Source organism: Hemitrygon akajei, chromosome 6, assembly GCF_048418815.1.
Source record: "Hemitrygon akajei chromosome 6, sHemAka1.3, whole genome shotgun sequence".
Lineage (NCBI taxonomy): Eukaryota > Metazoa > Chordata > Chondrichthyes > Myliobatiformes > Dasyatidae > Hemitrygon > Hemitrygon akajei.
Window position 1 is genome coordinate 18069596 of NC_133129.1, and position 72089 is coordinate 18141684.

A 72089-nucleotide genomic window follows, 5' to 3' on the forward strand; every position below is an offset into this window, starting at 1 on the left:
GTAACCTACTCTAGAGAGATTACCTCAGGGCTCTTGAACTCAGTCCCACAGCTGATGAATGCCAGTCCACCATACACCTTCTTAACACCACTGTCAACCTGTGCAGCAGCTTTGAGTGTCCTATGGACAGAGTCCCCAAGATCCAGCTCATCCTCCACACTGTCACCTGTCTTACCATTCATATATTCTGTATTCAAATTTGACCTACCAGAATGAATCACTTCACACTTATCTGGGTTGAACTCCATCTGTTCTACACACCCTCCACTCTCTGTGTAATGAACCTGCCTCTGACCTCTGACATCCCCCCAATACTTTCCAGGAAAAGTCTCTGGCTGTCTGCTCGATTATGCCTCTTATCATCTTGTTCACCTCTATCAAGTCACCTCTCATCTTTCTTCACTCCCAAGAGAAAGTCTCCAGCTCGCTCAACCTTTCCTCATTAAACATCCTCTCTGGTCCAGGCAGCATCCTGGTAGATCTCCTCTACATCCTCTCGAAAGCTTCCTCATCCTTCCTATAATGAGGTGAGTGGAACTGAACTTATTTGCTGCTGCAGGTTCGATTTTCATTGCACGTCTGCCTACGTGTCTGCACAGGTGCAGTGAAAATCCAGTTGCCGTAGCAACACAGGCACAGAGCGTTGCATCAGAAAAGCAGCAATCAAGGTCAAGTTTATTGCCATCTGACTGTACACAGATACAGAACGTCAAGGGTGGTAATCTCAGGACTGCTGCCTGTGCCACGAGACAGAGAGGGTAGGAACAGGAAGTTATGGCAGATGAATGCGTGGCTGAAGAGTTGGTGCAGGGGGCAGGGGTTCAGATTTCTGGATCATTGGGATCTCTTCTGGGGAAGGTCTGACCTGTACAAAAAGGACGGGCTGCACCTGAACTGGAAAGGGAGCAATATCCTGGCGGGCAGGTTTGCTGGAGCTGTTGGGGAGGGTTTAAACTAGTTTGGCAGGGGGGTGGGAATCAGAATGTGAGTGCAGAGATTAGGGTAGAAGGACAAGGGCATGATGCTATGTGTTCTGAGTTGGTGAGGAAGGACAGGCAGGGGACAAAACATAAATGTAGCCAGTTAGAGGGGTTGAAATGTGTCTATTTCAATGCTAGGGGTGTTAGGAATAAAGGGGATGAACTTCAAGCATGGATCAGTACATGGAACTACGATGTTGTGGCTGTTACTGAAACTTGGCTGGAGGAAGGGCAGGATTGGCTGATGCAGGTACCAGGGTTTAGGTGTATTAAAAGGAACAGGATGGGAGGTAGAAAGGGGGGGTGAGTAGCATTACTGGTCAGGGATAGTAACACGGCTATAGAAAGGGAGGACGCTGCAGAGGGAGTGTCCACTGAGTCGGTCTGGGTGGAAGTCAGAAATAGGAAGGGATCAATCACTGTGCTGGGAGTAGTCTACAGGCTCCCAAATAGCCCTCGGGACACCGAGGAGCAGATAAGCAGGCAGATTTTAGAATTGTGCAGGAAATACAGGGTTGTAGTTATGGGTGATTTCAACTTCTCTCATATTGACTGGTACCTCCTGACAGCAAGGGAGATAGATGGGGCTGAATTTGTCAGGTGTGTTCAAGAAGGATTCCTGACACAGTATGTGGACCGGCCGATGAGAGGAGAGGCCATACTGGATCTGGTTCTGGGTAATGAACCTGGTCAGGTGACAGACCTCTTGGTGGGGGAACATTTTGGTGAGAGTGACCACAACTCCCTTAGCTTCAGCATAGCTATGGAAAAGGATAAAAACAGACAAAATGGGAAAGTGCTTAACTGGGGAAGGGCTAACAATGAAGGGATGAGGCAGGAACTAGCGAGAGTAAATTGGAAACAGATGTTCAAGGGTGAAAGCACAGAAGCAATGTGGAGGAAGTTTAGGGACCACTTGAGCTGGGTTCAGGATAGGTTTGTCCACTGAGACAAGGAAAAAATGGTAGGAAAAGGGAACCGTGGCTGACGAAACACGTGAGGCAACTCATCAAGAGGAAGAAGGAAGCATATGTTAGATATAAGAAGCAGGAAGCAGGAGGGGCTCATGAGAAATATAGGGTAGCCAGGAAGGAGCTTAAGAAAGGACTTAGGAGAGCTCGAAGGGGGCATGAGAAGGCCGAGGCATGTAGGATTAAAGAGAACCCCAATGTGAAGAATAAGAGGATGGCGAGAACGAAGGTGGGACCGCTAAAGGATGAAGAAGGCCTCATGTGCCTGGTGGTGGAGGAGGTTGGGGAGGTCCTAAATGAATACTTTGCTTCAGTATTCACAAGTGAAAAGGACCTTGATCAGGGTGAGGTCGAAACAGAAACAGGTCTGTGTGCTGGACAACGTGGAGATTAAGGAAGAAGAAATGTTGCATCTTCTTAAAAACATCAAGATTAACAAGTCCCCAGGGCCAGACGTGATATACCCCAGGTTGCTGTTGGAATTGAGAGAAGAGATCGCTGGAGCATTAGCTATGATCTTTGAATCCTCTTTGGCTACAGGGGAAGTGCCGGAGGACTGGAGAATGGCAAATGTAGTTCCCTTATTTAAAAAAGGTAATAGGGAGAATCCTGTGAACTATAGACCGGTGAGTCTTACGTCGGTGGTCTGCAAACTATTGGAAAGGATTCTTAAGGATAGGATCTATGAGTATTTGGAGAAGTACAGTCTACTCAAGGATAGTTAACACGGCTTTGTGAAGGGAAGGTTGTGCCTCACAAGCCTAATTGAGGTTTTTGAAGAAGTAACAAAAGTAATTGATGAGGGTAGGTTGGTAGATGTGGTCTACATGGATTTTAACAAGGCATTTGACAAGGTCCCCCACGAGAGACTCATCCAGAAATTCATGAGGCATGGGATCAGTGGAACCTTGGCTGTTTGGATAAAAAATTGGCTTAAAGGAAGAAAGCAGAGGGTAGTCACGGAAGGAAAGTATTCTGCCTGGAGATCAGTGACTAGTGGAGTGCTGCAGGGATCTGTGCTGGGACCCCTGCTATTTGTGATTTTTATAAATGGCCTGGATGTAAAAGCGGAAGGATGGGTGAGTAAGTTTGCGGATGACACGAAGATTGGAGGGGTTGTGGATGGAGCTGCAGTAGACAGTCTGCAGAGTTGGGCAGAAAAATGGCAGATGGAGTTCAATCCGGTTAAGTGTGAGGTGATGCATTTTGGAAGGACAAACCAGAAGACTGAGTACAGGGTTAATGGTCGGTTACTTAAGAATGTGGATGAACAGAGGGACCTTGGGGTTCAAATCCATACATCCCTCAAGGTCGCTGCGCAGGTTGATAGGGTAGTTAAGAAGGCCTATGGGATGCTAGGCTTCATTAATAGGGGGATTGAGTTCAAGAGTAGAGAGGTCATGTTGCAACTCTACAAATCTCTGGTGAGACCACACTTAGAGTATTGTGTTCAGTTCTGGTCACCTCATTATAGGAAGGATGTGGAAGCTATGGAGAGGGTGCAGAGGAGATTTACCAGGATGTTGCCTGGACTGGAGAACAAGTCATATGAAGCAAGGTTAGCAGAGCTGGGACTTTTCTCTTTGGAGCATAGAAGGATGAGAGGGGACTTGATAGAGGTCTACAAGGTTATGAGAGGCATAGTTAGGGTGAATAGTCAGTACCTGTTTCCCAGGGCACCAATAGCAAACACCAGAGGGCATATGTACAAAGTTAAGGGAGGGAAGTTTAGGGGAGACATCAGGGGTAAGTTTTTTACACAGAGGGTTGTGAGTGCCTGGAATGACTCACCAGGGATGGTGGTGGAGGCTAAAACATTAAGGGTATTTAAGAGCCTCTTGGACAGGCACATGGATGAAAGAAAAATAGAGGGTTATGGGTAGTGTGGGTTTAGTACTTTTTTTAATGAATATATGGGTCGGCACTACATCGAAGGCTGAAGGGCCTGTACTGTGCTGTAGTATTCTAGTGTTCTAGTGAAACCACCTTCTTCCGGATCAAGGTGCACTCACAAAACATAAGAAGATAAGAAATAGGAGCAGGAGTCGGCCATCCGGACCATCGGGCCTGTTCTGCCATTCAATAAGATCATGGCTGATCTGTCCATAAACTCAGCTCCATCTGCCTGCCTTTTCCCCATAACCCTTAATTCCCCTACTATGTAAGAGCCTATCTAACTGTTTCTTAAATATATTTAGTGAGGAAACCCCAACTGCTTCCCTGGGTAAAGAATTGCACCGAATCACCACTCTCTGCGAGAAGATGTTTTTCCTCATCTCTGTCCTAAATCTTCTCTCATGGATCTTGAGGCAACGTTCCCTAGTACGAGTCTCACTGACCAATGGAAACAACGTTCCCACTTCGATCTTATCAAACACTTTCAAAATTTTGTATGTTTCTATCAGATCCCCTCTCATTCTTCTAAACTCCAGAGAGTATAGTCCCAGGTGACTCAATCTCTCCTCATAGATTAACCCCTTCATCCCTGGAATCAACATATATCACACACAGCTCATAAAACACAATATTACCAAATATCAACTAATAAAGAATAATACAGAATGCATATAGTTTGCAGCACAGGTAAACAGTAAACAGCTCGCTGGTCTATCTTTCTATAATGCAGGGTATACTGTAGAATTCCTTCTCAAACACACCAGCTCAGGCTGTTGAACACTTTCAGTACAGTAAGTCTTTACACTGGACTTGGTTACTGTAGAATTTCGTATCAAACACACTACCTCAGGCAGTTGAACACGTTTAGTACAGTAAATATTACACTGGAGAATTCCTTGTCAAACACACCAGCTCAGGCTGTTGAACACTTTCCATGTAGAAAATATTACACTGGAGAGGGTTCACTGTAGAATTCCTTGTCAAACACACCAGCTCAGGCTGTTGAACACTTTCAGTACAGTAAGTATTACACTGGAGAGGGTTCACTGTAGAATTCCCTGTCAAACACACCAGCTCAGGCTGTTGAACACTTTCAGTACAGTAGGTATTACACTGGACTGATTATTGTTGGTATACTGTATTGATTAGTATTGTTACTCTGTAGTGATTAGTGTTGTTACAGTACAGTGACTAGAGTTGTTACACAGTACTGACTGATGTTGTTACAGTGTACTGATCAGTGTTGTTACATTGTAGTGATTGGGTTGTCACACTGTACTCATTAGTTTATTCACACTGTAGTGACACATGCTGTGACTGTATCTACTGGTATCATTACACTGTAATGGCTAGTGTTGTTACACTGCAGTGATTAGTATTGTTGCACTGTTCTGACTAGAGTTGTTAGACTGTACTGATCAGTGTTGTTACACTGTACTCATTAGTGTTGTTACATTCCACTGATTAGTGTTGGTGTCAGTTGGTTCAACAACTGAATGGTTGAAGGGATTTAGCTGTTCCTGAACGTGGTGGTGTGAGATTCAGGCTTCTCTACCTCCTGCCCGATGGGACTGTTTTAGGTTCTGAAGATATGTTCTTGTCAGAATGGTTTGCAATTAGTGAGACACATTTGGGTGTGTTTTTATTCAGGAGGGTGCTGTGGGGAGTTTCTATTATTTTGTAGGCTGGAAATTTTGTCAGTGTTAAACGTTTTGGCTGAGGGTTAACTGATTTATTCTGGCACCTGTCCTTCCCTCAGCTCCCAATGAGAGTGTCTCTGTGATGACTGGAACCGAGGGAGCTTCGGCCACGTTACCCTGTGTGTTCACACAGCCTCAGCAGAGCCTCAACGCACACACGGTGACGTGGATGAGGAAGAATCCCGACCAACACATCGTCACCTTCAGGCGTATTCAAAATGGATCGTGGGCAGCGGAAAACAGAGTGACTCGGTACGAGCTCGTCGAGGACCCAGAGCTGGGAAATGCCTGGATCAGGATAAAGCAGCTGAGAGTGGAGGACAGTCACAGCTACCTGTGTCTGGCTGAGTTCAGGAAAGGCAATCATGATTACTCATCCTATGGAAACCATGTCAAACCCCCATTTATCCATGTGATCCAGAGTGAGATCCAACTGCAGGTCAGACCAGGTAAGAAACCATTGACACATTCTGCAGGGCATGGGGAGGGTTTTAGGGGTGGGTGGGGGGAAGCCTGCTACCATTATCCTTTCTCTAATCAACCCCCACCCCCGTGTTTATCTGTCTGTCCCCGTGTGAGATCTGACTGTAGATCAGACCCGGAAAAGAACCCGTCGCCACATTCAAGTTCAAGTTTAATTGTCAATCAGCCACACGTGCATACAGCAAAACAAAACAGCGTTCCTCCAGGGACAAGGTGTAAAGCAGAGTAGCAACAGTACACATCGTTACGATCGCAGAAAAGCATACAGTCACAAAAAGACATAATATAGCCCAAGTTCCTGAGTGGTCTGGCTTGGAGCTGGATGGTAGATTGGATATTGTCCTGGTCCAGCTTGTCTCTCACTAAGTGAACACTGGGGGGCAGCACTGAGCAAAAGAGGAAGGCAGCACCGATGGGAGGGGCCTGTCCCCAACCCACGACGGACTCCAGCACGTCCACAGAGGCCTCTGCTCTCTCCCACACCATCTCGGCATCTTCTGCAGTGTTCAGGGATGGGTCAGAACCTCCAGCACCCATTGTATTCTGTGTCCAGACTCCGGGGATGAACGTTATGTCGGCCACTCCCAGCCTCAGCTGGTGATGAGTTCCATTTCCCCACCACATCTCCATCTCAGACAGTCCTTCACACAGGGTGGCCCCCAGACCTTCAACGGGCCCCCTGGCGGGGCCTTGCCTGAGCCTGGGAGGAATGAGTTTAGTTCTAACGGAGGATCAGGAAGCTTCCCAGAGAAGACACACACTCAACGTTTCAGGAAGAGCTTCTTCCTTTCTGCTATCGGATTTCTGAATGGACAATCAGAAAAGTGAAAATCAGCTCACTTTTTTCCCTATTTTTCCCTCTTTTTGTGCTACTTATTAAACTTAAGATTCTACATGTAGGTATACATTTCTTACTGAAATTTATAGTTTTTTGATTAATATGTATTGAATGTATAACAGGGTGGCAGGGTGACGATACGTCTTTACTAAAGACACTCCTTTCCTCTGCTAGTCTTCACTTTACCCTTAGGTAAGGTGTATCCCCTGCTTAGTCCCTGATCAGGGTCACGTGAATCCATGGGATCAGGTGGTGAATGGTCGTACAAGCAGCCGGTGCAGATCACAAATTCTGGTTATGCGACCACTGACACCAGGCAGACAATCTCTGACGAGTATTGATAATGGCTGGGCTCACCCATCCTGTACAGACACTGCTCAGAAGAAGGTGATGGAAACCACTTTTGTAGAAAAATTGCCAAGAACAATCATGGTCATAAACAGGAGAAAATCTGCCGTTGCTGGAAATCCAGAGCAACACACACAAAATACTGGAGGGACTCAGCATGTCGGGCAGCGTCTATGGGGAAAGGATCAAAGGTTCATTTTATTGTCCCAGTTTGCACGTAGAATACAACTATGATATTCACCTTCTCCAGATAACCATGATATCCAGAAAAACCATGGGATTTGTTACAAGAATAGACATCAATACCTCCACATGAAAAGGAAATGGAAGAATCTCTCAAACCTCAAACCCCCCGCCCCCCCACCTCCCTCCCTCACACAAAAGCCAGCAGATCGCCCACCTGGAAGACGATCATCAGAAGATCAAAAGCCTCAAGCCCCGAAACCCCTCCCTCTCAAAAAATACAGTGCCGACAGCACCAAATCCAACACCCTCTCCCCACACAGATCACCCACACAGAAAAGTCAACAGGAACATCAGACACCAATCCCTAACCCCTCCCTCACACAAAAAACAATACATCGTCCCTCTAGAACCCCAACCCACCAATCAGCAACAAGAAAGAAAACAGAAACTGAAGGAGAGCAAAATGAACTACAGCCCAACAGTCACATCAATCTCAGAATTTCAAACATTCCTCCCACCAGAATTGAGTAAACAGTCGATGTTTTGTGCTGAGACTCTGCATCAGAACTCATGAAAGGGCCTGTTCTGCAGAGTGTGAGTCCTGATGAAGGGGTCAGCCTGAAACGTCAGCTGTTTACTCTTCTCCAGAGATGCTGCCTGGCCTGCTGAGTTCCTCCAGCATTTTGTGTGTGTTCATCATGGTTAAGAGACTGTGATTGCCCACATCGCACAACACAGCACATACCGATGATGATGATTGCAATGTACTGCTGCACAAAACACAAGCCGGTGAAATTATCCTAATCCCGATTGTGATTCTGCAGAATGTCAGGGGGAGGAGGCAGACAGGACATGATTACAGGGCTCAACCTGTCACATTGATCAAGACAGAAGCCAGACCCCTCCATGGATTCTGTCTACACTTCTCACCGTCTCTGTGAAACAGACTGCAAAATCAGAGACCCTCCCATCCACCCTGGACATTCTCTCTTTGGCCCTCTCCCACTGGGCAGAAGGTACAACAGCCTGGATGCACGGACCACCAGTCTGAAGGACAGCTTTTATCCTACAGTTATAACTACTGAGTGGTCCCCCAGTACGATAAGATGGACTCTCCACCTCATTATTTATTTGTTTATTCATTTAGAGATACAGCACAGAACAGGCCCTTCCGACCCAACGAACCACACCACCCAGAAACCCACCTATTGAACCCATGACGATTTACAATGACCAATTAACCGACAATCCGGTCCATCCTTAGACTGTGGGAGGAAACTCTGCTGTTGACTGTACTTCCTTAGAAGGTTGGCGTCATTCAATGTCTGCAGTGAGATGCTGAAGATGTTCTATAGGTCAGTTGTTGAGAGCGCCCTCTTCTTTGTGGTGGCGTGTTGGGGAGGAAGCATTAAGAAGAAGGACGCCTCACATCTTAATAAGCTGATAAGGAAGGCGGGCTCTGTCGTGGGCAAAGTACTGGAGAGTTTAACATCGGTAGCTGAGCGAAGGGCGCTGAGTAGGCTACGGTCAATTATGGAAAACCCTGAACATCCTCTACATAGCACCATCCAGAGACAGAGAAGCAGTTTCAGCGACAGGTTACTGTCGATGCAATGCTCCTCAGACAGGATGAAGAGGTCAATACTCCCCAATGCCATTAGGCTTTACAATTCAACTGCCAGGACTTAAGAACTTTTTTTTTTAAAGCTATTATTAATGCTTTTTGAGTTAGTGATTTAGATGCATATCATATTATTACTGAGTTAAGTATTGTATGTAATGAGTTTTTGCTACAACAAGTGTATGGGACATTGGAAAAAAAGTTGAATTTCCCCATGGGGATGAATAAAGTATCTATCTATCTATCTATCTGTTGTGTCCCCTGTACTGTGTTAGAATGTACTGATTCATGTTGTTACACTGTAGTGATTTGTGTTGTTACCTGTACTGATTAGTGTTGCTATACTGTAGTGATTTGTGTTGTTACCTGTACTGATTTGTGTTGTTATACTGTAGTGATTTGTGTTGTTACCTGTACTGATTAGTGTTGTTATACTGTAGCATCTAGTGTTTGTTCTACTGTACTGATTAATGTTGTTACACTGTACTGATTAGTGTTGTTATACTGTCGTGTCTAGTGCTGTTACCTGTACTGATTAGTGTTGTTATACTGTCGTGTCTAGTGCTGTTACCTGTACTGATTGGTGTTGTTATACTGTCGTGTCTAGTGCTGTTACCTGTACTGATTAGTGTTGTTATACTTTTATGATGTGTTGTTACACTGTAGTGATTTGTGTTGTTACCTGTACTGATTAGTGTTGTTATACTGTAGCATCTAGTGTTTGTTCTACTGTACTGATTAATGTTGTTACACTGTACTGATTAGTGTTGTTATACTGTCGTGTATAGTGCTGTTACCTGTACTGATTAGTGTTGTTATACTGTCATGTCTAGTGCTGTTACATGTACTGATTAGTGTTGTTATACTGTCGTGTCTAGTGCTGTTACCTGTACTGATTAGTGTTGTTATACTTTTATGATGTGTTGTTACACTGTAGTGATTTGTGTTGTTACCTGTACTGATTAGTGTTGTTATACTGTCATGTCTAGTGTTGTTACCTGTACTGATTTGTGTTGTTACCTGTAGTGATTAGTGTTGTTATACTGTAGTGATTAGTGTTGTTACCTGTACTGATTAATGTTGCTATACTGTAGTGATTTGTGTTGTTACCTGTACTGATTAGTGTTGTTATACTGTCATGTCTAGTGTTGTTACCTGTACTGATTTGTGTTGTTATACTGTACTGATTTGTGTTGTTATACTGTAGTGATTTGTGTTGTTACCTGTACTGATTAGTGTTGTTATACTGTAGCATCTAGTGTTTGTTCTACTGTACTGATTAATGTTGTTACACTGTACTGATTGGTGTTGTTAGACTGTACTGAGTAGTGTTGTTACACTCCACTGATTAGTGTTGGTGTCAGTTGGTTCAACAACTGAATGGTTGAAGGGAATTAGCTGTTCCTGAACGTGGTGGTGTGAGATTTAAGCTTCTCTACCTCCTGCCCGATGGGACTGTTTTATGTTCTAAAGAGTTTCTCTTGTCTGAATGGTTTGCAATTAGTGAGACACAGATGGGTTGAGTTTTTATTCAGGAGGGTGCTGTGGGGAGTTTGTATTATTTTGCAGGCTGGAAATTTTGTCAGTGTTAAACGTTTTTACTGAGGGTTAACCGATTTATTCTGGCACCTGTCCTTCCCTCAGCTCCCAATGAGAGTGTCTCTGTGATGACTGGAACCGAGGGAGCTTCGGCCACGTTACCCTGTGTGTTCACACGGCCTCGGCAGAGCCTCACCGCACACACGGTGACGTGGATGAGAAAGGATCCCTACCGACACATTGTCACCTTCAGGCGTATTCAAAATGGATCGTGGGCAACGGAAAACGGAGTGACTCAGTACGAGCTCGTCGAGGACCCAGAGCTGGGAAATGCCTGGATCAGGATAAAGCAGCTGAGAGTGGAGGATAGTCACAGCTACCTGTGTCTGGCTGAGTTCAGGGAAAGGAATCATGATTATTCATCCCCAATATATCCATGTGTTCCAGAGTGAGATCCGGCTGCAGGTCAGACCAGGTAAGAATCCGTTGACACATTCTGCAGGGTATGGGGAGGGTTTTAGGGGTGGGTGGGGGGAAGCCTGCTACCATTATCCTTTCTCTAATCAACCCCACCCCCGGGTTTATCTGTCTGTCCCCGAGTGAGATCTGACTGTAGATCAGACCCGGAAAAGAACCCGTCACCACATTCAAGTTCAAGTTTAATTGTCAATCAGCCACACGTGCATACAGCAAAACAAAACAGTGTTCCTCCAGGGACAATGTGTAAAGCAGAGTAGCAACAGCACACAGTACACATCGTTACGATCGCAGAAAAGCATACAGTCACAAAAAGACATAATATAGCCCAAGTTCCTGAGTGGTCTGGCTTGGAGCTGGATGGTAGATTGGATATTGTCCTGGTCCAGCTTGTCTCTCACTAAGTGAACACTGGGGGGCAGCCACCGGTTCCTGCGAGCGAATTCGCCAACGCCGCTGCCAGTCGCGGTATCACGAACTCCCCGACCTCGCCAGGCATAAAACGTTGTTACTGGGCTTTGGAAACATTCCAGAAACAGCTGTCCAGCTCGCGAAGCGACTTGTTCCAGCTGCGGGAAGAAGGGCCATTTCGCCAAGGTCTGTAAATCTAAACCGCGCCTGGGGTCGAGCAGCGCTGCGTCTGAGACCTGGGGGCCGCCATTTCGCATGCCCGGATGTGAACAACCATCTTTGAGGCGGGTGGCAGGCTCTATCACTTCCTGCGCGTCCCATTTGGTGTCACAAATGGGGTCTCAGTCTTCCAGAGGGAGATGGACCGGATGGTGGACCAGTACAAACTGAAGGCCACATTTCCCTATCTAGATAACATCACCATCTGTGGTCGCGACTGGTCGGATCACGACGCCAACCTCCAACGATTTTTCCAAGTGGCCGAAGCTTTGAACCTCACTTATAACAGGGACAAGTGTGTGTTCAGAACCACCCGACTCGCTATCCTTGGGTATGTCGTGGAGAACGGGGTCATTGGCCCTGACCCCGACCGTATGCGCCCCCTGTTAGAACTCCCTCTTCCCACCACTCTCAAGGCCCTCCGGCGGTGCCTGGGTTTTTTTTCCTATTACGCCCAATGGGTCCCCCATTACGCAGACAAGGCCCGCCCCCTGGTCAAGTCTACCACTTTTCCCCTCTCTGCCGAGGCCCGCGCGGCCTTCAGCTGCATTAAAGGGGACATTGCCAAAGCAACGATGCATGCGGTGGATGAGACCATTCCCGTCCAAGTAGAGAGTGACGCCTCTGACTTCGCGCTGGCTGCTACCCTCAATCAGGAAGGCAGACCAGTTGCGTTTTTTTCTCGTACCCTTCAAGGCTCTGAACTTCGGCACTCCGCGGTGGAGAAAGAAGCCCAGGCCATAGTGGAAGCTATTAGGCACTGGAGGCACTATCTCGCCGGCAAAAGGTTCACCTTGCTGACCGACCAGCGCTCGGTTGCGTTCATGTTCAGCAACCAACAGCGGGGCAAAATCAAAAATGATAAAATTTTGCGGTGGAGAATAGAACTCTCCACCTACAATTATGATATCCTGTACCGGCCTGGCAGACTCAATGAACCCTCTGATGCCCTATCCCAGGGAACGTGTGCTAGCGCACAGCTCGACCAGCTGTATGCCCTTCATGCACATCTTTGCCATCCGGGGGTCACCCGATTTTACCATTTCGTTAAAGCCCGGAACCTGCCGTACTCCCTGGAGGACATCAGGGCGATGACCAGGGACTGCCAGATCTGCGCTGAGTGCAAACCGCACTTCTACCGTCCTGACACTGCGCAGCTTGTCAAGGCCACCCGCCCTTTTGAGCGACTGAGTGTTGACTTTAAGGGCCCCCTTCCCTCCACCGACCGCAATGTCTATTTTCTCAGTATTATTGACGAGTACTCGCGATTCCCCTTTGCCATTCCCTGCCCCGACACTACTACCATGTCTGTCATAAAAGCCCTGCGCCAGCTCTTCACTCTGTTCGGATATCCCTGCTATATCCACAGTGATAGAGGGTCCTCCTTTATGAGTGACGAGTTGCGCCGGTTCCTGCTAGCTAGGGGCATTGCTACTAGTCGAACCACGAGTTATAATCCCCAGGGGAATGGCCAGGTGGAGAGGGAGAATGCCACAGTGTGGAAGGCCACACTTTTAGCCCTTAAGTCAAAAGGGTTGCCGGTCTCCCGATGGCAGGAGGTCCTCTCTGAGGCACTCCACTCTATCCGCTCCCTGTTGTGTACGTCCACTAATGCCACCCCTCACGAACGCCTATTCTCTTTTCCCAGGAAGTCTGTCACTGGGACCACCCTACCAGTTTGGCTGACGTCCCCGGGGCCAGTGCTGCTATGTAAACATGCGAGGAGTAATAAGTACTCACCACTGGTCGAGAGGGTTCACCTCCTGCATGCTAATCCCCAGTATGCCTACGCGGTCTTGCCTGATGGGCGGGAGGACACGGTCTCTGTCCGCGACCTGGCGCCCACCGGAGCAGCAGACCACTACCCCGTACACTCCACGGTAAATATGAACCTTGTACCCGAGGTGACACCGCACACACCGTGCCACACCCAGACTCCTCACGACGCTCATGTACCGGGCATCTCGTACGCGTCTATTCCGGGGGCCTCGCACACACGCGAGGGATCCCTGACACCTCCAGTTGGGACAGAACCAACCCACTCTCCGTCTCCGGTGCAATCACCACCTCCTGCACCTGTGCAATTGCAGCCGGAGCTACGTAGATCGCAGCGAACGATTCGACCACCTGATAGACTTAACCTGTAAATATACTTGGGGACTCTTTTAAAACAAAGTGGGGGGGGTGAATGTGGTGAACTAGATATACCTGTCTGACTGCTCCTGTGGCTCCTCCCTCAGACCCCTGTATAAAGGCAACTGTGGGCTGCTGCTCTCCCTCATTTTCCCCAGGATGTAGTGTTGTTTATTCTTCCAGTCAATAAAAGCCAATATCTCGCTTCCTACGTCTCAGCGTGAGTTATTGATGGTGCATCACACACCATCTCGGCATCTTCTGCAGTGTTCAGGGATGGGTCGGAACCTCCAGCACCCATTGTATTCTGTGTCCAGACTCTGGGGATGAATGTTATGTTGGCCACTGGCGGGGCCTTGCCTGAGCCTGGGAGGAATGAGTGGAGTTCTAACGGAGGATCAGGAAGCTTCCCAGAGAAGACACACACTCAATGTTTCAGGAAGAGCTTCTTCCTTTCTGCTGTCGTATTTCTGAATGGACAACCGGAAGAATGAGGACCAGCTCACTTTTTTTCTTATTTTTCCCTCTTTTTGTGCCACTTATTTAATTTAAAATTCTACACGTAGGTATACATTTCTTACGGAAATTTACAGTTTTTTGATAAATATGTATTGCAATGTATAACAGGGTGGCAGGGTGAAGTTACGTCTTTACCAAAAGAGGTTTAAGACACTCCTACCCTCCACTAGCCTTCACTTTAACCTTGGGCAAGGTGTAGCCCCTGCTTAGCCCCTGATCAGAGTCACGTGAATCCATGGGATCAGGTGGTGGATGGTCATATGAGCAGCTGGTGCAGATCACAAATTCTGGTTACGCGACCACTGACACCAGGCAGACAATCTCTGAAGAGTATTGACAATGGCTGGGCTCACCCGTCCTGTACAGACACTGCTCAGAAGAAGGTGATGGAAACCACTTCTACAGAAAAATTGCCAAGAACAATCATAGTCATAAACAGGAGAAAATCTGCCGTTGCTGGAAATCCAGAGCAACACACACAAAATACTGGAGGAACTCAGCATGTCGGGCAGCGTCTATGGGGAAAGGATCAAAGGTTCATTTTATTGCCAAAGTTTGCATGTAGAATACAACTCTGATATTCATCTTCTCCAGATAACCATGATATCCAGAAAAACCATGGGATTTGTTACAAGAATAGACATCAATACCCCCATATGAAAAGGAAATGGAAGAATCTCGCAAACCTCAAACCCCCCGCCTCCCACCTCCCTCCCTCACACAAAAGCCAACAGATTGCTCACTTGGAAGATGATCGTCAGAAGATCAAACGCCCCAAGACCCCAAACCCCTCCCTCTCAAAAAATACAGTGCCTACAACACCAAACCCAACACCCTCTCCCCACACAGATCACCCACACAGAAAAGTCAACAGGAACATCAGACACCAATCCCTAACCCCTCCCTCATACAAAAAACAATACATCGTCCCTCTAGAACCCCAACCCACCAATCAGCAACAGGAACATCAGACACCAATCCCTAACCCCTCACACACACAAAAAACAATACATTGTCCCTCTAGAACCCCAACCCACCAATCAGCAACGAGAAAGAAAACAGAAACTGAAGGAGAGCAAAATGACTTGCCAGGGATGGTGGTGGAGGCTAAAACATTAAGGGTATTTAAGAGCCTCTTGGACAGGCACATGGATGAAAGAAAAATAGAGGGTTATGGGGTAGTGTGGGTTTAGTACTTTTTTTAGCGAATATATGGGTCGGCACAACATCGAAGGCTGAAGGGCCTGTACTGTGCTGTAGTATTCTAGTGTTCTAGTGAAACCACCTTCTTCTGGATCAAGGTGCACTCACAAAACATAAGAAGATAAGAAATAGGAGCAGGAGTCGGCCATCCGGCCCATCGGGCCTGTTCTGCCATTCAATAAGATCATGGCTGATCTGTCCATAAACTCAGCTCCATCTACCTGCCTTTTCCCCCAAAACCCTTAATTCCCTTACTATGTAAAAACCTTTCTAACTGTTTCTTAAATATATTTAGTGAAGAAACCTCAATTACTTCCCTGGGCAGAGAATTCCACAGATTCACCACTCTCTGGGAAAAACAGTTCCTCCTCATCCCCATCCTAAATCTTCTCCCTGAATGTCCCCTAGTTCTAATCTCACCTACCAATGGAAACAACTTTCCTGCTTCTATTGTATCTATCCCTTTAAAAATTTTGTATGTTTCTATAAAATCGCCTCTCATTCTTCTGAACTCCAGAGAGTATAGTCCCAGGCGACTGAATCTCTCCTCACAGGTTAACCCCTTCATCAAGACAGAAGCCAGCCCCCCACCATGGATTCTGTCTACACTTCTCACCGTCTCTGTGAAACAGACTGCAAAATCAGAGACCCTCCCATCCACCCTGGACATTCTCTTCGGCCCTCTCCCACTGGGCAGAAGGTACAACAGCCTGGATGCACGGACCACCAGGCTGAAGGACAGCTTTTATCCTACAGTTATAACTACGGAGTGGTCCCCCAGTACGATAAGATGGACTCTCCACCTCATTATTTATTTGTTTATTCATTTAGAGATACAGCACGGAACAGGCCCTTCCGACACAACGAGCCACACCACCCAGAAACCCACCTATTGAACCCACGACGATTTACAATGACCAATTAACCGACGAGCCGGTCCATCCTTAGACTGTGGGAGGAAACCGGAGCACCCGGAGGAAACCCACGCGGTCACACGGAGAACGTACAAACTCCTTACAGACGGTGCAGGAATTGAACTCTGAACTCCGACACCCCGAGCTGTCATAGTGTCACGCTAACGGCTGTGCTACCATGGCAACCCACTTCATTATGGCCCTGCACCTCACTGCCTGCCCGCACTGAACTTTCTCAGTAACTGTCACACTTTATTCTGCACTCTGCTGTTGTGTCCCCTGTACTGTGTTAGAATGTACTGATTCATCTTGTTACACTGTAGTGATTAGTGTTGTTACCTGTACTGATTAGTGTTGTTATACTGTAGTGATTAGTGTTGTTACACTGTAGTGATTAGTGTTGTTACACTGTAGTGATTTGTGTTGTTATACTGTAGTGATTAGTGTTGTTACCTGTACTGATTAGTGTTGTTATAATGTAGTGATTTGTGTTGTTTACTGTAGTGATTAGTGTTGGTGTCAGTTGGTTCAACAACTGAATGGTTGAAGGGAATTACTGTTCCTGAACGTGGTGGTGTGAGGTTTAGGCTTCTCTACCTCCCGCCCGATGGGACTGTTTTATGTTCTAAAGGGTTTCTCTTGTTTGAATGGTTTTCAATTAGTGAGACACAGATGGGTTGTGTTTTTATTCAGGAGGGTGCTGTGGGGAGTTTCTATTATTTTGTTGGCTGGAAATTTTGTCAGTGTTAAACGTTTTTGCTGAGGGTTAACTGATTTATTCAGGCACCTGTCCTTCCCTCAGCTCCCAGTGAGAGTGTCTCAGTGATGACTGGAACCGAGGGAGCTTCGGCCACGTTACCCTGTGTGTTCACACGGCCTCGGCAGAGCCTCACCGCACACACGGTGACATGGATGAGGAAGGATCCCTACCAACACATCGTCACCTTCAGGCACTGTGGAAATGGATCGTGGGCAGTGGAAAACAGCGCAACTCGGTACGAGCTCATCGGGGACCCAAATCTGGGAAACTCCTCAACCAGGATAAAGCAGCTGAGAGTGGAGGACAGTCACAGCTACCTGTGTCTGGCTGGGTTCAGGGAAAGGAATCATGATTATTCATCCTACGTCAAATCCCCATTTATCCATGTGATCCAGAGTGAGATCCAACTGCAGGTCACCCCAGATAAGAAACCATTAACACATTCTGCAGGGCATGGGGAGGGTTTTAGGGGTGGGTGGGGGGATGCCTGCTACCATTATCCTTTCTCTAATCAACCCCCACCCCCGTGTTTATCTGTCTGCCACCGAGTGAGATCTGACTGTAGATCAGACCCGGAAAAGAACCCGTCGCCACATTCAAGTTCAAGTTTAATTGTCAATCAGCCACACGTGCATACAGCAAAACAAAACAGTGTTCCTCCAGGGACAAGGTGTAAAGCACAGTAACAACAGCACACAGTACACATCGTTACGATCTCAGAAAAGCATACAGTCACAAAAAGACATAATATAGCCCAAGTTCCTGAGTGGTCTGGCTTGGAGCTGGATGGTAGATTGGATATTGTCCTGGTCCAGCTTGTCTCTCACTAAGTGAACACTGGGGGGCAGCACTGAGCAAAAGAGGAAGGCAGCACCGATGGGAGGGGGCCTGTCCCCAACCCACTACCGACTCCAGCACGTCCACAGAGGCCTCTGCTCTCTCCCACACCATCTCGGCATCTTCTGCAGTGTTCAGGGATGGGTCAGAACCTCCAGCACCCATTGTATTCTGTGTCCAGACTCCGGGGATGAATGTTATGTTGGCCACTCCCAACCTCAGCTGGTGATGAGTTCCATTTCCCCACCACATCTCCATCTCAGACGGTCCTTCACACAGGGTGGCCCCCAGACCTTCAATGGTGGGGCTTTGCCTGAGCCTGGGAGGAATGAGTGGAGTTCTAACGGGGAATCAGGAAGTTTCCCAGAGAAGACACACACTCAACGTTTCAGGAAGAGCTTCTTCCTTTCTGCTGTCGGATTTCTGAATGGACAATCAGAAAAGTGAGGACCAGCTTACTTTGTTTCCTTTTTTTCCCTCTTTTTGTGCTACTTATTTAATTTAAAATTCTACATATAGATATATATTTCTTATTGTAAAGTAAAGAAACAAGAAAAAGAAAAGGACCCATTCTCCAGAAACAGTCGAATGTGCAAATGTTGGAGCTCATTGATAAGGTCGATCGTCCACCATCAATCTCCTCCGATCGTCGCTGACCTTCGAACCCTCACTCCAACTCCATTCCATCCAGCGGTCTACCTTCTCTCTCCATTCGCGTCTTCTCTCCTCATCTCTCCCCAGCAGAAGTCTGTGAATTCCCGGCTCCCAGACACACAAGAAAGAACAACATCCCTCTCATTCACAAACATGCCCCGTTATCTCCAGTTACAACCCAAACATTGCTACTCCAGAGAAACCATTACCTCAGCAGTGGAACATCACAGTGATGCCATTACATTAGCAGTGAAACCGTACAGTGTGTTACAGTAATTTATAGTCTTTTTATTAATACGTATTGCAATGTATTATCGTGTGGCGGGGTGGAGATGTGTCTCTACCTAAGGGGGTGTAAGATGCTCCTTCCCTCCGCGAGCCTGCAGGTCACCCTTGCCCACGGTGTAGCACCTGCTTAGCCCCCCCACCCCTCCTTCCAGCCCAGAATCAGGGTGATGTGAAGCCATGGGAACAGATGGTGGATGTTCGTATAAGCAGCTGGTGCAGATCACAAGTCCTGGTTATACACATGACAAGATAGGCCAAAGCCAGCATGGTTTCCTGAAAGGAAAATCCTGCCTGACAAAACTACTGCAATTCCTTGAGGAAATTACAAGAGGGGTAGATAAAGGAGATGCAGTAGATGTGGTGTACTTGGATTTCCAAAAGGCCTTTGAGAAGGTGTCACACATGAGGCTGCTTAGCAAGATAAGAGCCCATGGAATTACAGGGAAGTTACTAGCATGGGTGGAGCATTGGTTGATCGGCAGAAAACAGAGAGTGGGAATAAAGGGATCCTATTCTGGCTGGCTGCTGGTTACCAGTGGAGTTCCACAGGGGTTGGTGTTGAGACCGCTGCTTTTTACGATGTATGTCAATGATTTGGACTATGGGATTAATGGATTTGTGGCTAAGTTTGCCAATGATACAAAGATAGGTGGAGGAGCGGGTAGTGTTGAGGATACAGGGGAATGGGCAAAGATATGGAAAATGAAATACAATGTTGGGAAGTGTATGGTCATGCATTTTGGTGGGAGAAATAAACGGGCAGACTATTATTTAGATGGGGAGAGAATTCAAAATGCAGAGATGCAAAGGGACTTGGGAGTCCTTATGCAGGATACCCTGAAGGTTAACCTCCAGACTGAGTCAGTTGTGAAGAGGGGGTTGGTAACCGAGTGAGCATTCAAAGGGAGACGTTCCGGTGGCGGTGCTGACCAGGGAGTTGTGGGCGTACTCTACCCAAGCGAGATGGATGCTCCAGGAAGACGGGTTGTTGGCGGTTATGCAGCGCAATGCTGCTTCCAAATCGCGGTTTGCTCGTTCTGTTTGACCGTTCATCTGTGGATGAAAGCCAGACAACAGATTTACTGAGGCTCCAAGGGCTTGACAAAAGATCTCCAGACTTGAGAGACGAATTGGGGACCCCGGTCAGAAATAATGTCAGAGGGAATTCCATGAAGATGGAAAACGTGATGGATGAGAAGGTTTGCTGCTTCACGGGCTGTAGGGAGTTTGGGAAGGGCTACAAAGTGGACAGCTTTGGAGAAGCGGTCCACCACGGTGAGTACGGCAGTGTTCCCATGTGAAGGGGTTAGTCCCGTAACGAAATCCAGCGCAATGTGAGACCAAGTGTGGCTAGGGACAGGTAGGGGACGAAACAACCCAGCAGGTGGTTGGTGAGAGGCTTTTCCACGGGCACAAACAGAACAGGCAGAGACGAAGGAGTGAGTGTCAGCATCCATGGAGTGCCTCCAGAAATGTCTGTTCAGAAGGGACAGAGTCTGATCGATTCCGGGATGGCAGGCGAAATGAGAAATGAGGTGTGCCCCCACTGGAGAACCTGGTGGAAGGATGGTCTCGGGGTTGGGAAGGGCCTCCTTGGAAACATATTGATGGAAAATGGCATCGGGCATCGAGCATCCATGTGAATCTGAACCGGCCAAAAAATAATGCCCAACGGGCTTGTTGGTAATTCAGGCGTTTGGCAGTTTGGATGTACACGAGGTTCTTGTGATCAGTCCAGACGATAAACAGATGTTCTGCGCCCTCTAGCCAGTGCCTCCACTCCTCCAAAGCGAGTTTGACGGCCAGTAACTCCCGGATCACTACATTGTAATTTCATTCGGCGACGAGAAAAGAAGGCCCAGGGATGAAGTTCTGGTCTGGGCCGGAACGTTGGGAGAGGACCGCTCCCACCCCAGAGTCAGAGGCGTCGACCTCCGCAGTGAATTGGCGAGAGGGGTCAGGTTGGACCGGGATGGGAGTGGAGGTGAAACATCTCTTCAGCTCCTAGATGGCGGAGTCCGCTTCGGGGTCCCAGTGAAAAGGGGTCGTAGGTGATGTGAGTCGAGTAAGGGGCACTGCCACCCGGCTGTAATCCCTGATGAAACGACGATAGAAGTTTGCAAACCCAAGTTTGCTTGAGCGTCGTGGGTCTTGGCCACTCCGCCACCGCCCGGATCTTTTCGGGATCCACTCTCACTCGTCCGCTCTTCCCGGGGAGAAGGTCAATAGCACAATTGTAAGTTTAGTGTGGAGGCAGGAAAAGGGCCTGTTGTTTACTAAACACTTGTCCCAGGTCGTGATACTCTGCTGGAACCTTGGATAAGTCAGGAATTTCAGAGGCAGACGAGGTCACGGTGACTTTCACAGGAGAAAGGGCCGACTGTAGACAAGTGGAGTGACAGAATGGACTCCAGCTGACTATCTTCCAGGTGGACCAGTCGATCTGGGGATTATGGCAGCTTAACCGGGGTGCCCAAGAACAGTAGGAGCTTGAGGAGAGGAAATTAGGTTAAATTGTCCCAGTTCCCGATGGTTTCCAGAGAGAGTAAGAGACAGGCGTGGTGTACAGTGTGTGACTCGGGCCAGTAGTCTACCATCCAGTGCCTGGGCTTCCAGAGGTATATTCAACAGCTCCGGAGGAATTCCGGCCCGGGAAGATATGTTTCCATCCAAAAGGTTTCCCTCGGTGCCGGAGTCCACTAGAGCGGACAGAGACAGGGACTGTTGGTTTTAACGTAAAGTAGCTTGGATCTGCATCTGGGTTCGGGGGACGGAAGGGAATGTTGTCTGGCTCACCAAGATCCCCCTTTCTACTGGTGAGCCCTCCCTTTTGGCCAAAGGGAACAGGTAGCACGGAAGTGGCCAGACTGGCCACGATAGCGACAGTTCCCTGATCTTAATCTCTGGAATTGTTCTGTGGGGGAAAGGCGGTTCGGTCCCAGCTGTTTGGGCTCCTCTCACGGAATGGGGGAAATGGCCGGACTGGGAGCTATTCTAGGAGCGGGAGGAGAAGAGAGGCCTGTGCTGGTGGGAGATGGTACAGGGTGCCGTGGAGTGGCCAAAGGTGGTGGACGACCAGTTGTCTCCCTATGACGTTCTCGAAGACGATTGTCCAACCTGGTGGCTAGGGAGATCAAGGAGTCCAGGCTGTCGGTGTCGTTTCTTGTCATCAACTCGTCTTTCACCATGTTGCTGAGGCCATTCGGAAATACCCCTTGGAGTGCCTCATCGTTCCACCCTGAGTTCCACCCGCTAATGTCCGGAGTTTCACAGAATAATTATGGATAACTCTGAACATCCTCTACATAGCACCATCCAGAGACAGAGAAGCAGTTTCAGCGACAGGTTACTATCGATGCAATGCTCCTCAGACAGGATGAAGAGGTCATGCCATTAGGCTTTACAATTCTACCGCCAGGACTTAAGAACTTTTTAAAAGCTATTATTAATGCTTTTTGAGATAGTGATTTAGATGCATATCTTATTTTTTACTGAGTTAAGTATTGTATGTAATTAGTTTTGCTACAACAAGTGTATGGGACATTGGAAAAAAGTTGAATTTCCCCATGGGGATGAATAAAGATTCTATCTATCTATCTATCTGAACCCTGACAGGAATGAGTAGACACTTAGCGGCATCTTTACCACGGACTGGGAGGTCAAAGATCTTTCTCATTTCTGTGATAAAGGTGGGGAATGAAGAGCAGATATCCAGCTGATTGTCCCAAACAGCTGTAGCCCCCGCTAAGGCACTTATAATATAAGCTATGATATAAGCTATCTTTGACTTGTCTGTGGAATACGTCAATGAATGCTGATCGAACACCAAGGAGCTTTGCAGAAGGAAGGCCTGGCACTTCCCCAAATCTCCAGTGGAGTGTTCTGGTTCAGGTACGTGAGGCTCTCTTGGCGTGGGTGTTGCTGACACGTACGGGGTTGCCACTACAGACTGTCTGGGTTGGTTAGACAAAGTTCCAGGAGTGGATGGGGTAAAATGAGTGGATACTAGGTTCACCTGGTCACCAATCTACTTTACGTTCACAGACAGGGAACGGAGGTTCTCCATGACCTCCCGGAGAAGTTGATCGTGCAGACCCAGCAGGGAGCCCTGGCTAGCAAGGGTTTGTTACAGGGTATTCGTATCCACTGGGTCCATTGTGGCCAGATCGTTCTGTTGCAATGGAACGTGGCGAATGAGGAGAACCCAAGTGCAGGACACAGGCATGGGTGATGATCTTTGCATCATCAATGGGGATGGGAGAGGTTCCGGAGGATTGGAGGGTTGTGGATGTTGTTCCTTTATTCAAGAAAGGGAGTAGAGATAGCCCAGGAAATTATAGACCAGTGAGTCTTCCCTCAGTGGTTGGAAAGTTGATGGAGAAGATCCTGAGAAGCAGGATTTATGTACATTTGGAGAGGTATAATATGATTAGGAGTAGTCAGCATGGCTTTGTCAAGGACAGGTCGTGCTTTACGAACCTGATTTGAATTTTTTGAGGATGTGACTTAACACATTGATGCAGGAAGAGCAGTAGATGTAGTGTATATGGATTTCAGCAAGGCATTTGATAAGGTACCCCATGCAAGGCTTATTGAGAAAGTAAGGAGGCATGGGATCCAAGGGGACATTGCTTTGTGAATGGAGAACTGGCTTGCCCACAGAAGGCAAAGAGTGGTTCTAGACGGGTCATAATCTGCATGGAGGTCGGTGACGAGTGGTGTGCCTCGGGGATCTGCTCTGCGACCCCTACTCTTCGTGATTTTTATAAATGACCTGGATGAGGAATTGTAGGAATGGGTTAGTAAGTTTGCTGATGACACAAGGTTGGGGGTATTGTGGATAGTGTGGAGGGCTGTTAGAGGTTACAGCAGGACATCAATAAAATGCAAAACTGGGCTGAGAAGTGGCAGATGGAGTTCAACCCAGATAAGTATGAGGTGGTTCATTTTGGTAGGTCAAATATGATGGCAGAATATAGTATTAATGGTAAGACTCTTGGCAGTGTGGAGGATCAGAGAGATCTTGGGGTCCGAGTCCATAGGAAGCTCAAATCAGCTGCGCAGGTTGACTCTGTGGTTAAGAAGGCGTACGGCGTATTGGCCTTCATCAATCATGGAATTGAATTGGAATTGAATTTTAATCATGGAATTGGACTAAAAGTAACATTAGCAAATTTGCTGATGACACAAAGCTGAGTGGCAGTGTGAAATGTCAGGAAGATGTTATGAGAATGCAGGATGACTTGGACAGGTTGGGTGAGTGGGCAAATGTTTGGCAGATGCAGTTTAATGTGGATAAATGTGAGGTTATCCACTTTGGTGGCAAGAATAGGAAGGCAGATTACTATCTAAATGGAGTCAAGTTAGGAAAAGGGGAAGCACAACGAGATCTAGGTGTTCTTGTACATCAGTCAATGAAAGGAAGCATGCAGGTACAGCAGGCAGTGAAGAAAGCTAATGGCATACTGGCCTTTATAACAAGAGGAATTGAGAATAGGAGTAAAGAGGTCCTTCTGCAGCTGTACAGGGCCCTGGTTAGACCCCACCTGGAGTATTGTGTGCAGTTTTGGTCTCCAAATTTGAGGAAGGACATTCTTGCTATTGAGGGAGTGCAGCGTAGGTTCACAAGGTTAATTCCCAGAATGGCAGGACTGTCATATGTTGAATGATTGGAGCGACTGGGCTTGTATACACTGGAATTTAGAAGGATGAGAGGGGATCTGATTGAAACATATATGATTATTAAGGGATTGGACACACTGGAGGCAGGAAGCATGTTCCCGCTGATGGGTGAGTCCAGAACTAGAGGCCACAGTATAGAATAAGGGGTAGACCATTTAGAACTGAGATGCGGAAAAACTTTTTCACCCAGAAAGTGGTGGATATGTGGAATGCTCTGCCCCAGAAGGCAGTGGAGGCCAAGTCTCTGGATGCATTCAAAAGAGAGTTAGATAGAGCTCTTATAGATCTTATAGATAGGCAGGAACGGGGTACTGATTGTGTATGATCAGCCATGATCACAGTGAATGGCGGTGCTGGCTAGAAGGGCCGAATGGCCTACTCCTGCACCTATTGTCTATTGTCTATTGAATTTCGGAGCTGAGAGGTAATGTTGCAGCTATATAGGACCATGGTCAGACCTCACTTGGAGTACTGTGCACAGTTCTGATCACCTCACTACAGGAAGGATGTGGAAGCCATAGAAATGCTACAGCAGAGATTTACAAGATTCTTACCTGGATTGGGGAACATGCCTTATGAGAATAGGTTGAGTGAACTTGGCCTTTTCTCCTTGGAGCGACGGAGGATGAGAGGTGACCTGATAGAGGTGTGTAAGATGATGAGAGGCATTGATCGTGTGGATAGTCAGAGGCTGTTTCCCAGGGCTGAAATGGTTGCCACAAGAGGACACAGGTTTAAGGTGCTGGGGAGTAGGTACAGAGGAGATGACAGGGGCAAGTTTTTTATTCAGAGAGTGGTGAGTGTGTGGAGTGGGCTTCTGGCAACAGTGGTGGAGGCAGATACGATAGGGTCTTTTAAGAGACTTTTAGATAGGTACATGGAGCTTAGTTGAACAGTGGGCTGTGGGTAAGCCTAGTAATTTCTGAGGTAGCGACATGTTCAGCACAACTTTGTGGGCCGAATGGTCTGTATTGTGCTGTAGGTTTTCTGTTGAGTTAGGATGCAGACGTGGACGTGAACGTTAGACAGCAAACAGGAGGAACATTGATACGGAGCCTAGACACTGAGACTTGACACAGAGACTTGACTTGGAGATGTGACACCACTGACACCAGGCAGGCAATCTCTGAAATACATTGATAATGGCTGCCGTCACCCATCTTGCTGCCTGGCCTGCTGAGTTCCTCCAGCATTTTGTGTGTGTTCATCATGGTTAAGAGACTGTGATTGCCCACATCACACAACACAGCACATACCGATGATGATGATTGCAATGTACTGCTGCACAAAACACAAGCCGGTGAAATTATCCTAATCCCGATTGTGATTCTGCAGAATGTCAGGGGGAGGAGGCAGACAGGACACGATTACAGGGCTCAACCTGTCACATTGATCAAGACAGAAGCCAGCCCCCTCCATGGATTCTGTCTACACTTCTCACCGTCTCTGTGAAACAGACTGCAAAATCAGAGACCCTCCCATCCACCCTGGACATTCTCTCTTCGGCCTTCTCCCACTGGGCAGAAGGTACAACAGCCTGGATGCACGGACCACCAGGCTGAAGGACAGCTTTTATCCTACAGTTATAACTATGGAGTGGTCCCCAGTACGTTAAGATGGACTCTCCACCTCATTATTTATTTGTTTATGCATTTAGAGTGTTACGAACCCCATAACTGGGTATCTTACCAGCAAAGATAGGAGTATCCGTTGAAGTCTGATGATACTATTTTTAACAATATTTATTAGTAAAAATACACAAAAATAATATCAATGCAAATATACAGATAATATACATCATCAATACTAAACCTAAAAGTGCGGGTATAATAATAATCAATAAGAAATAAGCTCTATCGTTGTCTAGGGGATAATGAATTGTCCGATGGAAATATAAAGTTCAGTTCAGTTCATGCAGGCTGCGGTAGTTGTTGATCACTGTGTTGCAATTGTTGGAGAGAGAGAGGGAGAGAGAGAGAGAAACTTGCCGACTTTCCTTTTACGATCTTGATCCGTTTCCGTCCTTTAGCTAGACCGTTCCATGGAGGACTCATCACCCAGGCAAGGGTGGACACACACACAAGCCCCCACCGGTCTCGTAACGTCTCTCCTGGTGCGTCTGAGGGGTGTTCCCCAGACCCTACTTTTATCCCCACTCTCGGGGTCTCAGGTGTCAATCAGGTTGGGATGAAGCAATCCTTCAACCAGACCACTCTGGTTGCCCCCTGAGGGGTTTCAATGAATAGAACAGTACTCAATACACAATTCCTTCTTCAAGAGACAATAGCAGTAATCTCTTTCTCTGTCAATAGGAGACATTCCAACCTTTATGTATCCCTGCGTTGTCTCTCTCTCAATACTGACATGAGCTGTTTATCTCTGTCATTTCCTGGGTATCAGACCCAAAATAATAGCGATTTTATGATTCTCAAAAGGGGGGGTGACTTTGCCCCCTTCTGCCTATCAGAGTTGCTCCACATTCATAACAAGAGATACAGCATGGAACAGGCCCTTCCGACCCAACAAGCCACACCACCCAAAAACCCACCTATTGAACCCACGACGATTTACAATGACCAATTAACCGACGAGCCGGTCCATCCTTAGACTGTGGGAGGAAACCGGAGCACCCGGAGGAAACCCACACGGTCACAGGGAGAACGTACAAACTCCTTACAGACGGTGCAGGAATTGAACTCCAAACTCCAACACCCATCTCGTCTTTATATCTGCTGAACTGAGACAATGGAGATGCCCGGCAGGATAGTGGAATTCTCCTCTTGTGGGATGTGGGAAGGCAGGGAGACCTCCAGTGTCCCTGACGACTACAACTGTGAGGAGTGGATCCAGCTGCAGCTTCTAACCATCCGCGTGAAGGAGTCAGAGCTGGAACTGGATGAACTCCGGATCATCCAGGCGGATGAGAGGGTGATGGATAGGTCACACAGAGAGGTAGTTACACCCAAGGTGCAGGAGAGTACCCCTGTGGCCATTCCCCTCAAAGTGGTATACTGTCAGGGGGAGGGGGGTGGGTGGAGAGGGATGACCTAACAGAGGAAAGTCACAGTGGTTGGGTCTCTGGCACTGAGTCAGCCTCTGTGACTCAGAAGGGAAGGTGGGGGGGAGAGGCACGCTGTGGTAATGGGGGATTTGTTAGCTAGGGGAACGGACAGGAGGTTCTGTGGTGAGAACGAGATTCCTGGATGGTACATTGCCTCCCGGGTGCCAGGGTCCGGGATATCTCAGATTGAGTCCTCAGCATTCTGGAGTGGGAGGGTGAGTTGCCAGAGGTCGTGAAGCATGTAGGTGCCAATGACATGGTTAGGATGAGTGATGAGGTTCTGCATCGGGAGTCAGGTACTAAGTTAAAGGGCAGGAACTCCAGGGTTGTGATCTCAAGATTGCTACCTGTGCCACATGCTACTGAGGCTAGAACTAGAAAGATTATACAGTTTAATGCGTGGCTAAGGAGTTGGTGGAGGAGGAAGGGCGTAAGATTTTTGGATCATTGGGCTCTCTTCCAGGGAAAGTGGGCCTGTACAGAAGGGACAGTTTGCACCTGAACTGGAGGGGGATTAATATCCCTGTGGGAAGGTTTGTTAATGCTGCACGGTGGTTTTAAACTGGAGTTGGAGGGGATGGGAACCAGAGTGCCAGAATAGTTAGTGGAGAGGTTGTGGAGGCAGATGTTCATAAAACCTCAGACAAAGAAAGGTTGAGCAGGGTGTGACTCGTGTCCTGAGCTGCGTATATGTTGAATCATTGTGGAAAGAGCTAAGGAACTGCAAGTGTCAAAAGACCCTGATGGGAGTTGTATACAGACCCCCTGAACAGTAGTAAAGATGTGGTCTTCAAATTACAACGGGAGAAAGAAACTGCATGTTACAATAATCATGGGGAATTTCAATGTGCTGGTAGATTGGGAAAATCAGCTTGGTGCTGGATTACAGGAGGAAAGTCTAGAGATTTAGAGGAAAGTGAAAGATTTTAAAAATCAACAGAAGGCAACTAAGAAGTCATTATGAAGGTAAAGATGAAATATGAAAGTAAGCTAGCCAATAATATTAAAGTATATACCAAAAGTTTCTTCAGATATTTGAAGTGTAAAGGAGAGGCGAGAGTGGATATTGGACCGCTGGAAACCGATGCAGAAGAGGTGGTAATGAGGGACAATGAAATGGCGGATGAACTGAATTAGTATTTTGCATCATTCTTCACTGCAGAAGATGGTATCAGTATGGTGGAAGTTCCAGGTGTCAGGGGTCATGAAGTGCGTGAAGTTACCATTACTAGAGAGAAGGTTCTTGCAAAACTGAAAAGTCTGAAGGTAGATAAATCACCTGGACCAGATGCTGTACATCCCAGAGTTCTGAAAGGGGTTGCTTTTGAGATTGGGGAGGCATTAGTAATGATCTTTCAAGATTCACTAGATTCTGGAACGGTTCTGGAAGACGGGAAAATTGCAAATTTCTCTCCAATATTCAAGAAGGGAGAGAGACAGAAGAAAGGAAACTATAGGTGAGTTAGTCTGATCTCAGTGGTTGGGAAGATGTTGGAGCTGATTACTAAGGATGAGGTCTCAGGGTATTTGGAGGCACATGATAAAATGGGCTGTAGTCAGCATGGTTTCCTTAAGGGAAATCTTGCTTGAGAAATCTGTTGGAATTCTTTGTAGAACTCACAAGCAGGATAGACAAAGGAGAATTGGTGGATGTTGTGTATTGGATTTTCAGAAGCTCTTTGACAAGGTGCCACACATGAGGCTGCTTTACAAGCGATGAGCCCATGGTATTCCAGGAAAGATACTAGCTTGGATAAAGCAGGGGCTGATTGGCAGGAGACAAAGAGTGGGGATAAAGGGAGCCCTTTCTGGCTGGCAGCTGGTGACTAGTGGTTTTCGACAGGGGTCTGTGTAGGGACCGATTCTTTTTACATTATATGTCAATGACTTGGATAATGAAATTGATGGCTTTGTTGCAAAGTTTGCAGACAATATGAAGATATGAGGGGCAGGTAGTTTTGAGGAGGTAGAGAGGCTACAGAAGGACTGAGACAGATGAGGAGAATGGGCAAAGAAACAGCAGATGGAATAGTGTCGGGAGGTGTATGGTCGTGCACTTTGGTAAAAGAAATGAAATGATTGACTATTTTTTAAATGGAGAGAAAATACAAAAATCTGAGGCAGAAAGGGATTTGGAAATGCTTGTGCAGGATTCCCTAAAGGCTAACTTGCAGGCTGAGTCAGCGGTGAGGAAGGCAAATGCAATGTTCACATTCATTTCAAGAGGAGAATATAAAAGCAAGGATGTTTTCACCAGAATTCAGAAGAATGAGGTGTTTCCTTATTGAAATCTTTTGAACGGTGAGAGGCCTTGATAGAGTGGATGTTTAGAGGATATTTCCAATGGTGGGAGAGTCAAAGACTAGAGGACACAGCCTCAGAATAGAGATGCGTACTTTTAGAACAGAGATGAGGAGCAATTTCTTTAGCCAGAGAGTGGTGAATCTGTGGAATTCTTTGCCACAGGCAGCTGTGAATTCACAGTAAGTTAGTTACAATAAGAAATATCTAAAAATGAATAAGTAGTGTAAAAAGAGAGCAAAATGGATGTGGTGTTCACGGGTTCACGGACCGTTCATAAATCTGATGGCGGAGGCGAAGAAGCTGTTCCTGAAACATTGAGTGTGAGTCTTCAGGCTCCTGTACCTCCTCCCTGATATTAGCAATGAGAAGAGGGCATGTCCTGGGTGGAGGGCGTCCATAATGATGAATGCCGCCCATTTTAAAAGACAGTGGGACAGGTCATCGATAGAATCACAATCAAGTTCATTATCACACAACTATTTTGTGAAATCTGTCGTTTTGTGGCAGCAGTGAAGTGTAAGAAATAAAAATTACCACAAGATACAAAATTAAATGAATAAATAGTCTGAAATAGGAAAGATTTGGAAGGTTATGGGCCAAACGCTTGCAAATAGGACCTTGGATGATGACCTTGGTCAGTATGGACCATCGGGCCGAAGGGTCTGTTGGGCTGTACAGTGTGTCTCCACAACTCTAGTATCGATCGGGAGAAAGCCGCTAGGGCACAATGAAAATGGAAGCACTGTACTGAGGTCTGGTGTTAAAGCTGCTCTCTGTCTCACAGCAAACTCAAACTCTCTCATTTACGTGCTGGTCGTTCTGGTTCTCCTGCTCCCAGTCTGTGTCCTCCTTGCAGTCTCCTGGAAGAAGAAAGGTGAGTGGAGAACTGGCTGGCAAGTGAAGATGTCTGTTCCTCTCTATGAAGGAGTGGGTGATGGGGGAGAGAGTCGGTGGACTGTGGGAGGGGATTCAGTGGGTGATGGGGGGAGTCGGTGGGCTGTGGGAGGGGATTCAGTGGGTGATGGGGGAGAGTCGGTGGGCTGTGGGAGGGGACAGTGGGTGATGGGGAGAGTCAGTGGGCTGTGGGAAGGGATTCAGTGGGTGATGGGGGAGAGTCAGTGGGCTGCGGGAGGGGATTCAGTGGGTGATGGGGAGAGTTGGTGGACTGTGGGAGGGGATTCAGTGGGTGATGGGGAGAGTTGGTGGGCTGCGGGAGCGGATTCAGTGGGTGATGGGGGGAGAGTTGGTGGGCTGTGGGAGGGGATTCAGTGGGTGATGGGGAGAGTTGGTGGGCTGTAGGAGGGGATTCAGTGGGTGATGGGGGAGAGTCTGTGGGCTGGGGGAGGGGATTCAGTGGGTGGGGGGAGAGTGCCTGTGGGCTGTGGCAGGGGATTCAGTGGGTGATGGGGGAGAGTCTGTGGGCTGCGGGAGGGGATTCAGTGGGTGATGGGGAGAGTTGGTGGACTGTGAGAGGGGATTCAGTGGGTGATGGGGGAGAGTCTGTGGGCTGCGGGAGGGGATTCAGTGGGTGATGGGGGAGAGTCTGTGGGCTGTGGGAGGGGATTCAGTTGGTGTGGGGAGAGTGTCTGTGGGATGTGAGAGGGGATTCAGTGGGTGTGGGGAGAGTGTCTGTGGAATGTGAGAGGGGATTCAGTGGTGGGAGGGGGCAGAGTTCCTTTTGTCTACGCACCTTTCTTACTCTGCACTTCTTGGTGCACAACACGGATTTCAGTTTTTAAGTACAATAATGATCGTCTTTTTATTTCTTCAGTTCACATCTGGCTGATGGGTTTCATCAGAGGTACGAAAAGGTAAGGTGAATCGATACGGAGACCAGGCTGGGGTTGAATGGGAGGTCTGTCACCCACAGGTCGAGCACAGCGTGCTGACTTTGTTCAGAGATCTGATTAGTCACTGGAGGCCTGTGACTAATGGAGTCCCACAGGGATCGGTGCTGGGTCCATTGTTTGTCATCTCTATCAATCATCTGGATGATAATGCAATTAACTGGATCAGCAAATTTGCAGATGTCACCAAGATTGGGAGTGTAGTGGACAGTGAGAAAGACTATCAAGGCTTGCAGAGGGATCTGGACCAACTGGAAAAGTGGGCTGAAAAATGGCAGATGGAGCTTAATGTAGACAAGTGCGAGCTGTTGCAGTTTGGGAGAACCAGCCAGTGTAGGCCTTACATGGTGAATGTATGGCAGTGAGGAGTGTGGTAGAACAAAGGGATCTGAGAATGAGGTCCATAATTCATTGAAAGTGGCGTCACCCGTAGTTACGGATGCAAAGAAAGCTTTTGGCACATTGGCCTTCATAAATCAATTGATGCACCATCAATAACTCACTCTGAGACGTAAGAAGCGAGGGATATCGGCTTTTATTGACTGGAAGAATGAACAACACTACATCCTGGAGAATGAGGCCGGGCTCAGGCCTCAATTGCCTTTATACAGGGGTCTGTGGGAGGAGCCACAGGGGCAGTCCAGACAGGTATATGTAGTTCACCACATCAATGTGTTGAGTAAAGGAGACGGATGTTATGTTGAAGTTGTATAAGACATCAGTGAAGCCCAATTTGGAGTATTGTGTGCAGTTTTGGTCACCAAACTACACGAAAGATGTAAATAAGGTTGAAAGAGTACAGAGAAAGTTTACAAGGATGTTGCCGAGTCTGGAGGACCTGAGTTATCGGGAACATAGAAGATTGAGAGGAGATTTGTTAGAGTTATACAAAATTACGAGGGGTATAGATAGGGTAAGTGCAAGCAGGCTTTTTCCACTGAGGTTGAGTGAGACTGAAGCTAGAGGTCATGGGTTAAGGGTAAAAGGTGAGAAGTTTAAGCGGAACATGAGGGAAACGTCTTCACTCAGAGGGTGGTGAGAGTGTGGAACGAGCTGCCAGCACAAGTGGTGCATGTGGGTTCAATTTCTATTGAAGGGCTTTGGTTCAGATGCAGGTAGATGGGACAAGGCAGATTACTGGTTCAGCATGGGCTCGATGGGCCAAAGGGTCTGTTTCTGTGGTGTACTGTTCCTTGACCCCATGACTATCAGCTTTATTTGTCACAGGCATGTCGAAACATACAGTGAATGTGTCATTTGTGTCAATAACCAACACAGTCTGAGATTGCGCTGGGGGCAGTCGGCAAGCGTTGCCATGCTTCCAACGCCAACATAACATGCCCACAACTTACTGACCCTAACCTGTATGATTCTGGACTGTGGGAGGAAACCGGAGCACCCGGAGGAAACCCACAGGACAGGCACTCAGGATGGAACATAAAACTTGCTTACAGAGGATGCCAGAATTGAACTCTGACACCCCAAGCTGTAACAGCGTATCTTCACAACCCTGTCTAGCTGTGACACCACTTTCAGGGAATTAAGAGTCCGTGTTCCCTGGTCGCTCTGTCCTGCCACACTCCTCAGAACCTGAGGTCTTGCATTTTGTCGTATTAAATTAAATCCGATCTGCTGTTCCTTGGCCCACTGGGTCAGTTGTAATCTTGGATAACCACAACTGGGAACATGCTGTGATTTCATGATATCGGTTCTTTTCTCAACAGGAATGTTCCACCTTCGACCCGATCGGAGCAGGAACAGAAGCCGCCTCAGTCAGGTACTGAGCTGACAGCGCGAGGGGGTGAACCAGTCACGGCTCCCAGGGGAACGATCAATAACAAATCTAGAACAGGCAGGGAGCTCCACCAGCCGAGGAAAGAGCAGAGCAGCTTCGGATTCACTGGAACGTAGAACAGTGCAGCACAGAACAGGCCCTTCAGCCCACAATGTTGTGCTGACCATTAAACCCTGCCTCCCACATATCCCGCTATCTTAAATTCCTTCATATACCTGTTTAGTAGTCTCTTAAACTTCACTAGTGTATCTGCCTCCACCACTGACTCAGGCAGTGCATTCCACGCACCAACCACTCTCTGAGTAAAAAAACCTCCCTCTAATATCCCCCTTAAACTTTCCTCTCCTTACCTTAAAGCCATGTCCTCTTGTATTGAGCAGTGGTGCCCTGGGGAAGAGGTTATAGAAATTATAGACCAGTGAGTCTTACCTCAGTGGTTGGTAAGTTGATGGAAAAGATCTTGAGAGGCAGGATTTATGAACTTTCGGAAAGGTATAATATGATTAGGAGTAGTCAGCATGGCTTTGTCAAAGGCAGGTCGTGCCTTACAAGCCTGATTGAATTTTTCGAGGATGTGACTAAACACATTGATGAAGAAGAGCAGTAGATGCAGTGTATATGGATTTTGGCAAGGCATTTGATAAGGTACCTCATGCAAGGATTATTGAGAAAGTAAGGAGGCATGGGATCCAAGGGGACATTGCTTTGTAAATGGAGAATTGGCTTGCCCACGGAAGGCAACAAGTGGTTCTAGACGGGTCATAATCTGCATGGAGGTTGGTGACGAGTGGTGTGCCTCGGGGATCTGTTCTGCAACCCCTACTCTTTGTGATTTTTATAAATTACCTGGATGAGGAATTGTAGGGATGGGTTAGTAAATCTGCTGATGACACAAAGGTTGGGGGTGTTGTGGATAGTGTGGAGGGCTGTCAGATGTTACAGTGGGACATTGATAGGATGCAAAAATGGGCTAAGAAGTGGCAGATGGAGTTCAACCCAGTTAAGTGTGAGGTGGTTTATTTTGGTAGGTCAAATATGATGGCAGAAAATAGTATTAATTGTAAGACACTTGGCAGTGTGGAGGATCAGAGGGATCTTGGGGTCCGAATCTATAGGACACGCAAAGTTGCCACGCAGGTTAAGAAGACATACAATGCATTGGCCTTCATCAATCATGGGATTGAGTTTAGGAGCCAAGAGGTAATGTTGCAGCTATACAGGACCTTATCAGTCTCCACTTGGAGTACTATACTCAGTTCTGGTCACCTCACTACAGGAAGGACATGGAAACCATAGAAAGGGTGCAGAGGAGATTTACAAGGATGTTGCCTGGATTGGGGAGCATGCCTTATGAGAATAGTTTGAGTGAACTCGGCCTTTTCTCCTTGGAGCGATGGAGGATGAGAGGTGACCTGATAGAGGTGTATAAGATGATGAGAGGCATTGATCATGTGGATCGTCAGAGGCTTTTCCCCAGGAAAAAGAATGTCTCTCTCTCTGAAGGATGACTGCGATCTGCTGTCCCTTCTGATCAGAATGAACACTAGACTCAGTAGACGATTGACAGTTGAGCATCAATAACTTTTCGAGGCTGCCTGTCAGTGGGAAGTAACCATCATTTGAAAGCCATGCCAGATCGTGGCCATTGCCACCAGGAGTCTGACCGTCTGCCTCGTTGTCACGGTGAGCACCGGCACAATTCAACCCAGGAGTGGAGGAACAGCAGACTCCGTCATGGTGAACACTGACGACAACTGAACACCGGAGTGAGCGAATGGCAGACTCTGTCACAGTGAGTGCTGACGATGACTCAACCCAGGAGTGGAGGAACAGCAGATTCTGTCACAGTGAGTGCTGACGATGTCTCAACCCAGGAGTGGAGGAACAGCAGATTCTGTCACAGTGAGTGTTGACGATGACTCAACCCAGGAGTGGAGGAACAGCAGATTCTGTCACAGTGAGTGCTGACGATGACTCAACCCAGGAGTGGAGGAACAGCAGATTCTGTCATGGTGAACACTAACGACAACTGAACACCAGAGTGGAGGAATGGCAGACTCCGTCATGGTGAACGCCGGTATGACTGAACCCAGGTGCTCCCATGAAGAGACGGAATCAAGGGATTAGTCATAGGAATACCAACAGAGTATCAGTGAGACGATCGAGCGACACTGTGAGACTAATCATTCTCCACAAACACAAGCACTCCACTCAGCACTAAATGAGAGTCCCCTTTCAATAATCATGGAAAGCAGAAAACCCGTGCCAGTCACAATTAACTTGACCAGATTAAACAGAAAACACAAGGCCAAGGTAACATGTCTGAATGACTGGCGTCCTGTCACACTCACCTCAGTAATAAGCAAATGCTTTGAGAGGCTGGTCAAGGACAACATCTGCAGCATGCTACCACCCACACTGGACCCCCTACGATTCACCCACCGACACAACCAATCAACTGATGATTCAATAGCCACAGCTCTACACACTGTCCTTACACATCTGGAGAAGAAGGATGCTTATGTGAGAATGCTGTTCTTGGATTACAGTTCAGCATTCAACACCAGAATCCCGCCCCCCCACCACCAGGCTCGACAAGAAACCTAGAGACCTCGGCCTTCACCCTGCCTTGTGCAGCTGGATCCTGGACTTACTGTCAGATTGCCAGCAGGTGATGAGAATGGGCTCCCTCAACTCTGTCCCTCTGACCCTCAACACAGGTGCCCCTCAGGGCTGTGTACTAAGGCCTCTCCTTTACTCTCTGTGAACCCATGACTGTGTCACCACCCACAGCTCCAATCTGCTAATTAAATTCGCTGACGACACGACATTGATGGCCTCATCTCAGGCAGCCCAAGCAAGCCAGAGGCTGTGTCTCTGGGGGAAGCAGCCCACCTCCTGATACCCCAATGCATTTCCACCTCTGCAAGGCACGAGGCATCGGCCGAGCCGCACTTGGAGTATGGTCAGCAGTTTTGGACTCCATATCTAAGGAAGCGTGTGCTACATTGGAGCAGGTCCAGAGATTACAGGGAGAAGGCAGGAGAATGGGGGTTCAGAGGGAAAATAAATCGGCCATGATGGAATGGCGGAGCAGAGAGTATGGTCTACTATGTGCACTTCAGTTTCTCACCCATAAGTCCAAGAGAGAACCTGTTCCCTTTTGAACCAAGATGCATAGTGTGAAAATGCTGGCCAGAAGTTAGAAGGGGAGGGGTTAAGATTGTTTTGACCCTAAATCTGTAATAGTAAAGGCATTCAACAGAGTATTGGATTGGCAGGAGATAACGTTCAGGACCATGGGATAAGAGAAGGATCTTTGGGATGATAGAATTGTCCTCCTAAGAGCTAGTATGGACATTGTCGGGCTGAATCTCCTGCTGTATGCTATCAGTGCTGCCCTCCAGTGTTCACTTGATGAAGACAAATGGGAATGCATTGGTCTGCATCTGCACTGATGCACAAGCGTGAGATGAGGAACTGCTACATGCTTATTCTTACAGAAACATGGCTCCAGGACAGCATCCCATGCAACACCAATCTTCATGCTTAACACTGAGGGACTTGTGCTGATATTATTTTGTGTTTTGTGTATGTTTTTTTTGCTATTGTAACAACAGTATATGTGCTGTGTGTTTGCTATGTGTAGTGTGTGACGGTTGATGACTGTATTTTACACCTTGGCTCCAGAGGAACGCTGTTTCATTTGGCTGTATACATGTGTAGTTGAATGACAATTAAACCTGAATTTGAACTTGATTCTCTGATTTGTGTTACAGTGCAAGACAGCAGCCCGTTGTACGACAACATTGCCCCGAGCAGCAAGAACAATGGTAAAGCCAGCACCTTACTGGTTGAGAGTTTTGACCTCGTTTGTAGCAACAAGAGTGTTGGGAACTGGAGTGACACACAATCTGGTAGAGAAATTCAGCGGGTTGAACTGTGTCTGTGGGGGAGAAATAAATTATCAATGGTTTGCAGGGTCTCAATCTGAAATGTTAACAATTCAAGCTCCTGCTTACAGTTCAAAGTTCAAAGTAAATTCATTATCAAAGTACACATCTGTCACGATATACAACCCTAAGATCCATTTTCCTGTGGGCATACTCAATAAATCAAATAACAATAATAGAATCAATGAAAGACCACACCAACAAGGCAAACAACCAGTGTGTAAAGATAACAGTCTGTATAAATACAAAAAGAAAGAAATAATTATAGTAAATAAATATGCAATAAGTATTGAGAACACGAGATGAAGAGTTCTTGAAAGTGAGTCAGTAGGTTGTGGGAATGGTTCAGTGATGGGGTGAGTGAAGTCATTCCCTTTCATTTTGTGTCTATCTATCTTGTGTTCAGACTTGTTGGACAAAAGCGATTGTGCTGAGGTGCCATCCTGTGGAGTTCTGAACCGTCTCAGCTGAGCCTCTCTGCCCCAGTCCAGAGTGGAATGTTCCTGTGACATGGGGCAGTGTGTTTCCCACTGAACCCAGCACAAGTTCACCATGGTGTGGGCACAGTCTGTCCTCCAGGAGATCGGGAGCGATCACTGACTGCTGAGGAGTTTCTACAGTAGTGGGTGGTGGAAGGGCTGGGGTGGGGGAAGGTTTGGCCACAATATGGAAGGAGGGTGGAGAGTTTTTGATAAACACAAGAGATTCTGCAGATGCTGGAAATCCAGAGGAACACACACGAAACGCTGGAGGACACAGATGCCCCTCAGGGCTGTGTACTAAGTCCCCTCCTTTACTCTCTGTATACCCATGACTGTGTCACCACCCACAGCTCTAATCTGTAATTAAATTTGCTGATGACACTACACTGATTATCTCAAATAATAACAAGTTAGCCTACAGAGAGGAAGTCATCACCCTGACACTGAGATGTCAAGAAAACAACCTCTCCCTTAATGTCGCAAGAACAAAGGAGCTGGTTGTGGACTACAGGAGGAATGGATACTGGCTCAACCCCAGTTGACATCAATGAATCTGGGTTTGAGAGGGTGAACAGCTTTAAGTTCCTCAGCATAAACATCACCGAGGATTTCACATGCTCTGTACATACCGGCTGTGTGGTGAAAAAAGCACAACAACACCTCTTTCACCTGAGACAGTTGATGAAGTTTGGGATGGGACCACAACTCCTAAGCACTTTCTACAGGGGCACAATTGAGAGCATCCTGACTGACTGTATCACTGCCCGGTATGGGAGCTGTACCTCCCTCAATCACAGGACTCTGCAGAGAGTGGTGCGGACATCCCAGCGCATCTGTACAAAGGGCCTGAAGGATCATTGGAGACTCGAATCAACCCAACCACAAACTGTTCCAGTTGCTACCATCCAGGAAATGGTAACGAAGCATAAAAGCCAGGACCAACAGGCTCCGGGACAGATTCTTCCACCAGGCCTCAGACTGATTAATTCATGCTGATACAATTGTATTTCTATATGATATTGACTGGCCAGTTCTACTTACTATAATTACTTTAAATTGCACAGTCTGTGGCTGTTGATGACTGTACTTTACACTTTGGCCGCAGAGGAACGCTGTTTCATTTGACTGTATACATGTGTGTGGCTGAATGACAATTAAACCTGAATTTGAACATGATTCTCTGAATTGTGTTACAGTGCAAGACAGCAGCCCGTTGTACGACAACATCGCCCTGAGCAGCAACAACGAAGGTAAATACCAGCACCTTACTGGTTGAGAGTTTTGACCTCGTTTGTAGCGACAAGAGTGTTGGGAACTGGAATTACACACAATCTGGAAGAGAAATTCAGCAGGTCGAACTGTGCCTGTCGGGGAGAAATAAATTATCAATGGTTTGCAGGGTCTCAATCCAAAATGTCAACAATTCCGTTCCTTTGTGTTGCTGAATTCCTGCTAACATTTCAAAGTTCAAAGTAAATTCATTATCAAAGTACACATCTATCACCATATACAAACCTAAGATCCATTTTCCTGCGGGTATACTCAATAAATCAAATAACAATAATAGAATCAATGAAAGACCACACCAACAAGGCAAACAACCAGTGTGTAAAGACAACAGGCTGTACAAATACAAAAAGAAAGAAATAGTTATAGTAAATAAATAAGCAATAAGTATCGAGAACACGAGATGAAGAGTTCTTGAAAGTGAGTCAGTAGGTTGTGGGAATGGTTCAGTGATGGGGTGAGTGAAGTCATTCCCTTTCATTTTGTGTTTATCTAACTTGTGTTCAGACTCGTTGGACAAAAGCGATTGTGCTGAGGTGCCATCCTGTAGAGTTCTGAACCGTCTCAGCTGAGCCTCTCTGCCCCAGTCCAGAGTGGAATGTTCCTGTGACATGGGGCAGTGTGTTTCCCACTGAACCCAGCACAAGTTCACCATGGTGTGGGCACAGTCTGTCCTTCAGGAGATCGGGAGCGATCACTGACTGCTGAGGAGTTTCTACAGTAGTGGGTGGTGGAAGGACTGGGGTGGGGGAACGTTTGGCCACAATATGGAAAGAGGGTGGAGAGTTTTTGATAAACACAAGAGATTCTGCAGATGCTGGAAATCCAGAGCAACACACACAAAATGCTGGAGGACACAGATGCCCCTCAGGGCTGTGTACCAAGTCCCCTCCTTTACTCTCTGTATACCCATGACTGTGTCACCACCCACAGCTCTAATCTGTAATTAAATTTGCTGATGACACTACACTGATTATCTCAAATAATAAGTTAGCCTAGAGAGAGGAAATCATCACTCTGACACTGAGATGTCAAGAAAACAACCTCTCCCTTAATGTCGCAAGAACAAAGGAGCTGGTTGTGGACTACAGGAGGAATGGAGACAGTCTCACCCCTATTGGCATCAATGGATCTGGGGTTGAGAGGGTAAACAGCTTTAAGTTCCTCAGCATAAACATCACTGAGGATCTCACTTGGTCTGTACATACAGGCTCCGTGGCGAAAAAGGCACAGAAGTTCCTCTTTCACCTCAGACAGCTGAGGATGTTTGGTATGGGCCCCCAAATCCTAAGAAATTTCTGTTGGGGCACAACTGAGAGCATTCTGACTGGCTGCACCATTGCCTGGTATGGGAACTGTACTCCCCTCAATCGCAGGACTCTGCATAGAGTGGTGTCGACTGCCCAGCTCATCTGTAGATGTGAACATCCCACTATTCAGGGCATTTATAAAGACAGGTATGTAAAAACGGCCCAAAGGATCATTGGAGACCTGAGTCACCCCAAACACAAACTGTTCCAGCTGCTACCATCTGGGAAATGGTACTGCAGCATAAAAGCCAGGAGCAACAGGCTCTGGGATAGCTTCTTCCACCAGGCCATCAGACTGATTAATTCATGCTGATACAACTGTACTTCTATGTTATATTGACTATCCTGTTGTACATAATATTATTATAAATTACTATAAATTGAACATTGCTCATTTGGATGGAGACGTAACGTAAAGATTTTTACTCCTCATGTATATGAAGGATGTAAGTAATAATGTCAATTCAGTTCAGTTCAATTCAGGAACTCAGCACCTATCTACTCTCCTGTCTGTTACACCACTGAGGTTTCGGGCAGCAATGGCGGTCCTCCATCTCTGGCCTACTTCATCATATCGGTAGCTTTCACAACTGTCAGTCACGCAAGTCCCAAGTGGAGACTCAGGAATACCATCGCACTCAGATGTAGAAGGATTCTTCACTGCTGGTTCCATAACAGATTTGATTGACCAGTCAGGGTTGTTAGCCCTGAGCTGAACCCCAAAACTGGAGAGCCAGTGGACCTCTCTCAGACCGGCCTCTGCCCTTTGACCTGTTTGGCATGGCTGACCCTACCAAGAGCCAAAGCAGAAAACCTGAACTCCAGCCAACATAGCTTTCCGAGTCATTGAGGCACACGGGCCTCCGAACCCTATGACAAGGTTGTGATCCTCTTAGAAGAGGCAGCATCTCTGGAGAGGAATAAACGTTTGATGTTTCAGGATGAAACCTTCATTCCCCTCCATAGATGCTGCCTGACCTGCTGAGTTCCTTTAGCATTTGAGTGTGTTACTCTGGAGAGGTTTTAGACTCAGATGTGTAAGGCCTACAGAAACAAACAGCCTGAACATTTCAGCTAATTCACAGGGAAAAAGCAAGTCCCATGGAACGAGGACCCAGAATAAACTCCAAAGGCCAAACTTCCTTCTGTCCTGTGACCATCCTGTGTTTTGTGACAGCACAAGACAACGGCAGTGTGTACGACAGCGTTCTCTTCAATCGCAGTGAGAGAGGTCAACATCAGTGCCTCATTTGCTGAGGAATTTTATCTAATTTGTATTCAGAACTTAAGCAGACGATCGACAGAACCTTTCAATTTTCATAAAGGTGCTGAAACAGATACCAGTCAGTGATTGAGAATATCGTATTTCCACTCAATGGCCACTTTATTAGGTACACCTGTACACCTGACTCAGTACTTTGATTTATGAAGGCTATCGTACAAAACTCTTTTGACAACACTATGTACCTGTGGACACCACTCTCCAAGGTCTTGTACAGTCTGTAGGTAGTTTAAAGCTCCATATAAATGTCAGCTGCGAGGTGTTGTAACATTTCTTGCTTTCAGACATTAGTCGATTCGGACTAATCACTCTCCTCCTTACAGAGCAGTCAGATTCCTTCACTTATGCCAGCATTCCGACAGAACCTGGGAAGGCAAGAAAACGTCAAACTGAAGATCAAGGTACAATCTCCATTTACCGTTCACTGTTTCTCAGACTGCCTGCTGACCATCGAATATTGAAAACCTAGATAGAGCGGAATTGCAGAGCATGTTTCTGAAAGTGGGGAAGTCTAGGACCAGAGGATACAGCCTCAGAATGGAGGGATGTCGTTATAGAACAGAGATGAGGAGGAATTTCTTTAGCCAGAGGGTGGTGAGGAATTCATTGCCACAGACGGATGTGGAAGCCAAGTTACTGGGTTTATTTAAAGCAGATGTTGATAAGGTCTTAATTAGTCAGGGTGTGAAAGATTATGCGGAGAAGGCAGGAGAATGGGGTTGAGAGGGAAAATAAATCAACCATGATGGAATGGTGGAGTAGACTCAATGGGCTGAATGGCCTAATTCTGCTCCTATGTTTTATGGTCTTATGTTTTCTTTTAACATTTTACCTTCACACTTAACCTATGACCTCTAGTTCTAGTCTCATAGAAACATAGAAATCTACAGCACATTACAGGCCCTTCAGCCCACAATGTTGTGCTGACCATGTAACCTACTCTAGAAACTGCCTACAATTTCCCTACAGCATACCCTCTATTTTTCGAAGCTCCATGTACCTATCTAAGAGTCTCTTAAAAGACCCTACTGTATCCACCTCTACCACCTTCACTGGCAGTGCATTCCACACACCCACCGCTTTCTGTCTGTGAAAACTTACCCCTGACATTTCCTCTGTACCTACTTCCAAGCACCTTAAGACTGTGCCCCCTCAGTGGGTTTTCTCACCCAACCTCAGTGGAAAAAGCCTGCTTGCATTTATCTTATTACTACCCCTCATAATTTCCCATCCCGCTATCAAATCTCCCTTCATTCCCCTACACTCCAGGGAATGAAGCTCCAACCTCTTTAATCTTTCCCTATAACTCAGGCCACCAAGTTCTGGCAGAATCCTTGTAAACTTTCTCTGCACTCTGCACTTTCAATCTTATTCATATCTTTTCTGTAGTTAGGTGACCAAATCTGCACACAATACTCCAAACTGGGCCTCACCAATGCCTTATACAGCTTCAACATAACACTGCAACTCCTGACTTTGATTTGCTGTCGATTCAGACGAATCCCTCTCCTTACAGAGCAGCCAGATTCCTGCACTTATGCCATTATTTTGATGAGAGGTGAGAAGGCAAGCAAACCACAAGCTGAAGATCAAGGTACAGTCTCCGCTTACCTTTCACCATTTCTTGGATGACTTCGAGGTCATCCTGCTGACTAACAGAAAGTTCTTCTTCAATTCCAGGTGGGCAGAAGCAGGAAGCTGGACCTCCAGGTGAGGCTTTCTCTCAAGGTATTCTTGAAAATGATCTCCTTCAACTGCTCCATTCACCCGTCCCTTCCGCTCACAGGGTGTGTGTCTGGCTGCCGCTGGGTCCTGCAGTCCACCTCACTGTGACCAGAGGGAAGGATTGGAGAAGCAGTGAAGAGTGGGAGAGGAGAGGGGGAGGAGAATGAAAGAGAGGGAGGGGGAAAGGGGAGAGAAGGTGAGGGAGTGGAAAGGGAATACAAGAGAGCAAAGAGGAGGGATGAAGGAGAAAGAGAAGGGGGTGAAGGAAGGGTAGAAGGGAAGTGGGAGAGAGAGAGGGACCGAGTGGGGAAGAGAGAGAGGGAGAGGTAGAGAGGGGAGAGGAAGGGGCTGAGTGTGGGAGAAAGGGGGTGAGAGCAGGGTGAAGGGAGAGAGAGGGAGAGAGCAAGGTAGGAAGGGAGAGAGTGGTGGAAGTGGGAGATGGATGGAGCAATGGAAGGAGAGAGGGAGGGGGAAGGGGGAAAATTGAGGGAGGAGGAATGAGGAGCAGGTGGGGGAGAGGGAGAATAAAAGGAAGGGGAGGGGGAATAAGGGGAGGGAAGTATACTTTGTATGCTCTTGTTGCACAGGTGAGGACACTAGCTGGGAGACAGTGGTGTACGAGACAGGAATAGGGAATGGTGAGCTGACTGCACAGGCCCTTTGAGTTTCCTGTTCATCAGAGAGGCCTGGCCAGTCTCCGACTCAGATTCATGTATTTATCACCCATACATCGAAACAGACAGTGAGATGTGTCATTTGCGTAAAGAACCAACACAACACAAGGATGTGCCGGGGGCAGTCCACAAGTGTCACCACAGGTTCTGGCACCAACATCGCACACCCACAATGTTCAGCAGAGCAACACAAACAACAAGAGAACAACAACCATGAAAAAAACAAGCACTACAAACAAACCCTTTCCTCCCTCTCACCCCACCCCCCCACACCGTCAGGCTTCCAACCCTGGGATAGACCACCTCCGGGCCTTCAGCTGCCAGTGGACTCACAGACATCAGGTCTTGGATTTCTAGACATGCCAACCCTGGGTCTTAACTTCTGGGCAGGCCAATTTCAGTCTTCAATCCTCAGTTTTCAATCCTCAGTCTTCAACCTTCAGTCTTCAATCTCTAGTCTTCAATCATCAGTCTTCAATCCTCAGTCTTCAACCTTCAGTCTTCAATCCTCAGTCTTCAATCTTCAGGCTTCAATCTCTAGTCTTCAATCCTCAATCTTCAATCTTCAGTCTTCAATCCTCAGTCTTCAATCCTCAGTCTTCCGTCTTCAATCTTCAGCCTTCAAATCTCAGTCTTCAATCCTCAGCCTTCAATCTTCCCTCACTGTCTGAACTAATATCTGATTTTTGTGTTTCAGAGGTGATCTATGCAGAGGTGGTGAAGAAACAGTAATCGGCAAGGACGACTGAACCCAGGGGGAGGAGGCTGCACCATTTCCATCCTTGATCCAGGAGAGACAGCATTCACTACTGACTCCTCCTGGCATGTCTATGCTTCTGAAATACAGTGTATTCTGGTTAATTGAGTCATTGGTTAATTGGGGCAGCCGCCTATTGGGATGACTCTTAAAAAACAAAAACTGTTTGAGAAAATAGACATGATTCCCTTCAGTTAATTGAGACACTCTGCTGCTTAATTGTGACAGGAGTTCGGAAACGGAGAATTTTAATCTTGGCACTGAGTAATGGAACTGATCATGAGTTTGTCTTCCACCATCAGGCCTTGAAACTGCCATCTCCAGTGATGGCATTCTCCACTCTCATCTTCGCTAGACCTCCCAGGAGATCACAAACGTGCCAGATCATTTAGTTGTCTCAAAGGTACATCCTCAAAGGACAACTGAAGTCTGCAATAGTTCGCTGTTCAGAAGTTTGTCTAGAAGAGTATCCAAGTGTTTAAAGGTTAATTTCATATCAGAATGTATACAGTATACAACCTGAAAATCCTACTCTTCACAGACATCCACAAAAGAAGAAACCCCATAGAATGAATGAGAGAAACATCGAAGCCCTGAATCCGCGCCCCCACTCTCCCCACACAAGCAGCAGCAAAACCGTTAACCACACCCCAACTGCCCACCCCCCACCATGCAAGCAACAGCAGAAACCCCTCAAAGAGACCTTGATCCAGAGTCCATCAAATCTGCAGTCCATAATCCAGCACATTGGTGTCTCAGAAAGGCTCAGAGAGGGAGAGAGATCACATCGGCAACAACGGGAGTGGAGACCAAAGCTCACCGGTCTGATTCTACAACCTTCCACATCGCTTCTCCAAGCACCACCCACCCATCTCGAGGACTGACAGGTTTTCATCCGCTCAAACAACAAAGGTGGGTTTTGCTCACAGTGTGGACAAAGGGGTGACCGGTGGAAAGCTATCAGTGTGTTTATCCCTCGTCTTGGTTGATAGCTTTACTGTGGGAAACTGGCACTCTCTTTAGTGTGGTCACAGTCGGTGACTTTAAAAAGTTTTGGGAGCAGGAGGATGACATGGAAGTTTCGATGACATCGGCACTGGGAAGACAAATCATCTCTCTCTCTCTCTCTCTCTCTCTCTCTCTCTCTCTCTCTCTCTCTCTCTCTCTCTCTCTCTCTCTCTCTCCCTCTCCCTCTCCCTCTCCCTCTCCCTCTCCCTCTCCCTCTCCCTCTCCCTCTCCCTCTCCCTCTCCCTCCTATTCAATTAAATACCCAGAATTGAAATGACTTCATACCTATACCATTGTAAGACTATCATTTCACCACCTAAGCTTGAAGAAATTTGGGAACTTCATTTACTCACTTACATATGCATTTACTCTGCTAAACTGTTTGCCTTATCTTGTTTTATATTATTTTACCACGTAGTTATTAATAAAATAGTGTTTATAATGGAAAACTCAGACTCCGGGTGTGTCCATTTCTGCTGGTCCTTTTTAACCTGTTACGTGGTACGTATCACCAGATTCTCTTTTTATTTAACAATAGAAGTTCTAACAGCTTGTTTATTTCTCACTGAGCTTCTCCTTCACCTTTTGCTGAATTTCTCAATCCTTGGGCTTTTATTTGGATCATCAAAAGGTGACTCCTTTGATGCTGAGCTTCCTTTAACTGGGTTACGGTGGCGCCAAAGCACCTGTTTCTATCTTGTAGTGCTCAGTGACTCTATGAAGCGAACTTCCAGGTGAGTTTGGGAGATAAATATGCCTTGTACAGTAACATGAAGGTATAGGTCTCACAAGGTTTGGATATGGCCCAAGTGCAGAGCAAAAGACACTGAATCAGATCGATAGTTCACAGACTTTAATGCAAACCGTGTTATTGGGAAAAGAAAACAGTAAACACTAGGCCAAACAGGACCATTAACTGAAACCCTCAAATGGAAAATGTAGCCTACACTGAGAATGAAAAGAACAATGAAGAATAACGCGAATGCTACCAGCCTTCAGAGTCAGTTGACTGGACAGTCCAATTTATCAGGCAAGGTGGAATGCAAGGAGGCATCCAATCATAGCTGTGTCCAAGTCTTGACAAATACTATGACAGAATAAATGGAGTGTGACGGGGTCCAGAAATGACCCTAGTTTGTGACCGTGTCCAGGATTAACCCTATGAACTGTGCTGCTATTAAGAGCAAGAGAGAGACATCCAATGCAATGAGAGAGAGAGAGAGGGACAGAGACTGATAGAAAGATTGATGTTATGGTTTCTCTACAAGCTTGTTTACCTTGCCACAAAGACACTTGCCTGCTTGTAAAACTCTTACAGAGAGAGGAGGACGAAGCAGGTTGATGGATAGCAGGTGTCCAACATGTGGAGATAAAAACCAGGTCTGCTGATACAGCCAGACACACGGTTTCAGATACTGAAGGAGTTTTTTGCACCCACAGGAAGGTGGGGTTTTGGAGTATCAATTCGGGGAAATGGATCAGTGGCTCTCGCAGTATGAAAAGGTGTGACCGGTGGGGAAGTATTTGTGTGTTCACCCTTGCCTGGATGATAATTCCATCACTGAAGAATGGTCACACATGTTATGGTCCTAGTCGGTGACTGCAACAGGGCTTCGGAAGACAATGGGAAGATCGACGGCATCAGCTCACCTCTCACCTCACTCTCTCTCTCTCCAACGTTACTCAAGTAACTACCTCGAACTGAACTGAACTCACTTCATCATCGTAAGACTATATCCATCCACCCCTAGGTTTGAAAGAGCGTAGTTTTGTTCCTATTTCCACACTCATGTAGGTATATATCATTGCTAACCTGTTTGATATATCTGCATTTATAGCACTGTATTTCCAAGTAGCTAATAAACACTATTAGTTAATAGCAATCCCAGACTCCAAAATATGTTTTCCATTTCTGCTGGTTCTTTAACCCGTCATGGGGTACGTAGCCAAATTGGGGGCTCTTCCGGGATTTGTACAACTGTGTGTGGGCTTGTTCAAATTGATTTGGAGGAAATCCCCTATTTGATTTCGTTGTGTGGAAAAACAGCATAAATGTATGTTGAGGGTTTTTTAGAAAGACCAGACCCTATGGGCTTAAAGAAAGCTAAAAAGGAAGTGTTGTGGGAAGTTGTTGATGCATTGAGACTGACAGAGGTCAAGAAGGGTACGACAAAGGCAGAAATTCAACGGAAAATAGCTGAGAATTATGTCCTGGCAAAGGAATTTGATGAGGAGGCATTAGAGGGCTTTCCTATAGGGAAAGGGGAAGTCCAGGTACATCTGGAACAGATGAGGCTAAAGGGGCTTAAGTTAGAGGCTGAAGAAGCAGAAAAGTAGAGAGAAGAAACAGAAAGACAGACAGTTCCAGAGAGAGAGAGAGAAATGGCAACGTGCAGAGCATGTGGCATACCGTGGGGTGAGGTTTAATATCAGTCAAGAATTAATTTGGTACCTCCATTTGAGGAAACAGAAATCGATAAGTACCTCCTGCACTTTGAAAAAGTGGCCGTAAATCAGCACTGGCCGAGAGATAAGTGGGCTGTGTTGTTACAATGTGTATTATGGGGAAGGCTCAACGAGCATATTTGGCGTTGTCCACAGCAGACGCAAATGATTATGATGAAGCGAAAGGTGCTATACTTAAGGGTTATGAGTTGGTTCTGGAGGAAGCAGTGGAACCAAACCTTTGTGGAGTTTGCCTATGAGAAATGTGTGTACTTTGATCATTGGTGCACTTCAGAAGAGATGAGTGAGGATGATGGCAAATTGAGGGTGTTGATATTGATTGAAGAATTTAAAAATTGTGTCCCTGACAACATAAGAACATACCTGAATGAGAAAGAGGCTAAGACCCTGTCAGAATCTGCTAAGTTAGCAGACAAGTATGCTTTAACCCACAAGGTAAAGTTTTTCCTGAACAACAGCTATCAAAAGGGTAACAGGGATAACAGAGATAGCCCACCGTCTAAGCCAGAAAGTAAGCTGGGGACTAGTGAAAAAGTTAAGGAGGAAGAGAAGCACTCGGGAGGAACATTCCCCAGTTTAACTTGTTTCCTTTGTGGGAAGCCTGGTCACGTAGCGTCTAGGTGTTTTGCTCAAAAAACAGATAAGGGAAAAGGAAAGGCGACAACCCCAAATGCCTGTATCAAGCTGGTTAAAGGAAGGAGGGGTCAGGCCAAGTTCAAGAAGGATGCGAGATTTATTTCGAATGGGTTTGTCTCTGTAAAGGAAGGGTTAACCCCGGTTCCAATGAGAATCTGGAGAGATACTGGAGCTTTTTAGTCATTAATCTTAAAGAGTGTTTTGGAATTTAGTGTTGAGATGGAGACTGGTGAAGTGAATGTTATCAAAGGTATTGGAAAAGGGACTGAGGCCGTACCTTTGCATAAGATAATTCTGAAGTGCAACTTGGTATCCAGACCAGTCACAATAGGGGTGCAATCTGAACTACCCATAGACAATGTTGATGTCTTACTGGGTAATGACCTTGCAGGTGGAGCTGTGTATCCAGCGGTTCAGCTAACAAGCAAGCCTGCTGCTGCTGAGGACCCGCCCATAGGTTCTGAAGTTTATCCTGCCTGCGCAGTAACTAGAAGCATGTTGAAAAAGGCTGCTGATACAAATGTTGATTTGTCCGAGACTTTCCTACCATCCCTGTATCAACAGGACTTAGAGGATAGTACGGCTAAGGAGAGTAAGGGGGATGAGACAGACTTGTTTTTATCGAGGAAAGAATTTATGGAGGAACAGAATAAAGATTCGGAAATTGTGGCTTTGAAAGAGACAGCTCTCTCTGAGGAGGAAATTCAGAATGAGTCAGTGGGATTTTACCTTAAAGATGGGGTGTTGATGAGGAAGTGGAGAACTGCTACGGTGCCTGCAAATGAGGATTGGGTGATTGTGCATCAAGTAATGGTTCCAAAGGTTTACAGGGCTGAAATTTTAAACCTGGCCCACAAGATGCCTTTATGGACATTTCGGAGTAAAGAAAACAGTACACAGGATTACGAGGGAGGTTTATTGGCCTAACATGAGGAAAGACATTGTCAATTTACTGCAGAAGGTGTCATACATGCCAGGTGGTGGGAAAACCTAATCAGGCCATCCCAAAGGCACCACTTCAGCCAATACCTGCTTTTAGTTAACCATTTTCCCAGGTCATAGTGGACTTTGTGGGCCCATTGCCAAAGACTGTAGCTGGTCATCAGTATGTGTTAACTGTTATGTGTGCTGCATTTGGGTTCCCTGAGGCTGTGCCTCTTAGAAACATTCAAGCAAAAACTGTGGTAAAGGCACTCATAAAGTTTTTCACACTGGTAGGTCTGCCTAAAGAGATTCAATCAGATCAGGGAAGTAACTTCACATCAAGAATATTCCAGTGGATAGTTTCTGAGCTGGGGGCTAATCAAATTATATCATCTGCCTACCACCTGGAGTCTCAAGTGGCTTTGGAGCGGTTTCATTCAACTATAAAAAAGATGATTAAAACCTACTGTCAGGAGAATGACAGAGACTGGGATGAGGCTATACACCTATTACTCTTTGCCGTGAGGGATACCATTCAGGTATCACTGGGGTTTAGTCCATTTGAGCTCGTTTTCAGCCATAGGCCAAAGAGACCTTTGACCTTGCTTAGGGAGCAGTGGTCTAACCTGACAGTGTGTGTCAGTGTGATAGATTATATTCTGAAATTCCGTGAGAGACTTAGTAGGGTATGCGACCTTGCAAAGAAGAATTTGCAAGACTCCCAAGTCAAAATGAAACATTGTTATGATAAGAGAGCTCCCCAGTAGGTGTTTGAAGTTGGAGATAAAGTTCTGGTTTTGTTTCCCTTGGTGACCAATCTCCTCCCAGCGAAATTTCATGGACCCTACGAGGTAATTAAGAAGATTGACTCTTTGAACTATGTTATCAGAACTCCTGATAGGAGAAAGCCTGGTCAATTAGTGCACATAAATATGCTAAAACCGTATTATGACTCTGAGATAGCACCAATCAGTACTGTCATGAAAACAAATGAGGTTGTGGAATCTGATAATGAGGGGCAAGATCATTTTAACAAGTTAAATATCATGCCAACCAGACTGGAGAATTCCATTATTTTGACCGACCTTACTGATAAAGTCTGTCATTTGGAGCCTGCACAGAGAATCGAATTGACAGAGTTAATTAACAGGCATAAGGATTTATTTCCAGATGTTCCGAGACAGTGCATGATTGCAGTGCATGATGTCATTGTAAATTCAGCCCAGCCCGTTAAACAACATCCCTACAGAATGAACTTAGAGAAAAGCAAGTTGGTGGAAAGGAAATTGAATACATGCTAGCAGCCAGTATCATTGGGTGATCTACCTCAGACTGGGCGGCGCACTTTGTTCTTGTTCCCAAACTGGACGGTAGCATGAGATTCTGTACCGACTACAGGAAAATAAATGCAGTAACCAAAACAGATGCTTATCCTATCCCGAGAGTAGATGATTGTATTGATACAGTGGGAAAGGCTAAGCACCTCACAAAAATTGACTTGCTGAAAGGATATTGTTGTGTTCCTTTGACCGAAAGGGCTAAAGAAATCTTAGCATTTGTCACACCTTCAGGGCTGTACGAATATAATGTTTTACCTTTCAGAATGAAAAATGCTCCAGGGACATTTCAAAGAATGATTGATTCGGTGATTAGAGGTTTGGAAAACACAGGGGCTTATATCGATGACTTAGTGGTCTGGAGTGACACGTGGGAAGAGCACATTGTGGCTGTGGCAAAATTGTTCAAACGGCTGTCCGAGGCAAATCTCACAGTGAATCTCACTAAAAGTGAATTTGGCCACGCCACTGTCACATATCTTGGGTATGTGGTAGGCCAGGGCCAACTGGCTCCTGTACAAGCAAAAGTACAAGCTATTGCTGAGGTTCCCATTCCAACTGGCAAGAAAGCTTTGAGAAGGTTTTTAGGAATGGTGGGGTATTACCGAAAGTTTTGTAAAACCTTTGCAGATATCGCTCTCCCCCAATAAAACTCCTGAGGAAGAGCGAGAGATTTGTATGGACTGACCTTTGCATGGAGGTGTTTGAATGACTAAAAACTATATTGTGTTATCATCCCGTGCTCAAAGCACCTGATTTTTCAAAACCATTCTCTGTAGCAACAGATTCTAGTGACAAGGTTGCTGGGGCAATATTGTTACAAAAAGATGTGGATGACATTGAACACCCAGTGGATTATTTCTCCAAGAAACTTAATGTGCACCAGAAAAATTATTCCACTGTTGAAAAGGAGTTAGAACCAATTATTCTGACTTTACAACATTTCGAAGTCTATATTTGTCCCACCCAGAAGCCACTGGTAGTTTACACAGATCATAATCCGTTGGTATTTCTGACTACTTTGAAGAATAAGAACACAAGGCTATTGAACTGGAGTCTGATGTTCCAAAAATATGACCTAAAAATAAGACATGTAAAAGGTACCAACAACATTTTAGCTGATTGTTTATCTAGATGTTAAATTCGAAATTGTACACTTCTTACTCTGTTATCTGTTGATTATATATGTGTGGTTTCAAACCCTGTAATGTACATTTAAACTTTAAAAAAATTTCCTTCATAAAAATTTTCTTAAAAGGAAGGGGGGCGTAGCGGGGTCCAGAAATGACCCTAGTTTGTGACAGGGTCCAGGATTGACCCTATGAACTGTGCTGCTATTAAGAAAGAGAGGGAGACATCCAACACAGTGAGAGAGAGAGAGAGAGAGAGAGAGAGAGAGAGAGATGATTTGTCTTCCCAGTGCCGATGTCATCGAAACTTCCATGTCATCCTCCTGCTCCCGAAACTTTTTAAAGTCACCGACTGTGACCACACTAAAGAGAGTGCCAGTTTCCCACAGTAAAGCTATCAACCAAGACGAGGGATAAACACACTGATAGCTTTCCACCGGTCACCCCTTTGTCCACACTGTGAGCAAAACCCACCTTTGTTGTGGGCACACAAAGCTCAGCCACAGTCAGTGTCTTCCTTGTGTCTCTGGTGTGTCTGATTACAAAGCCAGTTGACCTTGTATATATTCCACAAGTGCTGAACACCAGCTGTCCATCATATAGTTCCACCTTGCTGTTTCCAAGACAACTCAAAGGCTTTTGTTGCTCTCTCTCGCTGAAATAGAACACATGCTTTCTGCTCTCTCTCTTTTTAAAGGAATAGTCCATATTGGATAATCCTTCAGATCTCGTCACACTGGCTTCCAACAGATGGAGAGAGGAGAAATTGCATGGGGGGGGGGAGTGGAAAGCCCTCACTGTCCTCAGAGCCCTATCTTCCTTTGCAAGATCAGAGGGAGATGTTGACTGAAGGGTATCATGTTAGGGTCCGGTCCAGAGCCCGCCTTCCGGGTCTTGCTCCGGTTCGCAGACTCCGGACTCCGGGCCTTGCAGCTAGCCCTCCTGTCACACGGAACCATTGGATCACCTTGGCTTAACGAGGTACACCTGTCGCCTATTAGGGGGCAGGTGTTTAGAAGGGGCTCGGGGACTGAGCCGAGTTGGGGGGTCATCCTGCTCCCAAGCTGGTTTAACCCATTCTGTACCTGGTCCGTCGGCTCTGAATCCCGCTCTGTACCTGGTCTGCCGGCTCTGAATCCTGCTCTGTACCTGGTCCGCCGGCTCCGAATCCCGCTCCGCACCTGGTGCGCCGGCTCCGAATCCCGCTCCGCACCTGTTTCGCCGGCTCCGAATCCCGCTCCGCACCTGGTGCGCCGGCTCCGAATCCCGCTCCGCACCTGGTGCGCCGGCTCCGAATCCCGCTCCGCACCTGTTTCGCCTGCTCAGGATCCGGTTCTGCTCTGGTTGCCGGCCTGCTCTGTATCTGTTCTGTCCAGTTGGTCTTGTTCCCCTGCATCTCTCATGTGCACTGGTCCCGCTGTTCCGCCTTATTCGCCTTGCCCATGCTGTCACGTTGTCGGTTGCCTTTCCCAATTTACCGGTGTATCACAGTAGTCCTGCTGCTCACCCTGAACCCAGGTCACTTCTGTTCCCTCACCTCACCCGGGTAAGCCAGGCCAACGCCGTTACCCCTCGGGTGGTCCTGTCCCTTCCTGTCCCTTGTCCCCATTGGGTAAGCCAGGCCATTGCCATTACCCTATGGGTGGTTCTGCCCCTTCCTGCCCCTAGCCTCCATTGGGGAAGGAAGGCCGTCTGCCATTGTCTAGCAGAGGGACTCCATCCCTTTCTACCCCTCACCTCAGATGGGTTGTTCCCCACACCTGCCCAGGTGTCCGTACCTGTCCCAGGCCTCCGTGTCTCCGCCTGGGAGGCAGTCTTGCCCAGGATGCGGCCCGCCTTGAGGACTCCTACCCTTTCCTCCCCTCGTTCCGATGGGTTGTGCCCCACACCTGCCCAGGTGTCTGTGCCATCTCTAGGCCGTGCTTCTGTCTGGGAGGCGGCCCTCCCTGGGATCCACGCGGCCCGCCCTGAGGACTCCGACCCTTTCCACCCATTGCTCCCTATGGGTTGTGCCCGCACCTGCCCAGGGTTCTGTGTCTTGCCCGGGCCTTAATGATCCTGCCTGGGAGGCGGCCCTGCCCAGGAGTTATGTGCCTGAACTCTGGGATCCTCCTGCCCCGCCTGAACTCTGGGATCCTCCTGCCCCGCCTGAACTCTGGGATCCTCCTGTCTGTCACGAACTCTGGGATCCTCCTGGCCCGCCTGAACTCTGGGATCCTCCTGGCCCGCCTGAACTCTGGGATCCTCCTGTCTGTCATGAACTCTGGGATCCTCCTGTCTGTCACAAACTCTGGGATCCTCCTGCCTCGCCTGAACTCTGGGATCCTCCTGTCTGTCACGAACTCTGGGATCCTCCTGCCCCGCCTGAACTCTGGGATCCTCCTGCCCCGCCTGAACTCTGGGATCCTGCTCTGCCTGCCTGACCTCCGGGATCCAGCCCCGCCTGCATTACCCCTTGCTTGCCATGGCATCCCCATCCTGTCCTACCCCTAGTACTTCAGTGCCTGCGTCCTGCATTTGGGTCCATTCTATGTCCGCTCCTGACATGTCAACATAGAACTTAGAACATAGAATAGCATAGGCCCTGGATCCCATGTTCTGAATAAGGCTACTGTGTGCATCGTTCCCTTCTGTTAGCGGCTCCTTGGTAAGTGAAACAGCGCTTGCATGCAAGTTTCCGACAATGTCTGTGCACGGGCTGAGAAGTGGCAAGTGATGCATTCACAACGCTACTGTCAGACACGAGATTCTGCTGACGCTGAAACCAGAGCAACACAGACAAAATGCCAGAGGAACTCAGCAGGTCAGGCAGCATCTGTGGAAATGAATAATAGTCAATGTTTCGAGCTGAGGCCCTTCTTCAGCTCTGAGAAGAAAGGGGAAGAAGATGCCAGAATAAGAACGTGGGGGGAGGGGAAGTAGGCCATGCCAGAAGGTGATAGGTGAAGCCAGGTGGGTGGGGGCAGGGGTGAAGTAAGAAGATGGGAGAAGATATTACTATATAACCATATAACAATTACAGCACAGAATCAGGCCATCTCAGCCCTTCTAGTTCGTGCCAAACGCTTACTCTTACCTAGTCCCACCTACCTGCACTCAGCCCATAACCCTCCATTCCTTTCCTGTCCATATACCTATCCAATTTTTTTTAAATGACAAAATTGAACCTGCCTCTACCACTTCCACTGGAAGCTTGTTCCACACAACTACCACTCTCTGAGTAAAGAAGTTCCCTCTCGTGTTATCCCTAAACTTTTGCCTCTCAACTCATGTCCTCTTATTTGAATCTCCCCTACTCTCAATGGAAAAAGCCTATCCACATTAACCCTATCTATCCCCCTCATAATTTAAAATACCTCTATCAAGTCCCCCCTCAACCTTCTATGCTCCAAAGAATAAAGACCTAACTTGTTCAACCTTCCTCTGTAACTTAGGCACTGAAACCCAGGTAACATTTTAGTAAATCTCCTCTGTACTCTCTAATTTTTGATATCTTTCCTATAATTCAGTGACCAGAACTGTACATAATACTCCAAATTTGGCCTCACCAATGCTTTGTACAATTTTAACATTACATCCCAACTCCTATACTCAATGATCTGAGTTATAAAGGCCAGCATACCAAAAGCTTTCTTCACCACCTTACCCACATGAGATTCCACCTTCAGGAAACTATGCACAATTATTCCTAGATCACTCTGTTCTACTGCTTTCCTCAATGCCCTACTATTTACCATGTATGTCCTATTTTGATTAGTCCTACCAAAATGTAGCACCTCACACTTATCAGCATTAAAGTCCATCTGCCATCTTTCAGCCAACTCTTCTAACTGGCCTAAATCTCTCTGCAAGCTTTGAAAACCTACTTCATTATCCACAACGCCACCTAGCTTAGTATCATTTGCATACTTACTAATCTAATTTACCACCCCATCATCCAGATCATTAATGTATATGACAAACAACATTGGACGCACTAGTCACCAGCCACCAACCTGACAAACAGTTACCCACCACTACTCTCTGGCATCTCCCATCCAGCCACTGTTAAATCCATTTTACAACTTCAATATTAATACCAAATGATTGAACCTTCCTAACTAACCTTCCGTGTGGAACCTTGTCAAAGGCCTTACTGAAGTCCATATAGACAAAATCCACTGCTTTACCCTTGTCAACTTTCCTAGTAATCTCTTCAAAAAATTCAATAAGATTTGTCAAATATGACCTTCCATGCACAAATCCATGTTGACTGCTCCTAATCAGACCCTGTCTACCCAGATAATGATATATACCATCTCTAAGAATACTTTCCATTAATTTACCCACCACTGACGTCAAACTTACAGGCCAATAATTGCTAGGTTTACTCTTAGAAACCCTTTTAAACAAAAGAACCACATGAGCAATATGCTAATCCTCCGGGACCATCCTCATTTATAATGACATTTGAAATATTTCTGTCAGACCCGCTGCCATTTCACACTAACTTCCCTCAAGGTCCAAGGGAATATCCTGTCAGGACCATGCACTTTTATATTCTTTAAAAGCTCTAGTACTTCCTCTTCTTTAATCATCATAGTTTCCATAACTATGCTACTTGTTTCCCTTACCTTACACAATTCAATATCCTTCTCCTTAGTGAATACTGTTGAAAAGAAATTGTTCAAAATCTCCCCCATCTCTTTTGGCTCCACACATAGCTGTCCACTCTGATTCTCTAAGGGACCAATTTTATCCCTCACTATCCTTTTGCTATTAATATAACTGTAGAAACCCTTCGGATTTATTTTCACCTTACTTGCCAAAGCAACCTTATATCTTCTTTCAGCTTTTCTAATTTCTTTCTTAAGATTCTTTTTACATTCTTTATATTCCTTGAACACCTCATTTACTCCATGCTGCCTATATTTATTGTAGATCTCTCTCTTTTTCCAAACCAAGTTTCCAATATCCCTTGAAAACCATGACTCTCTCAAACTTTTAACCTTTCCTTTCAATCTAACAGGAACATAAAGATTCTGTACCCTCAAAGTTTCACCTTCAAATGACTTCTATTTCTCTACTACCTCCTTCCCATAAAACAAATTGTCCCAATCCGCTCCTTCTAAACCCTTTCGCATCTCCTCAAAGTTAGACTTTCTCCAATCAAAAATCTCAACAATGGGTCCAGTCCTATCCTTCATAAATATATTGAAACTAATAGCATTGTGATCACTGGACCCGAAGTGCTCCCCAACACATACCTCCATCACCTGACCTATCTCGTTCCCTAACAGGAGATCAAACACTGCCCCTTCTCTTTTTGGTACCGCTATGTATTGCTGCAAAAACTATCCTGCACACATTTTACAAACTCCAAACAATCCAGCCCTTTTACAGAATGAGCTTCCCAGTCTATGTGTGGAAAATTAAAATCTCCCACAATCACAACCTTGTGCTTACTACAAATATTTGCTATCTCCTTACAAATTTGCTCCTACAATCCTTGCTCCCCATTAGGTGGTCTATAATACACCCCTATAAGTGTTACTACACCTTTCCCATTCCTCAATTCCACCCAGATCGCATCCCTACACGAGCCCTCTAATCTATCCTGCCAAAGCACCGCTGTAATATTTTCTCAGACAAGCAATGCAACACCTCCTCTCTTGCCCTTCCGATTCTATCACACCTGAAGGAACAAAATCCAGGAGTATTTATTTGCCAAACACACCCCTCCTGCAACCATGTTTCACTTATAGCTACAACATCATATTTCCAGGTACCAATCCATGCTCTAAGCTCATCCACCTTTCTTACAATGCTTCTAGCATTAAAGTAGATGCATTTAAGAAACTCTCCACCTCTTCCTCTCTGTTATCCGTAATGGTGCAAACAACTTTATTATTTTTTCTTCTTTCTCCCCTACATCTTTGGTCTGAGCGCTCCCCTTCTCTATCACCTGCCTATCCTCCCTCACACACTGTCTACTAGATTTCTCTATTTGTGAACTAAACTCCTCTCCCCTAGTCTCTTCAAATTGATTCCCACCCCCAACCATTCTAGTTTAAAGTCTCCCAAATAGCCTTAGCAAATCTCCCCACCAGGATATTGGTCCCCCTAGGATTCAAGTGTAACCTGTCCTTTTGTACAGGTCACGCCTGCCCCAAAAGAGGTCTGAATGATCCAGGAACTTGAATCCCTGCCCCCTACTCCAATCCCTCAGCCACGCATTGATCTTCCACCTCATTGCATTCCTACTGTCACTGTCACGTGGCACAGGCAGTATTCCCGAGATTACTACCTAAGACAGTTTCTTCTCAACTGCCTCTATTCTCCTTTCAGGACCTCTTCCCTTTTCCTACCTATGTCATTGGTACCTATATGCACCACGACCTCTGGCTCCTCATCCTCCAACTTCAGGATATGTTGGACACGATCAGAAACATCCCGGACCCTGGCACCAGGTGGCCAAACTACCATCCGGATCTCCTGATCGCATCCACAGAATCGCCTATCTGACCCCGTGACTATCGAGTCCCCTATTACTACAGCCTTCCTCTTCCTTTCCCTACCCTTCTGAGCTACCAGGCTGGACTCTGTACCGGAGGCACGGCCACTGTTGCTTCCCCCAGGTAGGTGGTCCCCTCCCCCAACAGTACTCAAACAGGAGCACTTATTGTCAAGGGGTACAGCCATTGGGGTACTCTCTAGTACCTGACTCTTCCCCTTCCCCCTCCTAACTGTGACCAACCCGCCTGCCTCCCATGGCCCCGGTGTGACCACCTGCCTGTAACTCAACTCCTCACTCTTCCTGACCAGATGAAGGTCATCGAGCTGCAGCTCCAGTTCCCTAACACGGTCCCTTAGGAGCTGCAGCTCGACACACCTGGCACAGATGTGGACGTCCGGGGGGCTAGGAGACTCCAGGACCTCCCACGTCCGACACTGGGAACAACAAGCTGCCCTCAAGCTCTTACTTCCCCCTTTCCTCAAATAAAAGGAAAAACTGAAACCTAAACCTACCTTGCCTCACCCGTTCAGCCCTTAAGCCTACACTCTGCTCCCGGCTCACTCCGCTGCCCGCTGTTTAAGGCTGTGTCCTTTTAAAATCTTCCCCGCTGACGTCACACGACTGCGCTGTCCCGCCTCTCTTAAGTCCAATGAGAAGAAGAAAAAATGGCTCCCACCGCACTCCCGTTCTGATCCCCTGACTTGCTTCTCCAAAAGGTAGAATAATAGGTGAATCCAGGTGGGGAGGAAGAAATCCTACAGGTGAGGAGAGCGGACCATAGGAGAAAGGGAAGGATTATAGTTTGGTGAAGAGAAGAGGGAAGAAGCCACAGTGGGGAATAGAAGAAGAGGGAAGTGGGAGGGAAAATTATCTGAAGGAGATATCAATATCTGTGCCAACAGCTTGGAGGCTACTTAGACAGAATATGAGATGTTGCTCCTCCACCCTGACTGTGGGCTCCATTAGAAATGAGGAGTCAACTGTCAGATGACAGTCATCTCTAACAAGAGAAAGTCCAAGCAGAACCAATGCCAATCAGGGGTACCTATCTCAGGATAGTGGGCAAGGGAATGGCAGATGGAATTTAACAAGGGGATGATGATTCAGGGCATTTTGATCCCATGTCAGATTGGGGGGAGAAAGTGTTGGTATTTGTTTCCTATTGTCACATGCACTGATATACAGTGAAAGCTTCTCTTTCACACTGTTCATACAGATTAGTTCATTACACAGTGATTGAGGTAGAACAAGGCAAAACAATAACAATGCAGAAAGTATAAAAGCTACTGGAGGGGAGGGGGCAGGGGGAGTTCATACAGTAGTATAGTGGTTAGCATAGCAGTATTACACTACCAGTTATCTGGGATCATTTGGGCTGCTCTCTGCAAGGAGTTCTCCCCATTAGTGTGTTTTGTAGCTCCAAAACATAAAACTAATTGAAAGGAAAACAAGAGAGCCAGGAATACAAGTCTAACTTTGGTTTTCACTTTAAGCGAGGTGCACATGACGTGATGTCTTGATGACGTATGCCATTCACGTACTTTTACCTATAAACAATAATGAATTCTTTAAATAACAAAGAATGCTTAATCATACAATATATGCACAATGTTACTGAAACTCTAAATACACAATTCTTGTGTGCTTCCTTGGGCGCTCCGGTTTCCTCCCAAAATTCTGAAGATTTACAGGTCAGTAGGTTAATTAGTCACATGGGTGTAACAGGCCACATGAGCTTGTAGGGCAGGAGGTTCATGATACCGTGCCGTATCTGAAAATAAATTTTATAAAGTGATATCATCTTCAGTGTAAGAGAGGTCTGTTCAAGAGTTTGGTAACAGTGGGCTGTCCTTGAGCCTGTGGTATGTGCTTTCAGACCTTTGTATTTTCTTCTCGATGGGCAAGGGGAGAATAGGGAATGGCCTGGGTGGGTGGTGTTTTACTGAGGTAGCAGAGAGTGTGGATGGAGTCAAATGAGGGGAGGCTGGTTTGTGTCTTAAACTGGGTTGTCCAAAGCTATCGGCAACTCCTGCAGTCAAATAGAATATGAGGGACAGGAGGGATAAGAGGCCATTCAGCCCATCTCATTTTCTCTGTCACTCCACTGAGAACACAGACTATCTTTTTACCTCAGTGATAACTTTACTGCACTAACTCCATCTCTCATAAGCTATAACATCAACAATCTATCAAAGCCCCTCAGTGCTGGAGGGACTCGGCAGGTCAGGTGAGAGGGAAGTTGGTTCCCTGTTCTCACCTATAACCCTTCCTTCCTTCACTTTCTTAGTCCGGCTTTGTCCCCCTTTCTTTCCAGTTCTATTAGAGGATTTCACCCCCTCCTTTCCAGTACTGAGACTTCAACTGTTTATTCATTTCCACAGATGCTGCCCAACCTGCTGAGCATTTTGTGTGTTGCTCTGGATTTCCAGCATGTGTAGGCTGGTATGGCATGGCTGTGTTGGCACGGTAGGGTCAGCCTGGTAGGATTGGCACAGAAGAATTGGCACAGTAGGGTTGTCACTGTAGGGTCAGCATGGTAGTGTAGTGGTTAGCAGATCACTGGCAATCATGGTTCAATTCCCACCACAGTTTTTACGTTCCCCCTGTGGGTTTCCTCTGGCTGTTTCAGTTTCCTTCCACATTCTAAAGATGCTGGGGTTATTAGGTTAATTGGTCTCATGGTGTAATTGGGGGCGTGAGCTGGTTAGGCCAGAAGGTCCGGTTATCGTGCTGTGTCTATGAGTTACAAAATAACACAATTCTCCTGTGTCTATTAATCCCTGTCTTTCACACACCGAGTAGCTGGGCCTCCGAACCTCTCAGTTAGTCACTCCCCTGTGGGTAAAGACATTATTGACTCTTCATTCTGTAAGAGGTGTGGGAATTGTGTACAGAATTATTCCCAGCCACCAACTCTCCAACTCAGCACAATCCCACACACACAGGAGAAAGTGGCAGGATGATCCGGGAGTGAAAGGGTTCATGACTTTGGGCCTGTATTGGCTGGACAGTTTAGAAGAAAGAGGAGGGGATCTCATTGAAACCTATCGGCCAAGGTAGAGTGAGTATAGGGAACATGTTTCCTATCGTGGGGAGTCTACAACCAGAGAGCACAGCTTCGGAATACATGGACATCCATTTGTAGCAGAGATTAGGAGGAATTCCTTTAGCCAGAGGATGGTGAATCTGTGGAATTCATTGTCCTGAATGGCTGTGGAGGTCAAGTTATTGGACATATTCACTGCAGAGATTGATAGGTTTTTAATTGGTCAGAAGATTAATGGTTTTGGGGAGAAGGCATATGGGGGGTTGGGGTTTGCGAGTTTTTGTTTCTTTTTCATTTTGTGCAGGGGGGTTGATTTCTTTCTATCAACAACTTCTATGGTTTTCTGTATTTTACAGCTATCTGGAGAAGACAGGTCTCAAAGTTGTATTCTGCCCACATACTTTTAACTTATGAGCAATTCCCAACGGCTCATCCCTCTTAGCATCATCCAGCGCCTCAGAGGTTGGTTCTGCCACAAACCTATTAACCTCAACCTCCATTTCTGCTGATATTCCACTCATGCAACTGAGAAGGTATTCCCTCCAATCAGATCAACTATTGAATCAAGCCCCCAAAAATTTCCAGAATGGCTCCCATGAATTTGTTCATATCCCGGACGAGCCCCCAATTTTCTTTACGTGCCCGTAACGGGTTATAAAGGAACAGCAGAAATGGGCACACCTGGAGTCTGAGTCTTCCATTATAAACACTATTTTATTAGTAACAACGTTGAGAAAGTATTATAAAACAAGATAAGGCAAACATGTCATCAGAATATATGCATATATAAGTGAGTAAATAATATTCCCAAACTTCTTCAGGCTTAGGCGGTGAAATGATACAGTCTTACAATGGTATAGGTATGAAGGAAGTTCAGTTCTGGATATTGAATTGAGTAGATTGGAGGGAGAGAGAGAGAGATGTGCTGATGCGTTTGAATCTTCCCGTCCGTCATCCGGCTCCCGAAACTTATTAAATCACCAACTGTGACCACACAAAAGAGAGTACCAGTTTCCCACGGTAAAGCTATCAACCCAGGCGAGGGTTAAACACACCAATAGCTTTCCACCAGTCACCCCTTTGTCCACACTGTGAGCAAAACCCCCACCTATGTCGTGGGCACACAAAGCTCAACCAGTGTCAGTGTCCTCCTTGTGTCTTTGGTGTGTCTGATTACAAAGCCAATTGACCGTGTATATATTCCACAAGTGCTGAACACCAGCTGTCCATCATATAGTTCCGCCTTGCTGTTTCCAAGACAACTCACAGGCTTTCGTTGATCTCTCTCTCTCGCTGAAATAGCACACACGCTTTCTGCTCTCTCTCTCTTTTTAAAGGAATAGTCCATATTGGATAATCCTTCAGATCTCGTCACACCTCCCTCCGTTTAAGAAAACCTTTGATCAGGGAGCAAAGTTTTTGTCTTAACTATCGATTATACAGCTTAAAGCAATACATGTATAATTATCAGGTAACATAGCAAAGCTTATGCAAACTTAAACTTAACATCTAGACAAACAGTCTGCTATAATGTTGTCAGTACCTTTCATGTTTTATTTGCATATCATATTCTTGCAAGATCAGACTCCAGTTAAGTAACCTTCTCTTCTTATCCTTCATTTTACTCAGAAACACTAATGGATTATGGACAGTGTAAACTACAAGTGGCTTCTGTGTAGGACATATATAGACAGCAAAATGTTTTAATGCTAAAATGAGTGATAAGAATTCCTTTTCAATAGTGGTGTAATTTTTCTGGTGTGCATTAAATTTCTTTGAGAAATAAGCTACTGGATGTTCAATTTCATCATCATCCTTTTGCAAAAATACTGCCCCGGCAGCTTCAGCACTAGCGTCTACCACAATTGAAAATGTTTTATTGAAATCAGGTGCTTTGAGCAAAGGATGATAACACAGAATGGTTTTCAGGCGTTCAAATGCCTCCTGGCAAAGGTCACTCCATACAAGTCTTTCACTCTTCCCGAGGAATTTCGTTAGGGGGAGAGCGATGTCTGCGAAGTTCTTACAAAACTTACAGTAATACCGGGGATGTCACGTGATGACGTAGGATCGAGATGTGGAAATCCAGCTCTCCCATAAAAAAACAGTAAAATAACGTTTAAGTGAAGAAACGTTAGTAAATACTTTATAAAAATTACTTATAAACTACTCAGGATTGTCTTTAGATATGTCTCCTAAACAGAAACAGAAGAAAACTACTACTTTGAAGACAGCACGAACTGGAAAGGAAACAAGGCCGACCATTATGACGGAGCCTCGTACTCAGGTTGGACCTCTTCTTGGCGAGGTGCACTACGCCTCCGGCGGTGTAGAACAGGAAACTGCGGCAATGTCAATAGTCTCTAAGAAGGAGCAACGGGAACTGCACATGCGTGAAGAAATGGGCATGCGCAAACAGGAGCAAATCAAACTACAAATCCCAGCTATGATTGAAAGTGAAAGTGAATCGAGGTGGAGTCGGATTCTCTGGACAACACAGATGAAGATGAGGAAGGAAAAGAAGAAGAACAGCTTGAAGAGGTTGGAAGTGGAAGATTTCCTGGAGACATAAGAAAAGCCTTGGTGCAAATAATGCATGAATTAAAAGAATTAAAAACATTAAAAGTAATAAAAACAGATATTAAAAATATGAAGATTATGTTTGCTAAAGTTGTGAAAAAACAGGAGAAATGGATAAGAAATTTAAAAAGTTGGAAGAAATAATGGAGACACCATTGATAGAGTGAACAAAATGGATGACAATATCCTTGCCTGGACATCAGAAAGAAAATGGTTGTTGGAAAAAGTGGACGTGCTTGAAAATTTTAGCAGATGAAATAATATTAAGATTGTTGGTCTTAAAGAAGGTACAGAGGGAGAAGATCCAATAAAAATTTTTCAAAAATGGATCCCAGAAAATTTGGAAATAGAAGAGGGAAATCAGTTAATTGAAATCGAAAGGGCTCATAGATTCTTAAGACCAAAATCTCAACATGATCAAAACCAACCTTGATAAAATGCTTAAGATATCAAGATAAAGGAATGATCCTGAAGGCGGCTGCCCAATGTGCCAGAAAGAGAAACGGGCCATTGATGATAGAAGGGAAAACAGTTCTTTTCTATCCTGACATAAGTTATGACCTTTTGAAGAGAAAGAAGGAATTTAACCCAGTGAAAAAAGTCTCATGGGAAAAGGGTTAGAAATTTATACTGCGCCACCCGGCAACACTGATAATTTTTTTGGATGATGAAAAAAGAAGAATTTTTACTGATTATCGGAAAGCGGAGGAGTTTGCACAAGAACTCCCAAATATTCGCTAGATACAGCGAAGAATTTATGGAAGTGAAATGGATTAAAGATGAAGACTGAGTTAGTGAATGGAATTGATGGATATTTAGGGACAGAAGAATATATAAATATACTCTTAATTATATGATAGAAGGGGAGAAAGGTAAAAATTTGAGGAATATTAATCGGGAGTAGTGGTATTTTTTCTTCTCTTACATATACCTTTTTTCATTATTGGGGGAGCTGGGGGAACTTCTGATTGATTGCTATGGGATTCACGTGTGTAATCATGGTGATTGCCATGACCCGTACAATGGAGTGGGATAATGTTGTGGTTATTGTCATTCACAACATGAATGGTGGGTATTTTGTTATCTTTTTCTTTATAATCTATTTCTTTTATCTTTTTTTCTTTGCCTGGATGATCAGGGGGTGGGGGGAGACACATAGCCACATGGAGAATTTTAAAAAGATTCCCCAAGGTACTACAAGAGCTGAAATATTATGTATTGTGATAGATTGGAGTAACCTTGTTAAAAATAATGACTATTTTACTGAACTTTTAAAGTTTTAATGTTTATGGGTTTAATGGGCCGGTGAAAAGAAAAAAAAACTTAGGGTAATATCCAACCATTCCTAAAAACCTTCTTAACGCTTTCTTGCCCGTCAGAATAGGAACCTCAGCAATAGCCTGAACCTTGTCCGGCACAGGAGCCAGTTGCCCCTGGCCTGCTACATAGTCAAGATACGTGACAGTGGTGTGGCCAAATTCACTTTTAAGGAGATTTACAGTAAGATTGGCCATGGACAGCCTTTCAAACAGTTTCTCCACCACCGAGGTACGCTCTTCCCATGTGTCATTCCGTACAACCAAATCATCAATATAAGCCCTTGCATTTTCTCTTTTCTTTTTCAATCTTTTTATTAATACCAAAAAAGTAGATATATATAGTATTGCTACACAATTGTTGGGATTACATTGTTAATAGATAGAGTATATAATTATATTTTCAGTTAGTACAAAGGTAATAAACCTCCCAAAGATGTTCAAATACAAATGTAGAGTTCACAATAAAAAGGATTAACATATCCAGAAAGAAAAAAAGAAAAAAAAACAAAAAAAATATACCCCCAAATAAACTAAACTAACCAATACTAACCTAACAGGAAAAAAAACTAAGAAAAGAAAAGAACATGGGCTGTTTATAGCATCAAAATTAAAACAGTACCATTAGTGTCACCAGTTCCGAACCTCCCTACATATATTAACACAAGAATAGGTTTGGAAAGAGGTCAAATCATATCATATGAAAGTGTTGAATAAAAGGCCTCCAAGTCTGATCAAATTTCAATTAAGGGTCGTTGTAACATTCTCGCTCGGGTGTAACGTTATGCCGAGTTAAACGTTGAGATAAACCGGAGTCAATGAAAACAAGGTCGCAGTAAGATTAACCATTTACTGTTCACTCTTCACATTAATGTATGGTGAAAACTGTTGATAAAACAATACAAGATTGGTACAGTGTTTGTTTCCTTCTAAATATCACATTTACATCGTGAATACTTGCAAAGGTAAAACTACAATAACTACATTACATTAAAGTGCAGCATACAGTCAGAATCTACCTGCTCCATTGACTGCTTTAAATACACTTCAACACAAACTATCCTGACTCTTTAACTAACAAAAACATAAACCTTATCAACCGTCGTTACTTTTAACAGAATTGGTGTTAACATTTTAACTCAACGTATCAATTATCTAATGACTTACAGTGTTGCTTTCACTGTGTTTTTGGTGCGTAGAGAAAACTTAACTAGCGCTGTGGCGCCATATGTGAGCGACCCCCACCCTTGTGTTTATCCCAAACCGGTATTTTCCCACAAGACGCGGCGAAACTGGATGTGACGTCATCGCAGCCGCGATATATTACAGACAAATGAATTTACTTAAACAATCCTAACTTTAACTAAAAAATGCTAACAAATTACTAAGCGAAAATATTATAAACTAAATAACTGCCATAAAGGCAGCACACTCCCCGCTTGACCTTCGTAAGGTCGCAATGAACATAATACAAACTTCAGTCTCTAAATCAGTCATTAGGTAGAAGTAGAATGACTTCTGTAACTAGCCTTTGGTAAATTTTCGCATCGCCTTGGTCGGTAGTTTTCAACTCGACTTTCCTGACATGTCCATCCCGACTAGGGAATGTGGCAGTGATTCTGGCCATTGGCCAGCAGTTGCGGGTGATCTGCTTGTCCCTGAGCAGGACTAAATCTCCAACTTGAAGGTTCCTTCTCCATTTCTTTGTGTACAAATCCTTATCAGAGAAGTCCCCTGGTGGAGGGGCAGCTCCTGCCTTCTGCGTAAGGAGCATTGATGGCGAGAGTATGAAGGGGTTTTCCGGGTTAGAAGACACGGGTAGGAGTGGTCGTGCATTTATAATGGCTGTGACCTCTGCCATTAGTGTGCACAGTACCTCGTGGGTCGATCGGGTGCGTTGCTGCATCTCAGGTTTCCTTTTCAGGGTTCTTTGCAAGGACATGAACCGCTTGACTCCCTGCTCTTTGTTGTTTGGCAAGCACTGGCGTGGTTCTCTGAAAGGTAGTGGGGTGACCCCACTATTTGCTTTGTCTCTGAAGACCTTGGTGTCCTCTGTTTTTAAGATGATGGCGTCTTGAGCCGATGGAGCAAGTTTATTATCATGCTCTGTTTGAGTGAAGACTGACTGACCCAGCGTCTCGTCAGTTACTTTGCGCTTGTTAAAGCCTTGTTGTGCTTCCTGGACGCACATGGAACTTGTGCGGGGTTGAAGAATCGAATGGTGGCTACTCTCTAGCACATTGGTCTTGAGTGTGTTAACCGTTGATTTGTGCATGTTGCCAGGGCACACCTCTCCTATCACCACCCAGCCCAGATCCAGGCGTTGCGCAAAGGGGGCGTTGTGTGGTCCATTGACCTGCTGCCTAACCTTGTGTACCCGGAGAACATCTCTCCCTAATAGCAGGAGTATTTCTGCTTCTGGATCCAGCTGTGGGATGTGTTTGGCGATGTGGTGGAGATGTGGTTGGTGTAGCACCGCACTTGGCGTCGGGATCTCAGTGCAGTTATTCAAAATTTCATCGCACTCTAAGAGTGGAGGGAGACAGATGACAACTTTACCATCCAGGGACTCGATCTGGAAGCCTTCAGCCTTCCTCCCATAAGTTTTCATGTTGCCTGAGCAAGTTCTAAGGTAGTATGGGAACTGCTCACTCTCAATGTTGAACAAGTTAAAGAACTCTGGACTGACTAGCGAGCGATTGCTCTGATCATCCAGAATTACGTAGGCTTTGATGGCCTTGTCTTTGGCTTCCTTAGGGTACACCTTAGTGAGACAGATCTTTGAACAAGAACGGCTTGACTGAGCTTGACCGCAAACTTCTGTACAGCTCGAGTTGACAACAGTTGTCCTGGAGTGAGCTTCTCCCTCCCCGCCATCCTGTTGTGGGGGTGAAGGAGCGTTGTCGGTTCGTGGTAACGGGCCGGGATGCATGGCCCCATCGTGATTAGTACTATTACATTCTGGGCACTTCACGGTGATCGTACACTCTCTAGCACAGTGAGAGGTTGAGGAACAGCATTTAAAACATATTCTTTTCTCCTTGAGAAGGGCCTCCCTCTCTTCAAGGGGTTTTTCCCTAAACGTTCTGCATCTTTTGAGGGGGTGGGGTTTGTTATGCAATGGACAATTCTTGCTAGGGTCGTTGTTAGTTGTAAAGACTTCAGTCATAAGCGCAGAGACTGGTTTATTAATGTTGAAATTATTCGAAGAGGATTTATCTGGCTTGGTGTAAATTGTACTGCTTGCTGGACCTATGAGGCTAGGATCATTTCACTTCTTCGCCTCCTTGCACACAAACCTAGTGAAATACTCGAAGGGAGGAAATCCATCGCTGTGTTCTTCCTTGTACTCTGAGGCAACGGACAACTACCTGTCCTGCAGCCCAAATGGAAGTTTGTCCACGAGTTGTCTAATCCCGGTTGGAGTGTCTAGGTATACTAGACCAGCTGAGTAGCCATCTTCTTTGGCGCCTTGAATCTCCATGAGTAAATCTCCGAATTCTCTTAGCTTAGTGTGGTCCTTGGCTGACACCTTAGGAAAATTTCCCAAACGTTGGCATAGCGCCGCTTCAATAATTTTGGGGGCTCCATAGCCCTCCTGAAGTCTCTCCCATGCTTTCTTCAATGCTAGCTCGGGTTTGTTGATGTACACTGAACGTATGTGTCTCACCTGTTCACATGATTCTTTTCCCAGCCATTTTGCCATAAGATCCAACTCCTGGGTTGCTCTGAGCTGGACTCCGTCGATAGCGTTGGTGAATGTGGAGTGCCATGCACGGTAATTTTCGGGTTTATCGTCGAACTGGTATAGTCCTGAAGTGACGAGATCCCGTCGTGCGAAATACCATGCTACGGGTTCGTCTGCAAGTGGCATGCGGGCTGAGGGAACATGTCTGCAGGTACACGACTGAGGGCATACATCTGTTATGGAATTTGCTGGTCTGGACTCGGTCTTTGCCTCTCTTCTCCCCAAATCTGGTAAGTTTGGTGTCGAGAAGTACTTGTCGTGAGCCCTTTCATTCCTGGATTCGTCGCGGAGTTGCATGCGTAAATTGATTTCCTCGGATGGATGTGGTGCGGTCGGGCCTCTCTGAGACTCCTAATGAAGTTGGACATTATCTAATGAGTGTGGAGCGGAAGAACGAATCTTCCAGCTTGTTTGAGATTGGACATAGTCTCTTGTGCATTCCAACCTGATCTTTTCTGAAGTAGATTTTCCATCAACCGGATCATGCATTTCTTCAGCATCTTCTATTAACTCTGCTTCCACCCTGGCAGCAGCTGCTTCTCCTTCTAGCTTCAGCACTTCTAACTTTGCCTCTAACCTTTTTCTTTCCAACTCATTTTCGGCTTCTCTGGCAGCCTTTTTCCTCTGGTTTTCGGCTTCTCTGGCAGCCGCTTTCATTTTTACTTCTACTTGTTTGGCAAAGCACACTCGCACATCGGCGAGTTCTGCTTTAGCTCTTGCTTGGGTGGCCTTACTTGATGCCCTACTGCCCCTGTCACTGGATGGCAATGACTTGATGCTGGACCGAGCTGTACTTGAAACACCTGATAATGCCGCTTTTTCACTGTAATGTTCTCGCTCGTGTGTAACGTAACGCCGAGTTAAACGTCAAGATAAACCGGAGTCAATGAAAACAAGGTCGCAGTAAGATTAACCATTTACTGTTCACTCTTCACATTAATGTATGGTGAAAACTGTTGATAAAACAATACAAGATTGGTACAGTGTTTGTTTCCTTCTAAATATCACATTTACATTGTGAATACTTGCAAAGGTAAAACTACAATAACTACATTACATTAAAGTGCAGCATACAGTCAGAATCTAACTGCTCCATTGACTGCTTTAAATACACTTCAAAACAAACTATCCCGACTCTTTAACTAACAAAAACATAAACCTTATCAACCGTCGTTACTTTTAACAGAATCGGCGTTAACATTTTAACTCAACATATCGATTATCTAATGACTTACAGTGTTGCTTTCACTGTGTTTTTGGTGCATAGAGAAAACTTAATTAGCGCTGTGACGCCACATGTGAGCGCCACCCACCCTTGTGTTTATCCTGAACCGGTATTTTCCCACAAGACGCAGCGAAACCGGATGTGACGTCATCGCAGCCGCGATATATTGCAGACAAATGAATTTACTTAAACAATCCTAACTTTAACTAAAAAATGCTAACAAATTACTAAGCAAAAATATTATAAACTAAATAACGGCCATAAAGGCAGCACAGTCGTATATAACACTTCTGATTTTTTCTAAGTTTAAACATTACATTGTTTGAAAGAACCAATGAAATGTGGTGGGAGGACTAATCTCCTTCCAATTCAGCCAGATCAATCTTTTAGCCATTAATGTGAGAAATGCAATCATCCCACACGCTGAAGAGGTTAAATGGTGTGGTTCTATCATTGGTAAACCAGAAATTGCCGTAATAGAATGAGGTTGTAAATCAATATTCAAAACAATTGAGATAAGATCAAAGATATCTTCCCAAAATTTTTTCAGAGCGGAACATGACCAAAACATACGAGTTAAAGAAGCGGTCTCAGAATGACATCTGTCACATACTGGACTTATATGAGAATAATAATGAGCTAATTTATCGTTAGACATATGGGCCCTATGAACTGTATCAGCGAATGTTTAGCACATATAGAGGATGAGTTAACTAATTGAAGAACTTTTTCCCATTTTTCAATAGGTAAGGTAAGCTTAAGTTCCCTTTCCCAATCATTTTTAATTTTATTAGATGCATCTGAATGAATTTTCATAATTACGTTGTAGATAGATGCTATTGCACCTTTCTCAGAAGGAATTTAATCTAAATTTTTTTCCAAACTATCCATACAGTATAAGTTCAGGAAAGTAGGAAGGACGGTATTTAAAAAGTTTCTAACCTGTAAATATCTAAAGAAATGAGATCTAGGTAAATTATACTTGTTAGAGAATTGCTCAAATGACATGAAACAATTATCCAAAAATAAATCACAAAATCG

General features: G+C 45.9%; 1 protein-coding gene across 4 annotated transcripts; it reads left to right on the forward strand.

The window, feature by feature from the left end:
* Window positions 1-5671: 5671 nt before the first annotated feature.
* LOC140728694 (uncharacterized) lies at window positions 5672-46573 on the forward strand. 4 transcript variants are annotated; one of them, XM_073047656.1, is made up of 10 exons: window positions 5672-5996; window positions 30809-30898; window positions 31796-31835; window positions 33596-33648; window positions 37446-37499; window positions 39298-39351; window positions 42304-42381; window positions 43497-43574; window positions 43661-43690; window positions 45077-46573. In XM_073047656.1, the coding sequence occupies exons 1-10, from the start codon at window positions 5717-5719 to the stop codon at window positions 45109-45111; spliced, it is 792 nt and encodes a 263-aa protein (XP_072903757.1). In that variant the 5' UTR covers window positions 5672-5716; the 3' UTR covers window positions 45112-46573. The 4 variants fall into 4 exon arrangements, with proteins under 4 accessions (XP_072903757.1, XP_072903758.1, XP_072903759.1 ...); XM_073047657.1 differs by lacking the exon at window positions 43661-43690; XM_073047658.1 differs by lacking the exon at window positions 39298-39351.
* The last annotated feature ends 25516 nt before the right edge of the window (window positions 46574-72089 follow it).

What these genes read in the sequence shown, in the direction of transcription:
- LOC140728694 (XM_073047656.1), top strand. Translation starts at nt 5,717, where the DNA reads ATGAGGAAGAATCCCGACCAACACATCGTCACCTTCAGGCGTATTCAA. An exon ending in ACCACAAGCTGAAGATCAAG is followed by an intron (nt 43,575 to 43,660) that starts GTACAGTCTCCG and finishes CTTCAATTCCAG; the next exon opens with GTGGGCAGAAGCAGGAAGCT. An exon ending in GCAGGAAGCTGGACCTCCAG is followed by an intron (nt 43,691 to 45,076) that starts GTGAGGCTTTCT and finishes TTTGTGTTTCAG; the next exon opens with AGGTGATCTATGCAGAGGTG.